Source organism: Talpa occidentalis, unplaced genomic scaffold, assembly GCF_014898055.3.
Source record: "Talpa occidentalis isolate TD23 unplaced genomic scaffold, MPIMG_talOcc4v2.1, whole genome shotgun sequence".
Taxonomy (NCBI): Eukaryota; Metazoa; Chordata; class Mammalia; order Eulipotyphla; family Talpidae; genus Talpa; species Talpa occidentalis.
In genome coordinates, this window is record NW_026555331.1 from 70,860,294 (window position 1) to 70,932,382 (window position 72,089).

The 72,089-nt window shown below is 39.4% G+C and overlaps 1 long non-coding RNA gene across 2 annotated transcripts; it reads right to left on the minus strand.

The window, feature by feature from the left end:
• Positions 1-27,243: 27,243 nt before the first annotated feature.
• On the minus strand, positions 27,244-39,619 carry LOC129145233 (uncharacterized). Of its 2 annotated transcripts, none has more exons than XR_008550473.1 (3): positions 39,564-39,619; positions 29,240-29,330; positions 27,244-27,264 (listed from the first exon to the last, which is right to left on the minus strand). It is a non-coding gene; the product is annotated as an uncharacterized LOC129145233 (long non-coding RNA). The 2 variants fall into 2 exon arrangements; XR_008550472.1 differs by having other exon boundaries at positions 27,245-27,261.
• Between the last annotated feature and the right edge of the window lie 32,470 nt (positions 39,620-72,089).

Genomic DNA, 72,089 nt, shown 5'->3' on the forward strand with positions numbered 1-72,089 from the left:
ATTTTATTTTATTTATTTATTTGTTTGTTTGTTTATTTATTTATACAAACACTGGGTCCAGTCAGAAGCTCGGGAGGGTGAGAGAATTCACCAGAGCTAGAGCAGGGAACAGAACAGGCAGACTGACAAAATACACTGCTGAGGGGATCAGCAGGCATGGCAGGAGAGGTCTGTTGCACCATGTGGGAACCTCGACAGTGGCCCGGTATTGAACTGGCACTGCAGAAGCTGGGGGTTGCTTCGCAACCCAGTGCTCAACCGCTCCACCACCAGAGTAGGCCCTAATCACGGCAATTTTAAATTTTCTTTCTGGAAGGCTCAGAAGTTCTTCCCAGTCACTGTTGTAATCTGGTGGGTGGTTTTCTTTTTGCAGTGTGTCTTTTTCCTGAGGACTTGCTTGGTTGCATGTAGTTTTTCTTCTCCCTGGTGCTTGTTTTCTAATTTGTCCTATGCATTGGGACACTGTGTTGCTGGTACTGGCCGGCATCTTCTTGGTTTGCTCTTTCTGAGATGTCAGAAACTAGTGGCCCAATCAAGTCAAAAGCTGTTATGTCTGAATTCCTGTAGGGCAGTAGTGCTATGATGAATATGTTAGTGATTGCTGTCACAGAGAATCTCCTCCTTCTATATTTGTTTAATTCCAAGGAGAGTCTTATGGTCCCATAGTCTATCCTGTGGTAGCAGGATCACCCACTGGGCTCCACATCACTGGATCCCCCTCTGGGCTCAGACTGGTGGCCAGATGTGGCCCAGCTTGGGGGGCCTTTTCAGCTCACTTGCTTGTGGGGGCTTTTCTGCTCACCTGTGGATATGGGGGCAGCTCATCCCCAGCTCCATGTAGTCTAAGTGTGTTGCAGATACACAAAATGTCCTTAATCTAAAATGGTGAATTGGGAGAGCACTTTCGTGCACCCACAGTCTGCCCCAGCAGTGACTGGATCCCCCTCTGGTCTCAGGCAACCAGATGGGGCCTGGCTTGTGGGGGCTTTTCAGCTCACCTCTGGCTGTGGGTGCAGCCCTTTCCCAGTTCCAAGCAGTCTAGGTGTCCATGCATCCTTTTAAAAGTTACCAATTCTGGGGCCTCCCCAATGGTTCAGTGGTTGAGCACTGGGTTGCAAAGCTGTCCGCAGCTTCTCAGCGCCAGACAAGGGACCCACATAGCATGCAGACCTCTCCTGCTGCCCGCTGCTCCCCTCAGCATTGTACTTCATCAGTCTGCCTGCTCTGCTCTCCGCTCTGGCTCTGGTGAATTCTCTCATCCTCCCACACTTCCCACTGTACCCCAGTGTTTGTATAAATAAATAAATAAATATTAAAAAAATAAAAGTTACTGATTCTGGGAAAATTTTCCTCTGGTCTCAGAAATTAAACTTGAGCTAGTAAGCATCATATTTTTTATTCTGTCTCTATCAGTGCACAGAATTTACTACAATGTTATTTGTTTTAATTGCTTCCTTTGATACTTCTTCAACAACTTATTTCCTTAAGGCTATAAGAGTCTGAGTCCAGCTTTTTTTTTTTATTCCAGCTTTTAATGTTTGATTGTTGACAGCTATAAATCTTATCTTTCCCTCTTCTCCTTTTGTCCCATATCTGGGCATATGAGATATGATAAGAAATATTATTTGATAAGAAATATTATATAAGGACTGTCATTATAATTAAAAAATCTATGCCCCCTTTCTGTGGTGTCAGAGGGGGAAATCCAAACATACAGACAAATACCTTCACCCTAGTCCCACCCAGATTACAATAAAGACCCTAACACAACCCCTTCCTCTGCCTTCTCAAACCATTTAATATTTGCTTAGGATGTTTGCCTTAAAATATGGGGGTTTTGTCTGTTTTGCTTTCTTTTGTATCTTCTTTGTGTCTATAGGTATCATCCATCATAATAGATGATAATTTTTTTATTTTATATATTTTTTACATTATTCTTCATTTTTGTACAATGTATGCTTTCTCATCTAGGTTAGAGTCCCAGTGAAATTCCTACCACCAAATTACCTGTGTACCATCACCATAGTCTCTTGTGCTCTTCCCACTCCTGTTTTGATTCTACTCTTCTCTCCCCACCTGCAGATATGTCTCTGGTTTATAGTTGCCTGTTGATTTTTATTTTCACTTTATTATAAGTACTTTTTTTCTTCTTCCCTTATTTGGATCCTCTACATTTCTTCTATAAGTGAAACCATCTGGTATTTTTCTTTTACTTTCTGGCTTATTTCACTAAGCATGCTTCCTTCCAGCTGCATCCAGGTTGCTGCAAATGGCATGAGCTTGTCTTTTGATTGCTGCATAATATTCCCTTGTGTATATAGACCACATCTTCTTCATCCAGTCATCTATTTTTGGGCATTTGGGTTGTTTCCATAGCTTACCTATTGTAATACTACAAATTTTAAGTGAGATGTCTCTTAACCTCTCCAAAGCATAACTGTAAGCAAAATTCCTAGATATTCCCCAGAACCACTGAGAGTCTCTCTCATCTTATTTTGTTGTTAAATTTTTTTTGCTGCCTATTGGCAATGAGTAATATCATACATTTTTTTAAGATTTATTCATCTATGCATACAAGAACTGGGGTACAGGCCAGAGGCTTGGGGGCGTGAGAGGATACAACCGAGATAGTGGGGAACAGAACAGTCAGACTGAATGAAATGCATTGCTGAGGCGAGCAGTGGGCAAGTCAGGAGAGGTCTGCTGAGCCATGTGGGTTGCTCCCTGGACAGTTGGGGATAAAACTCATGCTGCAGAGGCAGCAGATTGCTTCATAGTGCTGTGCTGAACCCCTTGTGCCACCATGGAGGCCCAGTAATATCATATTTTGATATCTACAAGTGTAAGATTCCAATTTTGTTCCTTAAAAAATTGACTTGATTACTATTGGCATTAGCATTTTTTACATGAGTATTTGAATCAAGTGCCAAATTGTTAATTAAAAAAAAAAGTTTCTGAGGCTTTCACTGAGATGACATTGAGTATATAGAATAATTTAGAGACTTAACACATTTGTTGTTTCTGGTCTTTTTGACATGGGTCATTCTTACAGGTGTGAGATGGTATCTCATTATGGTCTTGATTTGCATTTCTCTAATAATAAGTGATTGTGAACATTTTTTCATGTACCTTTTGGCCATTCTTATGTTTCTTTGGAAAAGTTTCTGTTTAGTTGGTTTGCCCATTTTTTATAGCAGCACTATTTACTATAGCTATGGAGACAACTTTAGTGTCCAAGAACCGATGAGTGTCTGAAGAGGAAATGCAAATGGCCAACAGACATATGAAAAAATGTTCAACATCACTTGTAATCAGGGAAATGCAAATCAAAACTACCATGAGATACCATCTCACACCAGTGAGAATGGCACATATTAAAAAAACTAGCAACAACAAATGTTGGCGAGGATGTGGAGAAAAAGGAACTCTTGTGCACTGTTGGTGGGAGTGCAAACTGGTCCAACCACTATGGAGAGCTGTGTGGAGATTTCTGGACCTACTAAACATAGAGCTTCCATATGATCCAGCAATTCCACTCCTAGGTATTTACCCAAAGGACACAGAAACATCAATTCCAAAGAGCACCTGCACTCCTATGTTTATAGCAGCACTGTTTACAATAGCTAAGCTTTGGAAACAACCCAAATGCCCAAAATAGATGACTGGATCAAGAAGATGTGGTATATATACCATGGAATATTACTCAGCATTCAAAAAAGATAAACACATGCAATTTGCAGCAACATGGATGGCACTGGAAGGGGTCATGCTCAGCGAAATAAGCCAAAAAGAAAAAGAAAAATACCGGATGGTCTCACTCATAGCAGGAATCTAGACAACTTAAATAAGGGACCAGGAAAATGAATATAAGAAAGTGAAAATCAAAATCAACAAAAAACTATGAACCAGAGACACTTTTTGGGGGGTGGGGGCGGGAGGGGAAGGATTGGGTCAGAATGGGGCGTTTGCAATTGTATGGGGGAATATAAAAATAAAATTTAATATTTAAAAAAAAAAAAAAAAAAAAGAACTAATTGTGCCAGAGTTAAAGGTATTTGGTGTAGATTTCTGGCTTCGCTTCTTCATCTATGTATACTAATTTATATTGGTTTAAAGCATAGCCAGTTAGAGCAGCCTAATGCACGAAACCTATTTTTTTAAGGTTTATCAAATTTCTTTTGCTTGCCTAAATTGCTCTCAAAATAAAGTGTTTTGTTCTTAAGTGGCAAAAAAAAAAAAAAGAACTGATGAGTGGATCAAGAAGATGTGGAATAATACTCAGTGATCAAAGAAAATAAACTCATGACATTTGCAACAACATAGATGCAGCTAGAAAGGATAATGCTGGGCCTTCCTGGTGGTGCAAGGGGTTAAGTCTCAGCACCATGAAGCTATCAGCAGCCACTGCAGCACAAGTTTGATCCCAACCAGGGAGCTGAGCTGCACATTGTAGCAGACCTCTCCTGTCTCTGTCACTGCTCCCCTCAGCAGTGTATTTCAGTCAATCCACCTGTTCTGTTCCCCACTCTGTCTCTGGTGAATCCCTTCACTCTTTGCACCTCTGGCCTGTACCCCATTTCTTGTATTCATAAATTTAAAAAAAATTAAAAAAGGATAATGCTAAGCAAAGTAAGTCACAAAGAGAAAGATAAATACTGGATGGTGTCACTAACATGTGGAATATCGGGAAATCATGTAACTAAATTAAATGTCAGGTAAAGACAAGCTGAAAAACTAACCTTTGGTAGTTGACTACAGAACTAATACAGAAATCGCAAGAGGATTGGGAGAGGCAAAAATAGGGAGGGAAGCATAATAGTCTGTGGTAGCGGAATATGGGTGAGTTGGTGGTGGATGCACAGTGGTAGTAATACCTGAGGGAGGTAGCCTGATGTTATGTCAATTAAAAATGAATTAATTAGTTGTTTTTTGTGCATGGTGCAAGATAGTAGTCAAGCTTCATTCTTTTGCATGTAGCGACCCAGTTTTCCCAGCACCATTTAATGAACAAACTTTCTTTGCTCCAGTGCACATTCTTTGCTCCTTTGTCAAAGATTAGTTGACCATAGATCTGTGGGTTTATTTCTGGGTTTTCTATTCGGTTCCATTGGTCCATGTGTCTGTTCTGGTTCCAGTACCATTTGCAGCAACATGGATGGAGCTGGAAGGGATCATGCTCAGCGAAATAAGCCAGAAAGAAAAATAAAATTACTGGATGGTCCCACTATAACAGGAATCTAGAAAACCTAAATATGGACCAGGAAAAAGAATAACTATAAGAAAGAAAGAAAAAACAAAATCAACAAACAACTATGAACCAGAGACACTCTTTGTGGGGGAGGGGAAAGGAGAGATTGGGGTCAAAATGGGGTTGCAACTGTATGGGGAATATAAAAATAAAAAAAAAAAAATTGTAGCTGAGGGCCTCCCTGGTGGCACAGAGGGGTGAGTGCAGCACTGTGAAGCTGTCTGCAGTCTCTGCAGTGCAGATTCAATTCCAGGCCAGCCAAGGAGACACCCACATGGCGTGGCAGACCTCTCCTGTCTCCCTGGTGCTACCTTCAGCAGTGTATTTCAGTCAGTCTGCCTGTTCTGCTCCCCGCTCTGTCTTTGGTGAATTCTCTCACCCTCCTGTGCCTCTGGACTGTACCCCAGTTCTTGTATAAATAAATAAATCTTTATTTAAAAAAATAAAGTGACTTGGGGCCTCCCCGGTGGCGCAGCGGTTGAGCGCTGGGTTGCGAAGCTGCCAGCGGCCTCTGCGGCGCCGGTTCGATCCCCGGCTGCTCCCCGACCCCCGGAGGAGGGTCCCACATGGCACGCAGACCTCTCCTGCTGCCCGCTGCTCTCCTCAGCAGTGTACTTCGGTCCTTCTGCCTGCTCTGCTCCCCACTCTGGCTCTGGTGAATTCTCTCACCCTCCCGCGCTTCTGACTGTACCCAGTGCATGTACAAACAAACAAACAAACAAATAAATAAATAAATAAATAAATAAACATGCCTTTATTAAAAAAAAAATAAAGTGACTATATAAAAAATGAATGAATTAATTAAAAAGACATAGCTCTCTTTGGACTTTCTGGGTTAGACAACACAATATATTATGTGAATATAGATGTGACTTGCTCCTACTTGGAAGACAACCTTGTTCAACTTACTTAGAAATATCAGCAAGGTATCAGTCCAGCCCCAGTACAAGTGTGGAATCTCAAGGTTAGCAACAATTTTAAAGAACTTTGTGTGATAGAGTGCTAAGAAGGTTTGTCCTAGATATCTATAGCTCCACTGCCCTACTCAGCTAGAATGTCTAATTCTTAAGAGAATTTAACCAAAAAGTTGTTAATTGTGTCTCAAGAAGAATTAGAATATCAAATACAGAATTTAAGAAAATAAAATCTACATTTTTAATATCTTAGGACTTAAAAATCTGAAAATTTGTTGTTTTATATAGTTTTAAGATTTTTTTAAAGATTTATTTGTTTGTTTGTTTACTTATTTATTTATTTATTTTTGCAAGCACTGGGTACAGTCAGAAGCACGGGAGGGTGAGAGAATTCACCAGAGCCAGAGTGGGGAGCAGAGCAGGCAGATTGACGAAGTACACAGCTAAGAGGAGCAGCGGGCAGCAGGAGAGGTCTGTGTGCCATGTGGGACCCTCGCCTGGAGGCTGGGGATCAAGCCAGCGCTGCAGAGGCTGGGGGAAGCTTCACAGCCCACTGTTCAAGTGCTGCGCCACTGGGGAGGCCCTATTCATTTATGTATACATACAAGAGCTGGGGTGTAGGCAAGAGGTATGGGGGGTGAGAGGATTCACCAGAGACAGTGGGGAGCAGAACAGGCGGATCTTCTGAAATACACTACTGAGGGGAGCAGCAGGTGAGGCAGGACAACTCTGCTGCACCATGTGGGTCAGCTCCCTGGCCAGGGATCAAACTCATGCTGTAGTGGCTCTGGGTAACTTCATAGTGCTATGTCAACCCCTTGCACCACCAGGGAGAACCCTGGATCATTGTTTTCTGAATGTGTATACCCCCAAAAGCCCATATATTAAAATCCAATTATTCAAAGGTGATAATATTTGGACTTGGGATCTTTGGAAGCTATTTAAGTCATGATGGCAGAAGCCACACCTATAAGACTAGTGCTCCCTAGCTCCCTTTCACCAGGAGAGGACACAGGCACCTTGTTAAGCTGCATGAGTGTGGCTATTTGTCAGGTCATTTTGCTGCTGCAATGGCTGTATTGAGTATTGCTTGTCTGGAGATGTCCTGGGGCATCTCGGTAGTTCCATGAGCACCTCCAGTTGTGTCTTCTGCTGTTTTGGTGAGTTGGATCCCAGCTCATCATCTGGCTTCCACGTGTTCCAAGTCCTCAGTGGAGGGAAGACACCATCTTGTGAGTGTTTGTGTTTATTATTTGAATACACTGGATACTGCTTTGGAGAGGTAAATGGCCATTTCTGACCTCAGTAACATTTTGTTTTCTGTGGTTTGTTAAATAAATCCCATTGTTGTTGTTCTCTGAGCCTAAGTAGTCTTGCAATTGTGCACGCTACTGAAGAACTCAGACAGTGACCAGTAAACTATGTGGGAAGTTTCCTTAGCCAGTTCTAGTGTCCCTTGCTGCCCTGTTTCACTTTATTGGATTTTTCATTAAAGGGCTGCACAGTCCACCAAAAGCTTCAAATTCTATTTTCATCTTCGAGAAAGGACAATGAACCTACTCACTTCAGATGGCAGCATAAGTGACCTAAACTGCAGGAGAATTCACCACAGATGGAGAGCCCTGGGGAAAGATTGATGGGTTGCCAATCACAAGCAGATGGTACCCACTGGCTAGCTTCTTCACCCAGAGGGCAACTCCTTTGAATGGCCAGAGGTACATGGATGCCCTTGGCAGTTGGAATGGGTTCTATGAAGAAAAGTAGGGACCTTGGACAGATATAGTGCCCTTGAGGGAACAGCATCTATGGGAAAGGTGAGTTTATGAGAGTCTATGCAGAAAAAGGAAGCCAAGGCCTAGAAGTGGCAGAGGGAGATACAAGAATGTGTGAAGTGGCTGGAGGAGGAGATCAAGGGACACTCACCTGCTGCTCCAGAGGCACTAGGCTCCACTTCTAGAGAAGAGGAGAAGTTTGGCTCCCTGCTTCAGACTTGTTTGGGGTAACAAAGAAGATCATGCACCAGATGTTAGACATGGGTAAAGTCTCAGAATTCAAGAGAACCCTTGCAGCCTGACTGCTGTGTTTGTGGGATCTGAGGGTAGATGGGTAACCCATGGTTAAGGTCAAAGACTGTTAAGATGGTGCCCAGTGGAGGGGGTGTTGTTGAGGATAGATAGCCCCAGGGAAAGTGCAAACAAAATATAGGTGGGGTGGAGGTTCTTATAAAAAATATAACAGACTGCAGAAGCAATCCCCGGTGTTCAATGTTCAGGATTAAGCTTTTGGGATTTCATTTTTTTTTTTTTTTTGAGCTTTAGGGATTCCGGGGTTAGCAATTTCTGCTTCACCATGCCAATCTTCAAAAAAGCTGTTGCAGGCCTCTGAAGAACATGAAGAAGCTTCCAGCAGCCAAATTCAGAGAGGAAAAGTTCAGAGGCTTTGCAAGTAGCCAAGTGACAGAAACTATTCTCCATTTTGCTGCTATTACAGCCTGGCATGGAAAGTAAAGACTAGAGCTGGGCACCTCACTGAGCTGAGTATGTTTTTTGGTCAGATTGTTCAACTTTTACAGCTGCTTTTTTGAGTGTCCCTTGTCTGGTGCATCTCAGCAGTTCCATGAGCATCTCCCTGTGTTTTCCGTTGTCTTTGTGAATTGGAACCCGGCCTAGAGACTAGCTGTCACATGCTCCAGGTATGCAGTCATGGGAAGACACCATCTTGGGAGTGTTTGTGTTTAGAACTTTAAAGGACTGGATACTGCTTCAGGTTGAGGTAAATGGCCATTTTTGGCCTTAGTAACTGTTTCTTTTTCCCTGGTGTGTTAAATAAATTCCATTATTAATGTTCTCTGAGCCTTAGTAGTCTTGCAGTTATGTGCACAGGTGAAGAATCTGATGGTGACCGGTAAACTATTTGGGCAGTGTCATTGTTCAGTTTTAGTGCTCCCTGTTGCCCTGTATCAGATGGAATTATTTGCACAGTGCAGGAGATGGAGAAACTGGGTTCAGTGACCCTGCATCCATCATTGAGACAGAGACTACAGAACAGCCAGCGGTATGGCCAGGGTAATTACTCTGTTGGATTGGGTAAAAATTGCTGTGCAAATGGCATGGACCAATGTGGGTGATGTGCCAGAAACTGTGAGTAAATGCTTAACATACACTGAGCTTGTGCAGGTACTTCATGAACTGGAAATGTGGCAGTCCATGCTTAATGTAAATATGCATGGCCCTGATAATGAGTGTTTTACTGGTGGAGTGAGGGAATTCACATTGCAAAATGCCCCTTGTTCTCATTTGGGTCCCTTATGGCAATTCTGGCACCCTATGTGGGACACTGAATAAATGATGTCACCACAATGGTAGCCAACTTGGGTGAAGCTGAGAGACGCTCTCTCAAAAGGGAAAATGGGTGGTTGTTAAGCAACCTAAAAAGGATGTGAAAAAAGGCAAGTAAACCTCTTAAAGTCACCCATGCCCAAATGTGGGTGGATCTACCATGATCAGTTGTAGATTGTGCCAAAATACAGGCATGGCCCAATGCATATTTCAGTTATGGAGACAATTGTGAGAAGACAAAAGTTCACTCCAGGAGAAAATGGCTGCAGTGAAGGGAAAAGTTGGGAATCCAGACCCCAGGCACATTCCCTGTGCCTGGAGCACCTTTTGCTGATGACTCTGGCCCAGGAGGTTCACTTTTGAAAAGGATGAGGGCTGAGGGATCCACCCACAAAGGATGGGCAGGGACCGGAGGCCACATGTGAAACTCACTACATGTTGGTCCCCAACCAATGCACATAGGGTTTTGTCCTTAGTAGATAGAGGGACAGGACATACTCTGTTATGTGGAAACCCAGAGAAGTGTCAGGAGTCTGCTTATTACATTGATAGCTATGGAGGCCAGTGTCAAAGAGACAGCAGAAAGACCACCCCTAGGGATTGGGTGATTACCCCCAAAGGAATATAAAGCATATGTGTCTCAAATCCTAGAGTACATGTCGGGGGTGGATGTACTACATAGTTTGTGGCTGGGCACCACAGCTGGAGAGTTTCATTTTAGTGTAATGAAGTTTCACTTTAGTGTGATGAAGGAGTGGTGTGTGGATATACCAAACATCCGCCCATAAAAGTGTCAGTCCCTAAGTGAGTGACAGATTCTTAACAGTATCAGTTGCCAGGTGGCCAAGAAGAGATTATAGACACAATAGCAGAGTTGTGGCACTTCACCTGTGGCCTGTGAAGAAGCCTCATGACTCTTCGTGTGTGAGAGTAAATTACCTTGAGTTAAATGGTTCACCCCTTACATGAAGCTGTGCCTTTGCTACTTGCAAAGACTGTTACAGGTGGTGCCCCCTAGAGGAGGGTTGCTGGTGAGTCTAGATAGCCCCAGGGAAAATGCTAAAAAGTATCACATTTTGGGTGGAGCCACTGATAAGAAATATAAGGGACTTCAGGAGGAATCCTGGAATTCATTCAGTATTTTGGATTCAGTGTTTGAGAATTCAGTCTTCATGATTCAGCATTTCAGATTAACCGTTTCAGATTTAGTGTTTTCAGATCTTCAGCAATTTCAGGGTCAGCTATTTTGGCCCCCACTGTGCAGATCTTCCAGAAGGCTATCATGAGCCTCTGAACATGGAGGAGCCTCCAGCAGCCAACTTCAGAAAGGAAAACTTGAGAGGCTTTGCAAGCAGCAAAGTGACTAAAACTATTCCTGGTTTTGCTACTGGTACAGCCTGGCAAGGAAGGTGAAGACCTAGAGCAGGGTGCCTCACTGAGCTGTGAGTGTGGCCCTTTATCGGGTCATTCAGCTGCTGCAGCTATTGCTTTGAGTGTCACTTTTCTGGTGTGGTGGTGGGGCATCTCAGTAGCTCCAGGAGCAACTTTGTTGTGTATTTTGCTATCTGTATGAGTTGGAACCTGACCTGGAGTCTGGTTGCTGCTTGCTTCAGGTTGGCAGAAGCATGAAGATGCCATCTTGTCCGGGCCAGCCGGGCAGATCAACGGGGTACCCGGGGGAGGAAGCAGGGGCTTGGTATGGGACAGGGGTACGCGAGGAGTGGAGACAAAGCCAGGATCATCGCCAGTCTCATTTATTCAGGAATGTGTACAATGTTATATAGGGTTCAGAGGAGGAGGTCTCTCGTTATCTCTAGCAAGGAGAGACCACCATTGCAAACAAGCCACAGTAGCAAGCAGGGGGAAAGGTTCAGTCGTCACAATAGGAAACTTGAAACCTTCACTCGAGCTAACATTCAGTACCCGCTTCAGGCAAGAACCCGGATGTTCAGGTCTGGGCCTCAAGTTTGGGCCCCGACACCATCTTGGACACGTTGCCTATTATTCGGGGGAGGAACTCTGCATCCTCAGTGGCAGGAAGACACCATCTTAGCTGCTTTTGTTTAGGACTCAAAAACACTGGCACTGCTTTGGTTGAGGTAAATGGCCATTTTTGGCCTCAGTAACTCTGTCTATGCCTGGTTTGTTAAATAAATCTCATTGTTATCATTCTCTGAGCCTGAGTCATCATACAATTGTGTCCATGGGTGAAGAACTCAGATTGTGACTGGTAAACTATTCGGAGAGTGTCCTTGGACAGTTTTAGCATCCTTTGCTGCCCTGTATCACCTTCAGTGGCCAATTTGATGGATTATCTGAGCCACAAACAGGGCACATTTCACTTTGTAACTTATCTACCTCTTTTCCATTGCTATAGCACCAGAAAGTCAAAACCATTTGCCTTCATGTGGGAAAGACAGCAGTGGACATTCACTGTGCTTCCACTGGGACCCCTGCATAGCCCTATTCTGTGCCACTGGCTGGTAAAAGTTGATTTGGCCCAAAGGAGATGACATTCTAAGGGCACTTGTATCATTACATTGATGACATTTTGTTGACTAATGACTGCCTTGCAGATTTGGGGGAAAATAAAAAAACTACCTCTCCTATGGGCACACCTGAAAACATGTGGACTGGGCTACTGGGGTTAGTTTCATTCTGTTACAGTTGTATTACTTTTTCAGTTTATGGGTACAGTGTCCTATACTCCTCCCCAAGGAAAACTTGAGCAAGATTGATGCACAAATTTTAGGGCACACACACACACACACACACACACACGCAAAACCCTTTGTGTGGTGGTATATAAGGAAAATGAATTGAAATCAGGCTATTTTTCACATTCCACACAACATTCAGTCCATACCTTGAAATGCTGTTTTTCTACCACTTGGGCATCTATCAAACAACAGAGGGGCCTTGCATTTACAACAATGTATTAGTTGTGTGGTGATGGGCACTTAAAAGGGCAAAGTGGGCAAAGGAGTTGCTCTTCTGTGTTATAGTCTCTCAGTCTGCCTGTGTATATAATCCACTGAAGGCTTAAAATTCTCTTTTCATCTGTGAGAACTGACAATGAATCTAAATAGCCTGGGATGGTTACACAAAAATAGTTTTGCATAAGTGAATTACATCAGAAACTATTTTTACATTTTCATTTAAATTATGATAACAGAATAATAGAAATTAAACTTCAATCAGTGACTTGCTTTCCCAGGGTATTATGGTAAAGGCAGTCACATCACAGGCAGCAGTCTAGTAATGGATATGGAACTCAGATGATGCCACAGTATGCAACACCAAGAGTGAATTTATGGTCAGATCTCTTCATTGTTCTTTTTTTTTTTTAGATTTATTCAGTTATGCATACAAGAACTGGGGTACAGGCCAGAGGTGTGGGGGGTGAGAGGATTCACCAGAGAGTGAGACAGGAGAGGTCTGTTGCGCCATGTGTGTAGCTCCCTGACCAGGGATTGACTTTGTGCTGCAGTGGCTGCGGATGGCTTCATAGGTTGTGTCTTAGCCTCTTGTGCCACCAGGGAGGCCCTCTTCATTGTTCTTAAGCAATATGTAAAACTTAAATAAAATGAAGAAATGCAAACTGCATGTGTTTATCTTTTTGATTGCTGAGTAATATTCCATTGTGTATATGTACCACATCTTCTTGATCCAATCATCTATTTTTGGGCATTTGGGTTGTTTCCATAGTTTAGCTATTGTAAATAGTGCTGCTATAAACATAGGCATGCAGGTGCCCTTTGGAATTAATGTTTCTGTGTCATTTGGGTAAATACCTAGCAGTGGAATTGCTGGATCATATGGAAGCTTTATGTTTTGTAGGTCAAGAAATCTCCACACAGCTCTCCATAGGAGCTAGAAGGGATCATGCTCAGTGAAATAATTCAGAAAGAAAAAGAAAAATACTGGATGGTCTCACTCATAGCAGGAATTTAGAAAACTTAAATAAGAGACCAGGTAAAAGACCAATTAATACAATGTAAAAATCAAAATCAACAAGCTACTATAAACCAGAGAACCAGAGACACATTGGGGGTGGGGTGGAGGGGTGGAGGGAGGGGCAGGGAGAGGAAAGACTAGGGTCAAAATAAGGGGGAGGTGCAATTGTATGGGGAATATAACCATAATGAAAATGCATACATTGTGCAAAGATGAAAATGATGTAAGAATTATATAAAATATTTAAAAAAAAGAAAATTTAAAAAAATAAATAAGTAAATAAAATGATGAAATGATGAAATCATTCCTCTTATTTAGAGAGTACTATGTCTTATGTCTCAGAGAGAATGAGCCTTCCAAGCTCCTGGGAATCAGTCTGGAAGTAGAGAAAAATGTGATCTCCAAATCTGATAAATTTCTGCCCTACTGGCCCTGCTGTCTTGTCTTAAGTGCTGGGCTTCCCAAAAGTTCCTCAGCACAGTCCTCAGTCTGTTTCCTCATTAATCAAACAGGAATCTTAGTATTCACTTCATAGCCTTTTTATTCAAATAAAGCTTTTAAAGCATAGTAAACATCCACTAACTGCATATTAATATTATTACCGCTATTATTACAAAGAAAAGGACAATTAAAAGTAGATTTCAGAAATTTTTGTTAATTTTAATTTCTTTTTTAATTTTTTTAAAAGGAACTCTCCTACTCTCCTACATAGCTGGTGGGAGTGCAAACTGGTCCAAACACTATGGAAAGTTCTCTGGACTTTCCTCAGTCTACTAAAAATGGAGCTACCATACATGACCTGGCAATTCCACTCCTAGGGATCTACCCAAAGGACACAAAAACATTGATTCAAAAGAACACCTGCACCCCTATATTTATTGCACCACTATTTACAATAGGTAAAACCTGGAAACAACACAAATGCCCAAAAAGAGATGACTGGATCAAGAAGATGTGGGCATATATACACAATGGATTATTATTCAGCAATCAGAAAAGATAAACTTATGCCATTCACAGCAATGTGGATGGACTAGAAGGAATTATGGTCAGTGAAATAAGCCAGAGGAAAAAAAAAATATTGGATGGTTTCATTTATAGCAGAAATATAGGGAAACCACGTAAGACATAAGTGTAAAAACATACTAGCAGTACAAAACACAACAAAGCAAAAACGGACCAATATAAATCAGAGACATTCTGCAGGGGAGGAGGAGGGAGAGGAACCAGAGGGAGGGTGGGAGGAGCACAGGGGACTGAGGTGATGGTGCCCAGGTGCATTGGTGAAGGAAACTCTATGGGATGACACCTGAGGGGGTGGGGTGAAACAAATATTGTTTAAAAATGAACAATGATGTAAAAAATATAAAATAAAAATGAGAGATTTAAAAAAAAATCTGGAATAAAAAAATAAAGATTTTTTATTATTTTTGCATACAAGTATTGGGGTCCAGACCAGAGGTACACACCATGAGAGGACTCACCAGAGACAAAGTGGGGAGCAGAACAGCTGGATCTACTTAAATACACTGCTGAGGGGAGCAGCAGTTGAGACAGTAGAGGTCTGCTGCACCATGTGGTTGGCTCCCTGGCCAGGGATTGAACTAGTACTGGCAGTGGCTGCAAGTAGCTTCATAGTGCTGAGACTTAACCCCTTGAGCCACCAATGAGGCCCAGATTTCAGATTTTTTTAAAGATTTATTTATTTATGCATACAAGAACTGATGCACAGACCAGAGGTGCAAGGGGTGAGAGGATTCACAGAGGCAGAACAGTCAGAATGACTGAAATACACTACTGAGGGAAGAAGCGGGTGAGACGGGAAAGTTCTGCTATGGCATGCGGGTCAACTTCCTACCCGGGGAGTGAACTCATGCTGCAGTAACTTCAGACTGTTTCATAGTAGTGATGAGTCTTAACCCCTTGAGCCACCAGGGAAGTCCCTCAGATATTTAAATAAAATAATTTGTAGTCCTACTTTGATTCCAAAATATTTGTCCATTTTATATTATATATTTTTTTAACCTGATAATATTTAACTCTTTTACTTAATCTGTTTCTGCCTGGCAGGAAAGGTGCTGATTGTACTTTAAAACAAAGAATAACCAAAGAAGCACTTTTCTTAACATTTGCTGCTTCAGTCAGTTGCTAAGGATAAAAAAATTGGTGGTAGTTCTGGTGAAGTTATATACATCTGAAGAGATATGTACCTGTAAATATAAATCATATACAGGATTGTAAGCCAATGTTGGTCAATAAAAGAATAACATAATAAATGATTCTTGAATGTCAAGAAAAATTGCATTTAATATTTGCTAAGTTCAAATCATCATAGTTTAGTTTTCTGCATGTTTTAGATCTTTAGTAGAACATTCCAAAAGGAGAAACAACTTTAGTAAAATCCATTCCATTAGATGAAACAATAAATTCAATATACTTTATTTAAATAATAAATTGTTTGAGAATAAAAAACAGACTAAAGCAAATAAAATTGTGCATATGTAACTACACAATGACTTATAACAGATCATAAAATAATAGCATTGATAATTTGTATGACGTTTAGAAATATATCACACTATATTTGTTTACCTCAGTGGTTTGGAGTTTCGCAAAATTTAGAGTTGAATTTTTAGTCTTCAAATCATACAAGATTTTTTTTAAAAGATTTATTTATTTATTTATTTATTTATTTATTTATTTATTTATTTATTTATTTACACAAGAACAGGGGTACAGGCCAGATGTGCGGGATGGTGAGAGGATTCACCAGAGACATTGTGGGGAGCAGAACAGGCAGACTGATGAAATACACTGCTGAGGGGAGCAGTGGGCATGACAGGAGAGGTCTGCTGCACCATGTGAAACCCTCCCTGACAAGCCGGGATGGAACTGGCACTGCAGAGGCTATGGACAGCTTCACAACACAGCGCTCAACCACCTGTGCCACCAGGGGAGGCCCAAATCATACAAGCTTTTTTATGACATTTTCTATATTCTTTTCCTTAGACTCCCTCTCAATATTTAACATTTATTTTTTATCCATTATAATTTGTTCTCAGTTTTTCTAATTTTTGTTTTATTATGTATTATTGAGTGTTCTTTCAAATGCCATTCAGATACAAGTTATCTTGTATCATTCTTTCATAAAAATGAGCAAGCAGCAACAATGTTAACATAAGAATAAAAAAAATCCTATTGTTAGCTAACTATGTTTCACAATACAGATAATTTATATTTTCACATGAGTGAAAGCAGCTATGAGAGGAAAGAATGCATCATTTAACAACATACAGCTCTATCAGATGCACTTTAAAATATCAAAACCTAAAATAATGATCCACAAGGGACTATATTATTGTCTTATGAAATTGAATCATTTTAGGAGTGGAATCAGACAAATGTATATCAATGTTTTAAAAATGTTTGCTGTTTTGTGTGAGTATCCATGTTGTGTGTATGTATGGGTGTGAAAGAGAGGTATGCTGATTCCCTCTTAGCTCTACTCTGGTTGTAACTTAATCTTTTTTTTTTAAAGTTTTATTTACTTATACATAGAAGAACTGTGGTACCAGCCAGAGGTGTGGTGGGTGAGAGGATTCACCAGAGACAGAGCGGGGAACTGAACAGGCAGATAGATGGAAAAACACTGCTGAGGGGAGCAGCAGGCAATTCAGGAGAGGTTTGCAGCACCATGTGTGTGGCTCCCTGGCCAGGGATCAAATTCATGCTACAGTGGCTGCTAATAGCTTCATAGGTTGTGTATTAACCCCTTGCACCATCAGGGAGGCCCCTCTAACTTAATCTTATTTGTTGAAGAAAGTGAATTTTTAAAGACCCCCTGTCACACAAAAAATCCACATATCAGGGAAGGGGAGAAAACACTTCTCTTTGAACACTGTTAAAATAATCCAATTAAAGATTAAGATAATCCAATTAAGATTGTGTTTACATTAGTTGGTGTATCTGTTGTTGGTCAAACACCATGCAGTTTTGATGATTATGGCTTTGTAGTATAGCTTGAAGTCTGGGAGTGTGATGCCTCCATTCCCTTCTTTTTTTTTTTTTTTTTTCAGGAGAGTTTTGGCTATTTGGGATTTTTGGTGATTCCATATGAATTTCATCAATAATTGTTCTAATTCTTTGAAGAATGTTATTGAAATTTTTATTGGAATTGCTTTGAATCTGTAAATTGCATTTGGTAGGATGGCCATTTTGATAATGTTAATTCTTCCAATCCATGAGCAGGGATGTCTTTCCATTTCTTTGTGTCTTCTTCTATTTCTTTTAACAGTGTTTTATAGTTTTCTTCGTATAGGTCCTTTACCTCTTTTGTTAGATTTATTCCCAAGTATTTGATTTTTTTTTTTGTTTCAGTAATAAAAGGGATTTTTTTTTTATTTCTTCTTCTTCAGATTTATTGTTTGTGTATAAGAAGGCTACTGATTTTTGCATGTTGATTTTGTATTCTGCCACTTTACTAAACTAATTAATTAGCTTTTCTGTGGTGTTTTTGGGGTTCTCTATGTATATTATTATATCATCTGTGAATAGTAATAGTTTAACTTCTTGCTTCCCTATTTGGATTCCTTGTATGTCTTTCTCTTGTCTTATTGCTCTGGCTAGGACTTCCAGTATTATATTGAAAAGCAGTTGTGAGAATGGACATCCTTGTCATGTTCCAGATCTTAATGGAAATGCATTCAGCTTTCCACCATTGAGAATGATACTGGCTATGGGCTTGTCATATATAGCCTTTATCATGTTGAGGTATGTTCCTTGTATCCTGAGAATTTCAAGGGCCTTTATCATAAATGGGTGTTGTAAATTGTTGAAAGCTTTCTCAGCATCTATTGATATTATCATATGGTTTTTATATTTCTTTTTGTTGATGTGTTGTATAACATTGATTTTCAGATGTCGAACCATCCTTGTGTGCCTGGAACAAATACTACTTGGTCATGGTGAATTATCTCATGGGTACTTTGTTAGATTCTGATACCTAAAATTTTATTAATGATTTTTGCATCCATGTTCATTAGAGAAATTGGCCTGTAGTTTTCTTTTTTTGTGTTGTCCTTGCTTGGTTTTGGTGTTAGTGTGATGTTGGCTTCATAGAAGGTGTTTGGTATTATCCCTTCCTTCTCAATTTTTTGAAAGAGTTTGTGAAGGTTAGGCACTAATTCATTTGTGAATGTTTGGTAGAATTCATTTGTAAATCCATCAGGTCCTGGGCTTTTGTTTTGGGGGAGGGTTTTGATTACATTTTCAATTTAGCTGCTTGTAATTGGTCTATTTAGGTGTTCTATTTCTTCTTTATCTAGCTTTGGGTGATTGTAGAATTGTAGGAATTTGTCCATCTCTTCTAGATTGTTGAACATGTTTGCATATAACTGTTCATACACACCGACCAATGGAACTGAATAGAAAATCCAGAAATAAACCCACAGATTTATGGTCAACTAATATTTGACAAAGGGCAAAGAATATGCACTGGAGCAAAGAAAGTTTGTTCAATAAGTGGTGCTGGGAAATCTGGGTCACTACATGCAAAAGAATGAAGCTTGACTACTACCTCACACCATGCACAAAAACCAACTCAAAATGGATTAAAGAACTAGACATAAGACCTAGAACCATAAAATACATAGAAGAATATATAGGTAAAACACTACATGACATGCACCTCAAAGACATCATTACAGACACATCACCCAAAGCAGTGATAATGAAGGCAAAGATAAACAGCTGGGATTACATCAATTAAAGAGCTTATGCACAGCAAAAAAGACAATAACCAAAACAAAGAGAAACCCCACCAACTGGGAGAAAATTTTGCACACAATATTAATGATAAAGGACTGATCACAAAAATCTACAAAGAGCTAATGAGACCCAACAAAATCAAAGAAGATAATCCAGTCAAAAAATGGGCCAAAGAGCCAAACAGAAATTCTCCAAAGAGGAAATGCAAATGGCCAACAGGCATATGAAAAAATGTTCAACATCACTTGTAATCAGGGAAATGCAAATCAAAACTACAATGAGATACCACCTTACACCAGTGAGAATGTTAAAAAAAAAAAACTATTAAAATATTAAATATCGAGCCTCCCTGGTGGCACAGCGGTTGAGCACTAGGTTGCGAAGCTGCCCGCAGCCTCTGCAGCGCCGGTTCGATTCCCAGCTGCTCCCCAGCCACTGGAGGAGGGTCCCGCATGGCGCGCAGACCTCTCCTGCTGCCCGCTGCTCCCCTCAGCAGTGTACTTTGGTCCTTCTGCCTGCTCTGCTCCCCGCTCTGGCTCTGGTGAATTCTCTCACCCTCCCGCGCTTCTGACTGTACCCAGTGCTTGTATAAATAAATAAATAAATCTTAAAAAAAAAGTACTTTAAAAAAAATAAAATAAAATATTAAATATTAAAAAAAACCTAGCAACAACAAATGTTGGCGAGGATGTTGAGATAAAGGAATACTCCTGCACTGCTGGTGGGAGTGCAAGCTGGGCCAACCACTATGGAGAGCTGTGTGGAGATTCCTCAACCTACTAAAGATAGAGCTTCCATATGATTCAGCAACTCCACTGCTAGGTATTTACCCAAAGAACACAGAAACATTAATTCCAAAGGGTACCTGCATCCCTATGTTTATAGCAGCACTATTTACAATAGCTAAGATATGGATACAATCCAAATGCCCAAAAATAGATGACTGGATCAAGAAGATGTGGCCCATATACACAATGGAATATTACTCAGCAATCAAAAAAGATAAACACATGCAGTTTGCAGCAACATGCATGGAGCTAGAAGGGATCATGCTCAGCGAAATAAGCCAGAAAGAAAAAGAAAAATACCAGATGGTCTCACTCATAGCAGGAATTTAGAAAACCTAAATAAGGGACCAGGAAAAGGACTAATTAATACAAAATGAAAATCAAAATCAACAAGCAACTATAAACCAGAGACACACTTCAGGGGTTTTGGGGGGGTGGGGAGAGGAAGGATTAGGGTCAAAATAAGGGGTGGGGGATGCAATTGTATGGGGAATATAACCAAAATGTAAATGCATACATTGTGCAAAAAATGAAAAATAAGAATTATATGAAATAAAATATTAAAAATTGTAATTTGAAAAAAAAGAAAAAAAGATTGTGTTTTTGTTGGAGTTGGAGTACTACTCCCTGAGGTCGGATGAATTGAGTATGATGGTTAATTAGGTTGGGTCATGTGTCCACCCTATGGTAGAGGGACAAGTGGTAGTATAATCTGTGAGCATGGAAACTGTGATGAACCACCTACCAAATTGATATAGGCAAGGCAGTCACCCCAAAAATAGGAGTAGTAGGGCCTCCTTGGTGGCGCAGTTGGTTGAGCTCTGCACTGTGAAGCTGTCCCCAGATTCTGCAGCATGGGTTCGATCCGGGCCAGCCAGTGAGAATCCCACATGGCGAGCAGACCTCTCCTATCTTCCCCATTGCTCCCCTCAGCAGTGTATTTCATCAGTCTGCCTGTTCTGTTCCCCGCTCTGTCTCTGGTGAATCCTCTCAGTCTCCTGTGCATCTGGCCTGTACCCCAGTTTTTGTATAAATAAATAAATCTTTAAAAAAATAGGAGTAGTAGATCAGCACTTCCACACACAGAACATTTTTATACAGAATTTAAGATGTCTAGAGGATAAGTAGAGGACATATTAAAGAACAAATGAGAAAATTATGAAGCTTGTTACTAGACAATTAAACGTAAATCAAGGTAAAAAACATCAGTACAAACACACAGGTAAGGGCTGAAGGCATATTATTTCCTTTTCTAATTTCCAAGGATATTGACTTATCCTTAGTTTACTCTTAATCAGCTACAAAAATCTAGTTTTAGTATTTTTTCTGAAACACTGTGTGTTCCTGACTTCAGTTTATCTGGACAGTTAATTGATGGACAAAATACCTATAGGTTCACAGGACTTCGCAGCAGACATCCTATGTTTCTTTTCTAATTATTTCTTGCCAATGTAAGATTTTTTTTTAATAATGCAATACATTCATGCTCTAAATATTAGACTCTTTCCATCTTATTCATTTGAATTTCCTAATTAATATATTACATACACATCAAACTAGTGCAACTTGCTAAGCTTTCAAATAATTTTTCTTCTCTAGAATATATCTCCCCTTCCTCTACATTAAATATATGTATTAATCAATGTCTACCATAAATGACATTTCTTGTTTGAAGCTCCCTGGAAATGTCTTTTTATTATTCTATACCACCCTGTTGAAACAGATATTTTCTTGATAATCCTGTTCACAATACTTCATGCTAAGAACATTTTATTTAATCCTGATATACTTCAAAATTACTTTTATCTCCATCATTATATTCTTTTTAAAATTTATTTATTTATACAAGAGCTGGGGTATAGGTCAAAGGTGTGGGAGGGTGAGAGGATTCACCAGAGACAGAGTGGGGAACAGAACAGGCAGACTGACTATAATACACTACTGAGGGGAGCAGTGGGCAAAACAGGAGAGGTCTGCCTCTCCTGCCAAAACAGGGTACCTCCCTGGCCAGCCAGGAATCAAACCCACGCTGCAGAAGCTGTGGACCACTTCACAGCGCTGCATTCAACCTGTTGTGCCACCAGGGAGGCCTCCATCATTATATTCTAAAGTCCTTAAAATGATACTATGGTATTTTCATCATCTACAGTGCTAACAAGACTTCACATGTAAAAGACAATCAGTATTTATCAAAACATTGATGGAAAATCTTTTGGTTTCTGTTTGCTTAAACTTTTAGGGTTAGTATTTTTAAATGGGTGTACACGAATAAAACGAGATAACTGAAAAACTTAATTACCTATCTTTTTTGCTCTTTCATTAAAACTATAACATTGAAAGAGTGGATTTGATACAGATAATTATTAACATATTAATATTGTGAACACCATTCATTTGAAATTGAGTTACGTGAAAATAGAAACAGTTTTGAAAGACTTAGAGTTTTTAATTGAAATGTGTTTGGTCTATGGTAAAGGTCTATGGTAGATATGATGTGAATGTATATGCTCAGATCACAGATTGTTATAAACCAATCCTCCCTCAATAAAAAGGAAAAAAATAGCTTATTAAACAGATTAAGTATAAATCAGATTTCAGGTATGCTTACCAAAATCAAGAACTCACTGATACATGAACATAATTTTAAACTCAGAGTAATCACAAATGTTGCTATTTATTTTCATGTTCTTGTTTCTCTTACATTGAGGCTAGACTAAAACTACAGTTCTTTTCTGTGCACATATTAAATATTTTAAAAACTTAAATATTCCCCTATTTTCTTCCAGTTTATGGAATTTATCCAAACATCTTTGTTGCTGGATTCCATAGGGCATGGTGGGTTCTGGCAGGAGCAGACTTACATATTTAACCAAATGGCAGATCCAAGGTGGCCATGACCCTACCCTGATCTCTGAGGCTACTACTGCTCTTAGTTCTCAATGTCATTGTTTCAATATTACATAGTATGATTCTGCCAGTCAGTTTCAGCTAATCATGTTTCTAAAGTTCTAAGACACCCAAAACAGAGATACTGGCTTTCTTTCAAATTCTAAAAACCTTTTAGTTGGGAGCAAATCATTTAGTCTGGAACAAATCTAACATTGCCTAAACTCACTTTCCTCCAGCCTCCCAAGATATGGTGTTTATTTCTATTTTAAGTTAATAGATATACCTTCACTTTCATAGATGTAACTTATTGTGGTGGGAATTCCATAGCTCCTTTTTCTTCCCAGAATGATGTATAGAACTTCAAAATATAGGTATATATATGTGTGTGTGTGTGTGTATGTATATGTATTCCCACAACATATGTGAATCCACTGATCTTATGGATGTATTCCTGGAAATACAGATGCTAATTTGATTAATATTTTTCAGTATTTCCATGGTTCCAAAGATATTATTAACACTTTATGACAGAATTATCAACCTAATTTTATGTCTCCTCACTGGACTTCAAAGCATTTAAAGGGAGTGACTGCATTCTCATTGATGTGTGACTCTTGTTGGTCAATACGTCTGCTGATTGGAAGATGCACCTGGTTGTAGTGTTGTTCCTGTGCCTACACTCTCACTCAGGTTGCCTAACTGAGTCTCTGAGTTCTACCAAGTCATCTATGTTCAACATTGATGTTGGTAAGATTTGGTAGGATACAAATGTGGTAGCACTATTTCAGTTAAAATTAGGAAAGAAAAACCATTAAATCCCCCCAAAGTTATGATATACCACATAGATTTTTTTTCTGATTTATATAATCATCAAAATATGATAGTTCATTTAAAATTATATTTGGAATTTGGGGCACATTTTAGACATTTTATCAATGATGTTAAATAAATTTAAATACTTAAGAAATATTAGCTGATGATTTTGAGTCAATCTGCAACTATTCAGAATGAAAATGTGCTTGAAATAACTATTTCCAAATAAGAAATGATATTCTAAATTTAACTGTTAGAAATTGTCTAATGTTGGATCTCCCTGGCGATGCTAGGGGTTAAGTTTCAGCACTGTGAAGCTATACACAGTCAATCCCTGACCAGGGAGCTAGCCCATATGGTGCAGCAAACCTCAGCTGTCTCACCCGCTGTTCCCCTCAACAGTGTATTTCAGTAGAACTGCCTGTTCTGCTTCCTTCTCTGTCTCTGGTGAATCCTCTCACCCCCATGCACCTCTGACCTATACCTCAACATGAATAAATAAAATAAAGCTTCTTAAAAAAAGAAATTGTCTAATGTTTACTTTTATTATCCATAAACAATCATGACAATATAAATCTTATTACTGTGAAAGATCTATAGAGGTATAGCTGTTTTTTTTTTTTTTAAAGATTTATTTATTTATTTATACATGCACTGGGTACAGTCAGAAGCGTGGGAGGGTGAGAGAATTCGCCAGAGTGGGGAGCAGAGCAGGCAGAAGGACCGACATACACTGCTGAGGGGAGCAGCGGGCGGCAGGAGAGGTCTGCGCACGATGTGGGACCCTCCTCTGGTGGCCGGGGAGCAACCGGGGATTAAACCGGTGCTGCAGAGGCTGCGGGCAGTTTTGCAACCCAGCGCTCAACCGCTGCTCCACCGGGGAGGCCCGAGTTATAGCTGTTTAGCTGTTTTAAACCTCTTACTCAAGTGACAATCTGTCTAACATTTAATGAAACAATGACAATAGTGTTCAACATGAGTAGTCATTAGTAAAATGCATACCTATTGGAATGACCATTATCAAAATGACTAGAAATTACAAATTCTGGCATGGATATGGAAGAAATTTCTTGCGTGTTGTTGGTAAGATTGTAAATTCTTACACTATTGGAGATATTATAGAAGATCTTCAAAACATTAAAAAAAAAAATCATGACCCGATATTTTTACTTCTCGCATTCAAATGAAACAAAGTCTTTAAGTTTAAAAGACAGAAGAACCACTTATTATAGCCATAACATGGAAACAACCTAGGTGTCCATTGATGGATTTATGAAGAGCGTGTGTGTGTGTCTATGTAGTATATCAATACATAATGTGCATATATGTATATATAAATACTAAACTGAAAAAATACACGATGGGGCCTCCCCTGGTGGTGCAGCTATTGAGTGCTGGGCTGCGAAGCTGCCTGCAGCCTCTGCAGTGCAGGTTTGATTCCCTGCCACCGGTGAGTGTCCCACATGGTACGACAGACCTCTCCTGCTGCTCCGCTGCTCCCCTCAGCAGTGTATTTCGTCTGTCTGCCTGTTCTGTTCCCCACTCTGGCTCTGGTGAATTCTCTCACCCTCCTGTGCTTCTGACTGTACCCAGTGGTTGTATCCATAAATAAATAAATATTAAAAAAAATACACTGATGGAAGTAAGAAAAGTATCTAGTTTATATGTAGAATTTATTTTTTTTTTAATTTTTTAAAGATTTATTTATTTATGCCTACAAGAGCTGGGGTACAGTCTAGAGATGCAGGAGGTGAAAGGATTCACCAGAGACAGAGTAGGGAACAGAACAGGCAGAATGACTGAAATACACTGCTGAGGGGAGCAGTGGGTGAAACAGGAGAGGTCTGCCGTGCCATGTGGGTTGCTCCGCAGCCGGCGGGGATAGAACCAGCATTGCAGAGGCTGCAGACAACTTCACAGCGCTATGCTCAACCGTCTGTGCCACCAGGGAGGCTCCTATATGTAGAATTTTAGAAATAAAGTACTAGATAAAGAGATGACATTTGTGTTTAATAGAGGTGGAGGGTGCTTTAAGGGGATATGGAGACAGGTGATCAAAAGGTACAAACTTCCAGTTATAATATAAATACTAAGGATGAAATGTGTAATATGATGACTATAGTTAACACTGTTGTATAATATATAGGAGATGTCTTGAGAGTAAACCTTACCTCAGGATAACATTTTCCTTTATTTTTTCATTGTTTTTACATGAGATGATAGATATTAATTGAACTTATTGTGGTTATCACTTTACAATATAGATACAAATCAAACTGTTAAGCTATATATCTTGAAATGATACAGTGATGTAAGTCAGCTATGTCCCATTAAACTGAGGGAAAACATTATGTTGCATGAAATATGTTCTGTTTGATTTAATTTTAAAAATTGTTTATAAACTTGAAATATTAATATCATTGTGGTTACCAGGAAGTGGTTATTAGGAGTAGCCATCATCAGTTTTGTTTTCAAAAGTTTATATGAAAACTGCCATACTATTTCACCAAATATAAATAATTTGAGAATCACAGTGATTGTCATATCATTTAAGAATGAAAATATAGGGATCTACCAGGCCACCTTTGGTACATGACTTTGATCTGAGGTTGAGCAACTAACCATACCTTGGGAGCAGACACATGTCCCTCTCTGGGTTGTGCAGGGCCCTGTATAATAACATTAGTGACCTAAGCCAATTTGGGGAAACACCTGTTGGGAAAACACAGGAGCAAGTCAGGCCTCGGTGAAGGCAATGCAGTGCCCTAATAGTAATGACCCCCAAATACCTTCTAGTGAGTGTCCTAGGCCAGGGTAAGAGATGAGGAGGCACACATAAAAGTGAAACTCACAGCATTGAAGTAGTGGGGAAGAATAAAGAGATGGAATAACACCAGGATGGCCACAGAAGTCTTAAGGGGAATATAACACTAAATATGTAGAACGTATATCCAGAATCAGATCACAAAGACATGGAAGATCTTTTTCCTCCTATCAGATACAGAATTCAAGCTTGCCATCAATATGAATTGAAAGAACTCAGAGAATAACCCAGAGAAGATACAGGAAATTTGATCAAGGACATGCAAGAAAATAAAGTAAAACAAATGAATATCCTACAAAACAAAATCAAGGAAGCTATGTAAGTAGAATAAAACAAACTCTTTTCTCACTCCCCTCAGCAGTGTATTTCAGTAGATCCACCTGCTGTGCTCCCCATTCTGTCTCTGGTAAAACTTCTCATCCCCCACACCTCTGGCCTACATCCCAGTTCTTCTACATAAAAATAAATAGAATCTTAAAAAAAGGACAAATATCTTCATTGGACCAATCTCTAGTTCTTGTGACCATTTTTTGATTGGGTTGTTTGCTTTCTTTTTGAATTCTTTGTAGATCTTTGACATCAATTCCTTATCAGATGTATGGTGTTCAAATATTTTTATCATTCAGCATGATGTTCTTTATTTGGGATGTTGCCTCTTTCACTCCACTGAAGGTTTTAAGTTAGATGTAGTACCTACTGTTTATCTTCTCCTTTGTTTTTCTAGCTGCTGGGAACAAAAACACAAAAATGTTTCTGAAGTTTATGAGGCCAACATGTACATGAAAAATGTTCATCAACACCTATCAGGGAAATGTTAATCAAAATCACAATGAAATACCATCTCACATCAGTGAGAATGGCCCATATTAAAAAAGCCAGAAACAACAATTTCTAGATAGGTTGTAGAGAAAGAGACATGTTTAAATTGTTGGTGGGAATGTAGAATGTTCCGACCCTAGGGAAAACAGTATGGAGTTTCTTAAAAATAACAAAAGTGGACCTGCCACATGACCCAGCAATTCCATTCCTAGGTATCATCCAACGAACACAAAAAAAATTAATTCATAAGGAAATCAGCACTTATTTTTTTTTAAGATTTTTTATTTATGCATACAAGAACTTGAATGCAAGCCACAGGTGTGTGTGGCGGGGGGTTGGGGGGGTCAGGGGGGAGGTGACAGTGAGAGGATTCACCAGAGACAGAATTGGGAACAGAAAAGGCAGACCAACTGAAATACACTGCTGAGGGGAGGAGCGGTAGTGGCAGGAGAGGTCTACTGCACCATGTGGGTTGTTCCCTGGCCGGCCGGGGAATGAACTCATGCTGCAGTGTCTGTGGACAGCTTCACAGTGCTGTGTGCTTAACCCCCTGTACCACCAGGGAGGCCCAGGAACCCTGCACTTCTATGTTAATTGCAGCACTGTTGATAATAGTCACCACATGGAAACAACCTATGTGCCACAAAATAGATGAGTAAATTGAGAATATGTATGTCTGGGTCTCCCTGGTGGTTCAAGGGGTTAAGATACAACTTATGAAGCTATCTGCAGCCTCTGCAGCATGAGTTCAATCTCCATCCAGGGAGCTACCCACATGGCACAGCAGACCTCTCCTGACTTGCCCCCTGCTCCCCTCAGCAGTGAATTTCAGTCAGTCTGCCTGTTCTGTTCCCCAGTCTCTGGTGAATTCTCTCATGCTCCACACCTCTGGCCTGTGCCCCAGTTCTTGTATGCATAAATAAATCTTAAAAAAAAAGAGAATATCTATGTTTACACAATGGAATGCCACTTAGCAATGTAAAAAGATAAACTCATGCTATGTGACAACATGAATGGAGTTGGATGAGATTATTTTTATTGAAATAAACCTGGAGAAAGATAAATACTGGATGGTATTTCTTATATGTGGATTATAGAGAAGCCAAACTGTCAACAAAGACAAATTTAAAACCAAGCCTTGAAAGCTGACCATATATCTGAGGCACCCAGGAAGAGAGGGGTAGGAGTGGTTGGGGTGGGGAAGTGAGCACAATGTGCTAGGGTAGACAACTATGGGTATTTTGATGGTGGGAGAACTATGGCGACCGCACCTAAGGGGAGAAATCTTTTATTGTTGAAATATTGAGAAAGATGTGTAACGTTGGCACTTCATTAAAAAGTAATTCTATGAAATAAAAATGCCAGTAACAATTTTGTATTATTTTGGAATTTGATTGGAACTTGAAAATCCACTGAAAAGGCAGCAGGTTGCCTTTTCCTGCAGTGTTATCCAGACAACTTTTTAGAAAATACCTATTGCCCAAGATTTTTCATACCGTAAAATGACACTTAACTTACTATATCTCACTTATTAAAGACTTCAAGTGAAATTCCAGAATAAGCTTTTTCAAGTTAGTAACACAGAGTAAAATAAATAAATTAACAGATAGATTGAAAAAAAAAAAAAAACAGGAACAGCTATTTTCATAATAAAATAGATGTTCAGTCAAAATGGAAATTACTAACAAAAATGGGCACTATAGAATGATCAAGGGGATAATTATTCAAGAAGGTATAACTGTCATCAATATTTTTGCACCCAACACAGGTGTGCCTAACTATATAAAACATCTGTTAACAGAACTTAAGCAACACATTGACATAATCACAATAATAGTAAGAAATCACAACAAAATACTTGTGTCAATGAATAGATATCTCACCCCGCTGCTCCCCTCAGCAGTGTACTTTGGTCAATCTGCCTGTTCTTTTTCTTTTCCCCACTCTGTCTCTGGAGAGTCCTCTCATTTCAAACTGAAAGCAAAAACAAACAAAAAAAAAATTAAGAAAAATTAAGAAATAAAGTAAAAATTAAGAAATAAAGTAAAAGGGGCCTCCCTGGTTGTGCAAGGGTTAAGATGTAACCTATGAAGCTCTCTGCAGCCACTGCAACGTGAGTTTGATTTCCAGGCCAGGCAGGGAGCAACCCACATGGTGCAGCAGAGCTCTCCTGGCTCACCCCGCTGCTCCCCTCAGCAGTGTACTTTGGTCAATCTGCCTGTTCTGTTCCCCACTGTGTTTCTGGTGAATCCTCTCACTGCCCCCATGACTCTGGCCTGTACCCCAGCTCTTGTGTGCATAAATAGATGAATCTTTAAAAAAAAATAGAAAGTAATGGATCAGATGGACTTAATAGACATATACAAAATTTTCCACCACCACCGAGAGAGATATTCATCTTTGTTAAGAAACATGTGACATTCTTAAGGATAGAACATATGCTGTGTAACAAAATAGGTCTCAATAAATATATGCAGATTGAACACAAGTAACAGTTCACAGAGGCATGAACTAAAAGTCAACCACAAGATCAAACCTGGAAGAAAATCAAACGTGAAGATTAATCAAGATATTTCGGAATAACACTTAAGTCACAAAGGTAAAATACAAAAAAAAAAAAATAGACAGACTAATAAAAATATAAAGATGAGCTACCTAATGGAATACAACCAAAGTTATAATTAATGGTGTAAGGAATTAGAGAAAATACCCAATGAAACTAAAAGCCAGCAGAAGGAGGGAAATAAAAAGGTTGGAGGGCCTCCCTGGTGATGCAGACAGTTGATTGCCACAATTTGAGGCTGTCCACAGCCTCTGCGGTGCAGGTTCAATCCCGGCCAGCAGGCAGGAATCCCACATGGCAAGGTGAACCTCTCCTGTCTCACCCGCTTCTCCCCTCAGCAGTGTGTTTCTGTCAGTCTGCCTGTTCTGTTCCTGGCTCTGTCTCTGGTGAGTCCTCTCACCCTCCTGCACATCTGGCCTGTACCCTGGTTCTTGTATAAATCTTAAAAAAGTTGGAAGTAAACAAGTAAAGTCATTCAAAAAGGCAATTTAAAAGATGCATGAAAGAAAGCTGATTCTTAGAAAAATTAAAATTGACATGTCTCTAGCTAGTCTCAGTTCTAAAAAGGGGAAAGAACTCTAAACAAATAGAATCATAAATCAAAAAGAAAAGCCATATCAGGCATCTTGGAAACACAGAAGATCACAAACACACTGATTGTAAACAAGGTTATTGAAACAGTAATCAAAAGTATCCCAAGAAAGAAAAATTTGAGGAAAAAAAAAAACCCTTTTACATTGCTTGGGAGAATGTAAACTGGTCTAACCACTATGGAAACTAGTGTTGAAGACCCTCAAATAACTAAAAATATATCTACCATATGACCCAGAAATTCCTCTCCTAGAAATCTACCTAAAGAACACAAAAATCAGTAATTTAAAAGGAAACATGCATTCCTATGTTCATTACAGCACTATTTACAATAGCTAGATATGGAAACAACCTAAAGGTCCAAAAACAGGACTGGATCAAGAAGATGTGTTATATAGACACATACACACAATGGAAAACTACTCAGTGAGGGATTATGCTCAGTGAAGTAAGTCAGAAGGAAAAAGAAATACCAACGATTTAACTTATAGAAGGTATATAGGGAAACCAAACAAGGGGTAGGCAAAGGGTGGGAGAACTACAGGGCCTACATCTGAAGGGAGAAATCAAACACTGTAAATAAATGAACAATGATGTAAGAAAATAAATAAATTTAATTTGAACAAGAAAAAAAAAGACAAAACTAGCAGGAAACTATAAATTGAGACATATAACAGGGGAGGGGGAGAGTAAAAGATCAAAAGAGGGAAGGAAAAAGCACAAGAGACTGGCGAAACTTAATGGTTGGCTTGGTGGTGGGAATTTTATGGGGATTATGCCTGTGAGGAAAAATCAAATATTATACAAAAATGAACAATGATGTAAAATATATATGTATTTAAAGAAACATCTAATTACAAATTTAAAAAAAAAAGTGCCACTTCTGACTTATCGCCATGAACTATGGGGCATGAGTTAATATCTCATCCTTCAATATTTCATTTTTTAAACCCTATCTACAAAAATAAATTAAATATATACTAAACTTTAAAAAAAAGTCTACCAAAAAAGAAATGCTGAGTAATGAATTGTTTCACCAGTGAGTTTTAGAAAAGTTTCTATAATTTTAATCACATGGGCCACTCTTGTGGCACAAGGGGTTAAGTGCTGCACTGTGAAGCAGTCTACAGACTCTGCAACATGAGTTTGATCACCCAGCCTTCCAGGGAGCAACCCACATGGTGCAGCAGACCTCTCCTGATCACCTGCTGCTCCCCTCAGCAGTGTACTTCGGTCGATCTGCCTTTGCTGTTCCCACTCTGTCTCTGGTGAATCATCTCACCTCCCACATATCTGGCCTGTACTCCAGCTTTTGTATGCATAAATAAATAAATCTTTAAAAAATAAATAAATTTTAATCATATTTCTCAAAGCTTTCCAAAAGTTTGAGGAAGTGGTAAAGCTTCAAAAACATTTTACAAGTCTAAAATTACTCTAATAGCAGAAGCAGACAAGGATATCAAAACAAAAAAGAAAACTAAAATGATATTCATGATAAATATCTTCAATAAAATCTGATCAAACCAAATTCAAAATACATTAAAAGATAATGCATCATGATCAATCAGTATATATTTCTGGGTTTCAAAGATGGGTCAACATACAAAATCAATCAATGCAGTTCCTTATATCTAAAAAGGAAATATTAATGTTGCATTACTACATCAATACATGCAAAATATTCATTTGAAAGAGTCAACGTTCATTTGTGATGAAAAATTTTAAAGAAATATGAATATAAGGAACAGGTAGCATAATAAAAGCGCTATATTAAAAAATAACACAGTTTAAATCACACATATGGTGAAAGTATCCTTTAAGATCAGGTGCAAGAAAGGAATTTCTGCTTTTACCACTACTATTCAACATAGTAGTGGACTCCCTAGAGAGATTAATTAGGAAAGAGAAAGGAATAGAAGAAATCCAAATGGGGAAGAAGTAAAATTATCACTATTTGTAGCTGACAAAACAATATGCACACATACAAAAAAAGTATATAGACCTCCCTGGTGATGCAAGGGGTTAAGCACAGCACTCAGAAGATATATGCAGCCTCTGCAGCAAGAGTTTGATCCCCTGCTGGCCAGGGAGCTACCCACATGGTGCAGTAGACCTCTCCTGTCTCTCCTGCTGCTCCCCTCAGCAGTGTTATTTCAGTAGATCCACCTGTTCTGCTCCTCACTCTGTCTACAGTGAATCTTCTCACCCTCACACCTCTGGCCTATACTCCAGTTCTTGTATGCATAAATATTTTTTTTTTTTAAAAAAAACCTATATAATCCACAAAATTATTGGAAAGGATCAATCTGTAAACCAGCAGGCTGCAAAATCAATATACATTAGGTTGTCACATTCCTGTACACACACGCACACTAGAAAAAAAAAACTGCAAAGATATCAAGGAAATATCCCCATTTATAGAGCTATCAACAAGTATTAAATATCTAGGAGTAAACATTATAAGGGAAATGAGAGGACTATTCAAAAATAACTAAGACATTGTTAAATAGAAGATATAAAGGACAAGAAATATATTTCCTGCTTATAGATTAGAAGACTTAAACTGCTTAAAATTGTCTTACTTCCCAAAACAATGTATGATTCAATGCAATCATATCATAGATTCATGGAATTCTTCAAGGAAATCGATACGTTGCTGAAATAAATATGAAACCTCAAAAGACCTGAATGATCAAAGTAATCTTGACACAAAATAGCAGATACATCATAATTCAAACCTCAAACTGCATTTTAAAGTTATAATAAACAGTGTTGTATTAGAATAAAATTAGACACATCGAACAATGGGATAGAATTGACAGACAAGAAGTAAAACATAATTTATACATAATTTATATAGACAAATATCCCAAGCATATACAATGTAAAAGTAAGTATAGAATGGGGAATAGAATGGGTTATAAAATGGAAAATGTCTCCTTAATAAACGATGCTGGAAAAACTAGACAGTCTCAAATAATAAACCACTCTCCTAACATACACAAAAAATTAACTCATAATGGATAAAGGGTTTGGATGTTAAGTCCTGAAACCATAAAATAATCAGAAGAAAATATATGTTAAACAATTCATTACATTGATCCCAGTGATATCTTTGGTAACTCTACTCCAATGGCAAAGGAAAAAAAAAATAAACAAAAATAAACAAAAAACAAACTAAAATTCCCATACAACAAAGAAACAATCTAAAATGAAAAACACACCCTACTAAATGGGAGAGAATGCTTGCACATTGTATATAAGACACACCGCCGAATCAAAAATTGGGTGGAATAGTAAAATTCAAAATGGACATTTCTAAAAAACAAACTAACAAACAAAAAATCCCAAATGGCTACCATTTGTATTCAGTACCACTTAACATCATCACATAAAAACCAAAAACACAATGAGGTACTATCTCTGTCCTAAGAGAATGGCTCATATATAAACAAAATACAAATAAAAACAAACCAGAGTCTTCCCTGGTGTCACAGCAGGTTGAGCGCAGTGCTGTGAATCTGTGCGCAGCCTCTGCAACACAGGTTTGATTCCCAACAGGCTGGGGAGATTACCACATGGTGTGGCAAACCTCTCCTGTCTCACCTGCTGCTTCCCTCAGCTGTATTTTTGGTAGTCTGCCTGTTTTGCTCCCCACTCTGTGTCTGGTGAATTTTCTTACTCTCCCACATCTCTGGCCTGTACCCCAGCTCTTGTATAAATAAGTAAATCTTAAAAAAAAATTAAAACAAACCAGAAATTACAAATGTTGGTGAAGAGATGGAGGAAAAGGAACATTTTTGATAGGAACATAGTCTTGTCCCTATGGAAAACAATATGGAAGTTTCTTAAAATAGTAAAACTGCATCTACCATAGTTTTAAGAAATTCTATGTCTTGGCATATATCCAAATAATTCAAAAATAGTAATTTGAAAAATATGTGAATACCTGTATTCAATTGTATCACTTTTTACATTTTTTTATATTATGGATACAACCTAAGTCTCCAATGACAGACAAGAGAATTTAAGTAATGTGCTCTGGGATACTAAGCTATAAAAGATGAAATACTGCCATTTGTGACAAAATGGATGGAAATGGAGGGGATTATGCAAAGTGAAAATAGGTCAGAAGGAGAAAGGTAAATATTGTATATTGTTTCACTCATGTATGGACTGTAAAGAAAGAAAACAATGTAACAGAAAAATGAAAACCTAAACCAAAACATCACAGAACTATTACCACAGAATGGTGGCTACTAGAAGGGGAGGTTTAGGGTGGGAAGAAGATTAAAGCGAGAGGACACCCAATAGTCTATACTTGAGGATTATGGGTACTTTGCTGATGGGTATGGAGTGGTAATATCTGAAGAGGTATCAACATAATCTCCCAAATAATGTACAATGTTATAAAACGATGTTGCCTTAATAAAAAGGTTACAAAATAAAATTTAAAAATAAAAAATGCATTAAAAATAATAAAACAGGTGTTATAGATGAGACGTTTACAGAAGTACAGACACACATTAATAAAAAAGAAAAGTGGGTCTCCCTGGTGGCACAAGGGGTTAAGACGCAACCTATGAAACTATCTGCAGCCACTGCAGCACAAGTTCCATCCCTGGTCAGGGAGATACCCACATGGCATAGCAGACCGCTTCTGACTCACCCACTTCTCTCCTCAGCAGTGCATTTCAGTCAATCTGCCTGTTCTGTTCCCCACTCTGTCTCTGGTGAATCCTCTCACCTCCCCAACTCTGGCCTGTACCCCAGTTCTTATATGCATAAATAAATAAATCTTAAAAAAAAAAGAAAAAAAAGAAAAGTTCCAAATAAACTATCTAACCTTAAATTTGACAGAACTAAAAAAAATAATAATCAAAACCAAAAATCAGTTGAAGGAAGGGAATAATATCAACTGGTGAAGAAATATTTTTTTTAAAAGACAATACAATAGGTCAGTGAAAAAAAGTGCAGGTTCTTTGGAAGAATAATTAGTACAAATCCTTAACTAGGCTACTATTAACAAAAGTGAGAAAATCCTAATAAAGGACTCAGAAACAAAAGAGATAAACTTGCAATAAATAATGCAGTAATATAAAGGCTCATAAAGACTGCTATGCAAACAGATTGGACAGCCTACAAGAAGTGGACAAACTTTAGAATCATATAATCTTCAAAGATTAAAGCATGGCTAAATACATAGCTTGATGAACTGGAACTAAAGCAAATAAAATCATAATTCCAATTATTCCAATAATAGATCAAGATCATATGATTACATCAGTAAACTCTACCAAACATTCAATAATACCTATCCTCAAATTTTACAAAATTCTGGAAGATGTGGGAACACTCCAGGAAATATTAAAAGTTCAAGTACCTCAGCCAAATTGAGGAATACTACAAAGAACTTAAAGAAATAAATAAAACTACAAGATTAAGGACAAAGTGGCAGAAACAGATCAATAACCACCCTAAATGTAAATGGATAAAACTCACCAATTAAGGGCCTCCCTGATGGCACAGGGGTTAAAGACAGTGCTATCAAGCTATTGCCAGCCACTGCAGCACACGTTCTATCCCCAACCAGCCAGGGAGGGACCCATATGATGCAGACCTCTCCTGTCTCACCCACGCTCCACTCAGCAGTATATTTCAGTAGATCCTCCTGTTCTACTCTCCACTCTATCTCTGGTGAATCTTATTAACCCCCATAGCTTTGGCCTGCACCCCAGCTCTTGTATGCATAAATAAAAATAAATCTTTTAAAATTAAACTCACCAATTTAAAAAGACAGAATTTCTAGTTGGGTTAGAAAAGAATCTAAATGTCTGTTGTCTTCAGGACATGCACCTTAGGTCAAATATAAACATAGACTGAAGGTAAAAGATAGGAAAATAATCCTACAAAAGAATGGTAACCAAAGGGGGATAGGGACAACCATAGTTATGTAAGACAAAAAAGAGTTGGGTTAAAAAAAATGTAACTATTTCTCCACATCCTCGCCAACATTTGTTGTTGCTAGTTTTTTTAATATGTGCCATTCTCACTGGTGTGAGATGGTATCTCATGGTAGTTTTGATTTGCATTTCCCTGATTGCAAGTGATGTTGAACATTTTGTCATATGTCTGTTGGCCATTTGCATTTCCTCTTCAGAGAAGTTTCTTTTTAGCTCTTCTGCCCATTTTTTGACTGGATTATTTTCTTTGTTGTTGCTGAGTCTCATCAGCTCTTTGCAGATTTTTGTGATCAGTCCTTTATCATTAGTGTTGGGTGCAAAAATGTTCTCCCAGTTGGTGGGGTTTCTCTTTGTTTTTGTTATTGTCTCTTTTTTTGTGCAGAAGCTCTTTAATTTGATGTAGTCCCAGCTGTTTATCTTTCTCTTCACTATCACTGCTTTGGGTGATGTGTCTGTAAAGATGTCTTTGATGTGCAAATCCCGTAGTGTTTCGCCTATATTTCCTTCTATGTATTTTATGGTTTCAGGTCTTATGTCTAGTTCTTTAATCCATTTTGAGTTGATTTTTGTGTATGGTGTGAGGTAGTGGTCAAGCTTCATTCTTTTGCATGTAGCGACCCAGTTTTCCCAGCACCATTTATTGAACAAACTTTCTTTGCTCCAATGCATAGTCTTTGCTCCTTTGTCAAAGATTAGTTGACCATAAATCTGTGGGTTTATTTCTGGATTTTCTATTCGATTCCATTGGTCTGTATGTCTGTTCTTGTTCCAATACCATGCAGTTTTGATGATTATGGCTTTGTAGTAGAGTTTGAAGTCTGGGAGTGTGATGCCTCCATTTCCTTCTTTTTTTTTCAGTAGAGCTTTGGCTATTCGGGGTTTTTGGTGATTCCATATGAATTTCATCAATAATTGTTCTATTTCTTTGAAGAATGCCATTGAGATTTTGATTGGAATAGCATTGAATCTGTATATTGCTTTTGGTAGGATGGCCATTTTAATAATGTTTATTCTTCCAATCCATGAGCAGGCGATGTCTTTCCATTTCTTTGTGTCTTCTTCTATTTCTTTTAACAGTGTTTTATAGTTTTCTTTGTATAGGTCCTTTACCTCTTTTGTTAGATTTATTCCCAAATATTTGATTTTTTTTGTTTCGATAAAAAAAGGGGTGGTTTTTTGATTTCTTCTTCTTCAGATTTATTGTTTGTGTATAGGAAGGCTACTGACTTTTGCGTGTTGATTTTGTATCCTGCCACTTTACTGAATTGATTGATGAGTTGAATTAGTTTTTCTGTGGAGATTTTGGGGTTCTCTACTCTTCTGCACTGTTGGTGGGAGTGCAAACTGGTCCAACCACTATGGAGAGCTGTGTGGAGATTTCTGGACCTACTAAACATAGAGCTTCCATATGATCCAGCAATTCCACTCCTAGGTATTTACCCAAAGGACACAGAAACATCAATTCCAAAGAGCACCTGCACTCCTATGTTTATAGCAGCACTGTTTACAATAGCTAAGCTTTGGAAACAACCCAAATGCCCAAAAATAGATGACTGGATCAAGAAGATGTGGTACATATATACCATGGAATATTACTCAGCATTCAAAAAAGATAAACACATGCAATTTGCAGCAACATGGATGGCACTGGAAGGGATCATGCTCAGCGAAATAAGCCAAAAAGAAAAAGAAAAATACCGGATGGTCTCACTCATAGCAGGAATCTAGAAAACTTAAATAAGGGACCAGGAAAATGAATATAAGAAAGTGAAAATCAAAATCAACAAAAAACTATGAACCAGAGACTCTTTTTGGGGGGTGGGGGGCGGGAGGGGAAGGATTGGGGTCAGAATGGGGCGTTTGCAATTGTATGGGGGAATATAAAAATAAAATTTAATATTTAAAAAAAAAAATAATATATATACACTTGGGGGGGGGAAGGAGGGATTGGGGTCAAAATCAGGGGGTTGCAATTGTATGGGGAATATAAAAATAAAAAAATTTTAAAAAAACATAAAAAAAAAAAAAAAAATGTAACTAGAGTGATTGGCCAGAGGCATTGTGACCTCAAAGGAGACATTGCTGGCACCTGCCCAGACCAGTAAAAACCCTGAACCCAGACCAGGGAAGGTGCCAGAATGACCAGATCCTTTTGACTTCCCATGAGATCCTGCCAGCATCCACTCAGATCAGCTAGAGGCCTCAAGACATTCGCTGAGATCTCAACAACTGCTTGCCAAGACAGGTGAGACGAGCGAGTGGGGAGGCGCCATGCCCAGAGGAATCCCAATACACAATTGCTGCATTCCAAAACTAATAATGGAGAGAAGAAAAACCCAAACAAATGGCAACATGAGTCCTCAAAGGACTAGTTCAATACAGAGAAAATAAACTTTCAAACTCAGTCTCAAAGACATGGAAGATATGTTGTTCTATCAGATACAGAGTTTAAAATTGCAATGATGACTTTTTTTAATTAAAAATGGAAGAACACCATGATAACTTAGAAAAACAAATGATTGTCCTTAGAAATAAAATCAATGAAGGCAGACAATGAATATGTAAATAAGATAAAAAATGGAGTTTAATGATTTAAAAGTGAAATATAGGAGATGAAAAACTCAGGAGAGGGCCTCTCCAGTGGTGCAGGGGGTTGAGCACATTACTGTGAAGCTGCCCTCAGCCTTTGCAGCCTAAGTTCGATCCCCTGGTGGCCAGGAGCAACCCACATGGCACAGCAGACCTCTCCTGTCTCGCCCGCTGCTCCCCTCAGCAGTGTGTTTTGGTACATATGGTTGTTCTGCTCCCCGCTCTCTCTGGTGAATCTTCTCACCCCCCATGACTCTAGGCTGTACCCCACTTATTAAAAAAAAGAAAAATTCAGGAGAATATCACAGAAGTAGAACAAGTGGATATATAAATAAGTATAATTGAATATGCAAGAAATATGGAGAGAACCTAACATCTAAACTGAAGAGAAGAACACAAAAAACTAAGAAAATAGAATGACCCACTAAATTAATAATAAATTTGCATCAATAGACTATCAAATATTGATAATCACTTTAAAAGTAAATGAACTGAACTCACCAATTAAAAGACAGTATCCAGTTGGATGAGGAAACAGAATCCAACATTCTGCTGTCTCCAGGAGACACACTTAAAATCAAAAGACAAACATAGGCTAAAAGTAAACAGTTTGGAAACAATCTTAAAAGTGAATGGGACTTAAAAAGAAGGCAGGGAAAGTCATACTTTTATCAGAAAAAATAGGTTTCCAGTTAAAAAAAGTAACAAAGACAGTAAGGGACTCTTTACAATGATTATGGGAAAAATATATCAAGAAAATAAAAACTCATCAATAAATATGGAAAAAAAATATTCCCTGCTCATGGATTGGGAAAAAAAAAATCAACATTTGTTCAAATGTCCATTGTACTGAAAGCAATATACAGATTCAATGAAATCCCATTTGAAATATCATTGGCAATTTTCTTTAAGATTTATTTTTATTTATACAAGAGCCGGGGTACAGGCCAGATGCACGGGAGGGAAGAGGATTCACCAGAGGCAGAGCAGTGAACAGAACAGGCAGACTGATTGAAATACACTGCTGAGGGGAACAGTGGGCGAGACAGGAGAGGTCTGCTTGCCATGTGGGTTGCTCCGAGGCCAGCGGGGATTGAACCATCACTGCAGAGGCTGTGGACAGCTTCACAGTGCTGTGCTCAACAGCCTGTGCCATCACGGAGGCCCCTATCATTGTCAATTTTCAAAGCACCATTAGCAAACACTGTTATCAGAACCCAGCCGCCTCAGCTCTGGGAGCTGGCAGCAGCAGTGGAGTTCTCTCAGTCTGCTGCTGCACCACAAGTCAGTTGTGGCACTTGCTTCTCAGAGCCCAGCAACTGTTCTTTTACTTTCTGGATGAAGTAAAGGTCTGAGCTATGAGCTGACTGGTGCTGAATAGTCCAATCAGCTACAGGATTGAAAAAATGGTCCAAGCAGACGTGTTTATGTGACACCCTGAAAGAGGATATAAGCCGGGATAAAAGGGAACTGAAAAAAAAAAAAGACAGACTGTTCCAGCCTCCAAAGAAAGAAGGGAAAGACTCCATTCCTGGCCTCTGGCCTCTGAGGAAGAGGTGAGTAGAAGGACTGGAAGCTGAATGAAAGAAAAGAATCATCCAGCAGCTGACCCTCAATGGAGGATGAGAAGCTGAAGACCTCTGTCAGATTGGGGCCCCTGGTCCTGTCTCTGACATTGTCTGAAGGGAGCACAAAAGGATCTGGGCCTGGTGTCTCAAAGAGCTGTCTGTTGTTGGTGTAGCCCAACAACTCACAAAGAGCTGCTAACACTTGGTGTCTCTGACACTGCCTCTAGGGGACCATTAGTGACCATCACAATTGGCCAGTGCTGTTCGACACTTGGTTACAGGGCACTGGTACTTTGCTTGTAATGCATGTGGACACTATCTGGGTGAGGCAGCCAGCTACTTGTGGCTATAGTAAGCTATGTGTTTCCCTTGTTTGTAAAATGAAACCTTGGATTGTTGTTCCTGGAGCCTGAGGTCTTTTGCAATGAGGTACATCTGTGAGAACCCACAGATTGTGGCCTGTCCTATTAAGAATTGTCCTTTGATCATTTATAACCCATAGACCCCTATTGTGTGGGCATTATATTGCTATAGTGCTTGGTTTTGATTTTTGGCCTTTTGGGGTTTTTTGACACTCTCTTGTCTTAGAGCCTGTAATAGGGAAGTAATTGGCAATTCTGGCCTATCCTGATATCCCACCCTCCTGCCTCCACTGTCCCTGTTTCAACACTACTATAACTCATATGGAATCATAAAAGATCCTGAACATAAAACTCAATCCCAACAAAAAAACGATTGAGCTAATACTTTCCATATCTCAAATTTTATTATGAATACATAATAATTAAAACAACATGGTACTGGAGTGAAAACAGACATATGAACTAATGGAACAGGATTGAGAGTACAGAAATAAACCCACACCTATGTGGACAATTAATCTATGAAAAAAGATCCAAGAACATATGCTGGAACAAGGATAACCCCTTCATTAATGGTGTTGGGAAAACTGGACAGCTGCATGCAAAAGAATGAAAATAGCTCAAGATCTCATACCATGCCAAAAAAAAAAAATTCAAAATGGATAAATGACATGGATGTAAAACCTGAAAGCAGAGTATACGCAGAAGAAAACAAGCAAAACTTCTCATGACATCAGCTTCAGTGATGCCTTTAGGGATTTTTCCTCAAAAGCAAAGAAAATAATATAAACATCTGGAACTACATCAAACTTAAAATCTCCTGCATAGACAATAAACTATAATTAAAACTAAAAGACGCTACTGAGAGAAAAATATTTGCACACTATATATTTGACAAAAGACTGATATTACAGACATGCAAAGAATCTAAAAAACAGTACTAAAATAAAGCATATAACCCAATCAAAAAAATGGCAAAAAATGAAATAGGCTCTTCTCCAAATATGCATTAAGATTGCAAAAGTCACATGAAAAAATATTCACCATCAGTTATTAGAAAAATACAAATAATGAGATACCATCTCATACCTGTGAGAGTAGCCCACATCAAATTGACCAGAGAAAATTTTATCAACGTTGTGCTTAAAGAGGATGTAGAAAGGAAGGGACATTTTTTACACTTTTAGTGGAAATGTATATTAATGCAACTATTATGGAAGGTAGTATGCAGATACCTCACAACTTCGAAATTTCCTATGCTCCAGTTATCTCACTTGTGGGCATTTACAAAAAATGTACAAAAACACTAATTTGAAGAGATATGCAACTATTTATTTATGGAAATATTATTTAGAGTAGCCAAGAACTGGATAAAACCTAAGTGAATATTGATCTTTGAGTGGACAAAGAATATCTGTTTATATACACAATGTAATACCATTCAACTATGAGGACAATGAAGTCCTGCCATTTAAAACAGTATGTACGACTATGCATTGGAGCAAAGAAAGTTTGTTCAATAAATGGTGCTGGGAAAACTGGGTCGCTACATGCAAAAGAATGAAGCTTGACCACTACCTCACACCATACAAAAAAATCAACACAAAATGGATTAAAGAACTAGACATAAGACCTGAAACCATAAAATACATAGAAGGAAATATAGGCGAAACACTACGGGATTTGCACATCAAAGACATCTTTACAGACACATCACCCAAAGCAGTGATAGTGAAGACAAAGATAAACAGCTGGGACTACATCAAATTAAAGAGCTTCTGCACAGCAAAAGAGACAATAACAAAAACGAAGAGAAACCCCACCAACTGGGAGAACATTTTTGCACCCAACACTAATGATAAAGGACTGATCACAAAAATCTGCAAAGAGCTGATGAGACTCAGCAACAACAAAGAAAATAATCCAGTCAAAAAATGGGCAGAAGAGCTAAAAAGAAACTTCTCTGAAGAGGAAATGCAAATGGCCAACAGATATATGAAAAATGTTCAACATCACTTGTAATCAGGGAAATGCAAATCAAAACTACCATGAGATACCATCTCACACCAGTGAGAATGGCACATATTAAAAAAACTAGCAACAACAAATGTTGGCGAGGGTGTGGAGAAAAAGGAACTCTTCTGCACTGTTGGTGGGAGTGCAAACTGGTCCAACCACTATGGAGAGCTGTGTGGAGATTTCTGGACCTACTAAACATAGAGCTTCCATATGATCCAGCAATTCCACTCCTAGGTATTTACCCAAAGGACACAGAAACATCAATTCCAAAGAGCACCTGCACCCCTATGTTTATAGCAGCACTGTTTACAATAGCTAAGCTTTGGAAACAACCCAAATGCACAAAAGTAGATGACTGGATCAAGAAGATGTGGTACATATATACCATGGAATATTACTCAGCATTCAAAAAAGATAAACACATGCAATTTGCAGCAACATGGATGGCGCTGGAAGGGATCATGCTCAGCGAAATAAGCCGGAAAGAAAAAGAAAAATACCGGATGGTCTCACTCATAGCAGGAATCTAGAAAACTTAAATAAGGGACCAGGAAAATGAATATAAGAAAGTGAAAATCAAAATCAACAAAAAACTATGAACCAGAGACACTTTTTGGGGGTGGGGGGGGGGGAGGGAAGGATTGGGGTCAGAATGGGGTGTTTGCAATTGTATGGGGGAATATAAAAATAAAATTTAAGATTAAAAAAAAATAAAACAGTATGTACGGACATAGAATAAATTAGCTTACTGAAATAAGCCAGATAAAGACAAACACTATAGGTTTCACTCACATGTGGTAGAATGGGGGAATGGGATGGATAAATCAGGAAAATGAGAGCAATGTCCTAGAAAGAGATTGTTGGGCTTTTAGATGAAAATTTAATTTAGTAGATAGGCATGTGGATTCTCAAATGTGAATACTTGAAATTTATACAATGCTATAATGTGACATTAATAAAAATGTTCTAAATGAAACAATAAAAAAGAGAAAAAGTGATTCATCAGGAAATAATATGTTTGAAACAAATGGAAAAAATGTGAAGATTCACAGAATAAATAGAAGTCTTAGCAAACAGGATATAAAGAAGAACCAATTGGGAATTTTCGGACTGAAATAAATAGAATTGGGCCAGAGGATGCTGACTGTCAATCATCTTTACCTGTGGCAATTCCATAATAATATCTCAATGTGATCACAGACAAGGCTTTTATGTTGCTATACAACTGGCTTATTAAGCAAAAATGGTGAAATGCAAACCCCAATCCAGTTCTTGCAGAACACAGCTTTTCAACACAGACTTTTAGCAACATCTGGAAGTACATTCCACTCACACACAGCCACCAGCAACCCCTAGCAGACCTGTGCCCCAATCTTGGCCTTCCAGGGCCTTGCCCAAATCAGGGATTTCAGCAACAACCTTCACCAGCAAGCACTCTTGACTCCAGGACCAGCCACAAGCTACTAGCTTCTTGAAAGGCCTAGCTTTTCAGTGTGGATTGCTAGCCACACTTGGGAAGAGCTTCAGCAACACCCTGGTGAGCACCTCTGACTTCAGGCCCAACTACAGTGGCTCAGTGACTCATGGGCAAACTCAAGCCTAAATCTCGGCTGCATAAATCTTCCTTCTAATCAGGGATTTTCTGCACCCCTCTGCTGTATTCGCCACCAGAAACAGGCCCTGAGTCACCTCTCCTGGCCAAGACGAGGTCCCAGTAATACAGCCTCTTGACCAAGTGTGACCCCAGCCTTCCCAGACATCAGAAAACCCAGAAGTGCTTCAGGGGAGGCTTGACCATTACACCATATCCTACAAGACCCCAGTAGTTGTTCCCATCATCAAGTAAACACCCAGAACAGGGGAAGAGAAACACAGGGACAATCAAAATCCCTGACTATAGAGGAGCAAACCCCAAACAAACAATAAACATAAAAAATACAAATGACCAAGCAAGCCCTCAGAGAAACAATACACCACAGAAGAGAAACAAAACCCCAGTACCCAACTACAAAGACATGGAAGGGCTTCTTTACCAATAAGTCAGAATTCAAAATGACCATGATTAATAAAATTAAACAATAGGAACACACACATGCATATGCCACACACACAACTCAGAAAAGGAAATTTCTGAGGGAAGTTGGAGAAAACTTCCTAAAATTGAAGAAGGAAATGAACATAAGCATACAGGAAGCAAAAAGAACATCTACCTATCTAGATGACAAGAAAATTACAAGACACATGAGAATAAAATCTCCAAGACTCCAAGACAAAGGAAAAATAATGAAGCTTATGATGTGGGGGAAACAGATAACCTATAAAAGGAACCTATTAAAGGAACACCAATTAAAGAAACACTAAGGCAAGAAGAGAATGGATGACATTCAAAATACTCCAAGGGGAAACAAAAAGCCAGCCAAGAATACACTATTCTGCAAGACTCCCTTTGTATGATAGAAAGATAGGGGGTTTCTTGGACAGAAAATCTTAGGGAGTTTGCATTTTCTGCACACTCCTCCAAAAAATATTAAACAAAGTTTTAGGATTTAAACCAGAGAGAGGAAAGAACAAAAATAATTGAATAAATAATTAATTAGAACCTTAAAGCTAAGAAACCAATGGCATCCAAGAAAGAGGCAGGGACAGCCATATTTATATCATACGATAAACCTCCAGCTTTAAGAGTGGATGGCTATGGATACTATATAATGATCAAGAAAACAATACAACAGGAAGAAATGACATGCATTAATATGTACTAATGAAATGAAGGAACACCAAAATGCATCAGGCAACCACTATCATATTTGAAAGCAGACATTGGAATAAAATATATTAATATCCTGTTTTTACCTGTGGACAGAAGGAGACAGAAAATAAGGACATAGGTGCCCTAAACAAAACATTAGATTACCTGGGTCTAGTAGATATTTACAGTGCACTACACTCCCCCACTACCCCGCAAAAAGTCAAATACTCATTTTAGTCAAGTACATATTGCTCATTCTCCTGAACTGGTCACATACTGGGTCATCAAGAAAATAAAGGAGAAAATAAACTGGGATTCTATCAAACTAAAAACTTTGTATTTGTGAAAGTACAGGGAAAGCAACAGTAACTAAAATAAAGAGACCCCCCTACTGAATGGGAGAAAATATGTGCACACCATGCATCTGACAAGAGACTGATATTGAAGATCTACAATAACTTTGACAACTCAATAAAAATGAAACAAACAATCAAAAAATAGGAAGATGAAACAAACAAAAAAATGGGCAGATGAGTGTAAGGACAGGAACAGGGCACTGAGTGAGTTTTCTGATCCAGCAGACCGGGTAAAGGAGGAGTCAGACTCCTCAGTGGCTTTTGCAAGTCTTTTATTTGGATTTACCAGGCATATGGCAGGCAGGGGTGCTGGGGGGCCGGGAGGCTGGCAGTCCTCCCAGCCCCCAGCAAATCCTCACTCTATCTGGGCTGTCTGGTGTTCTCTCTGCTTCTCTTCTTCTTCTCTGGGCTTCTACTTCTCCGTTTCTGCTGGCATCCTCATGATGCCATCCTTAAAAGCCCAGTCTTAGCCCAGGTGAATCCTATCTACATATGCCCACACCCTATTCCAGGTGCCCGCCATCAGGCATGCATTCAGGACCACAGAGTTCCATCATCTATCCTAATGGCAGGAGGGCAGAAAAACCTGATACATTTTTACCTTACCCTACAGTGAACTAGATAGGCACTTCTCCAAAGAGGACAAGCAGATGGCTTTCAGATATATGAAAAAAAAAATGTCCATCAATTAACAGGGAAAGCAAATCAAAACAACTATTAGATACCACCTCATACCAGTGAGAATGATCCATATCAAAAAATAAAAACAAATGCTGGCGAGGGAATGGAGAAAAAGGAAACCTAATACACTTTTGGGAACATATGGTACAGACACTATAGACAGCTGTGTGGAGATTCCTCAAAAGACTAAAAATGGATTTTCCATACACCCAGCAATTTCACTCCTAAGTATCGAAAAAACACAAAAGCCCTATTTCAAAAGGATGGCTGTTCTCCTATGTTTATAGCAGTGCTATTTACATTAGTCAAGGTTATGTAAATGACCTAAATATCCTAGAATAGATATGTGGATCAAGATGTGGTACATACACATAATGAAATACTACTCAGGGATCCAAAAGATGAACTCATGCTTTTTGCACCAACTGGAAGGGATTATTCTAAGAGACATGAGCCAAAATGAGAAAGATACATTAGATAGTTTTACTTATATGTGGAATATAGAGAGACCAAACAAAGCATCATTAAAACCTTAAGACTGTCCCTTCGAAGCAGACTATAGATCTGAGACACTAAGCAGGGCATATGTAGGATAAGTAAAGCATAAGACTTTTCTGCCCTCCCACCATTAGGATCGATGATGGATCCCTGTGGACCTGAATGCATGCCTGATGGTGGGCACCTGGAGTGGAGTGTGGACATGCATATGAGTACACCTGGGCTGAGAGACTGGGCTTATAAGGGCAGCGTCACAGGGATGCCAGCAGAGCAAAAAGAACAAGAGTGAAAGGAGCAGAGAAGCAAAGGCCATGAGAGGACAATGGAGAGTGAAGAGAGAGTGAAGACTTGCTGGGGGCTGAGAGACTTGCCAGCCTCCCAGCACCCTGGCCTCCCCTTGCCTGCCAAGTATCTGGTAAAATCCTAATAAAAGCCCGCAAAAGCCACTGAGGGCTCTAGAACTCCTTCACCCATCTGCCCAATCATAGAGAACCAGCTCTGTGCCATTCTACATCTACAGCATAGAAGGGAGAGAGTATAGAATGGGAGGAGGAAAGCATGGTGGAGGACTGTGAGCACACTGGTGGAGGGAAATTGATGGTGACTACACCTGTGGGGAGAGGTGATTCTTCTTCACAAAAAAAAAAAAAAAAAAGAGGGCCTCCCTGGTCACACAGGGGTTGAGCACTGGGCTGAAAAGCTGCCTGCAGCCTCTGCAGTGCTGGTTAGATCCCCTGCCACCAGTGAGGTTCCCACATAGCGCAACAGACCTCTCCTGAAGCATCTGCTGCTACCCTCAGCAGTGTCCTCCTCCTGTCTTCCTGTTATACTCCCTGCTCTGGTGAATTATCTCACAATCCCGCACTTCTGACTGTACCTAGTGCTTGTACAAATAAATACGTAAATAAATCTTAAAAAAAATAAATAGGCAGAAGGCTCCTGGTGGAGCCAGAGGTGAACTGGGAAGTTCACCCACGCCAGGCCCCTTCTGGCCAGCAGTACGAGCCCAGAGGGGGAGCAGCACCCAAAGCCGGGGCAGACCAGGCACACAGGGGAGCATGTCTCCGCATTGCCATCTTAGAACAGGGACCTTTCTTCAATAAAGACTGCTTGAAACCGTTAGAAGTCTCCCTGTGGAGCCAGAGGTGAGCTGGGAAGTTTGCCCATGCCAGGCACCTTCTGGCCAGCAGTCCGAGCCCAGAGGGGGAGTGGACACCCATGGCCGGCGCAGACCAGGCACACAGCGGAGTGCATCTCCACATTGCCATTTTAGAACAGGGACCTTTCTTCAATAAAGACTGCTTGAAACTGGTGGAAGGCTCCCCACGGAGCCAGAGGGAGAAGATTCCCTACGCAGTCAGAGGTGAGCTGAAGTCCCCCACAAGCATGGTCCTGCCTGGCAGGAAGTCGGAGTCCAGAGGGGGATCCAGTGATTTGGAACCCAGAGTGCAGTCCAGCTGAGTGACCACAAGGGAAATTTGTGGGTCTTCAAGACACACCTTTGTAATTAAACACAGAAGGAGAAGATATTCTGCAACAGCGACCATTAACATACTCAAAGTACCACTGCCTCAGTAGACTTCTGGCATAACAGTATTTGATTGTTTGGAACTACAGTATCGGAAAACCCACAAAGAGCACACCAAAGAGATACCAGCCAACAAGTGACACAGTGTCTCAACACATAGGGCAAATTAGAAAACAGGCAGCAGGGAGAAGAAAAACTACATGCAACCTAGCAACTCCTCAGGAAAAAGACACAACACTAAAAGAAAACCACCCAACAGATTACAATGACAGTGACTTGGAAGAACTTCTGAGCCTTCCAGAAAGAGAATTTAAATTGCCATGATAAAAAATTTGCAGGAAGTCAAAAATGACATGGGAAAAATAATCAACAATCAGAAGAATGAAATTGAGTCACTAAAGAGGGAAGTAAAAGAAATGTATGAGATAAAAAAATTAATGGAGGTGCTAAAGAACTCTGGGAAAAGCAGTGAAAGCAGAATAGATGAAATAGAAGAACGAATAAGTACTCTTGAAGACGCAGAAATAAAAAGAACCAAAATAGAAAAGGAAAGAGAAGTATGAAGGAAAAAGACTGAAGAAACACTTCAGGAACTATCTGACTCCATGAGGAAAGGAAATATAAGAGTTATAGGAATCCCAGAAGGAGAGGAGAGAGATGTAGGAACAGAGAAAATATTCGAGGAAATAATTGAAGAGAACTTCCCAAACATGAAGGAGCTAAAAATAGACATACAAGAAGCAAGAAGAACACCAAACATCCACGATGAAAGGAAAAATACAGCAAGACACATAATAGTAAAGCTCCCAAGAATCCAGGACAAGGAAAAAATAATGAAGCTGACAAGAGGGAAGAAACAGATAACATTCAAAGGAAAACCAATCAGACTGACATCAGACTTCTCCGAAGAAACACTACAGGCAAGGAGAGAGTGGAGGGACATAGTCAACAGACTCCAAGAAAACAGATGCCAACCAAGAATACTTTATCCTGCAAGCTTTCCTTCCTCTATGAGGAAAGAATAAAGACGTTCCCAGACAAATAGAAACTAAGGAATTTCATTACTACTAAACCCCCAATCCAAAAAATACTACAAGGAGTCCTAAGCCAGAACCAACAGAGGGATGAATAACAACAAAAGAAAGGCAAAAAAAAGTTATTGAAAGAATAAATGAATAAAACCAGATGGAAGACAAACACCATGGCAAATACAGATGCTAACATATCAATATTAACTCTAAATGTAAATGGACTAAATCTTCAATAAAAAGATACAGAGTCGCAGGCTGGATTAAGAAACAAAACCCAACCTTTTGCTGTCTCCAGGAAACACATTTAGCTACAAAAGATAAATAATAGACTCAAAGTTAAAGGATGGAAAACAATCCTACAAGCAAATGGACCAAAAAAGAAAGCAGGAACAGCTATACTTATATCAGATAAAGCAGATTTCAAATTCAAAAAGGTAAAAAGAGGCCCCAATGGTCACTACTTTATGATCAAGGGGACAATACTTCAAGAAGAAATAACACTCTTTAAAATATGCTCACCAAATGAAGGAGCACCAAAATATATCAGACAACTATTATCATCTTTGAAACAGAGAAAACACATATGAAGTAGGAGACTTCAACACACCACAAGCAACAATGGATACATCAATGAGACAAAAACTAAGTAAAGACTTTAAAGCTCTAAATAAGGAAATAGAGCGTTTGGGCTTAACAGACATCTATAGAACACTAACCCCAAAAAAATCTGAGCACACATTTTTGTCAAGCACACATGGATCATTCTCCAGGATCGATCATACTGGGACCCAAGACAAACATCAACAGATACACCAAGATTAACAAAAAAATCATACCATCTTCTCTGACCATGAAGGCATCAAGTTAGAAATAAACCATAAAAAGAAGGCAAGGAACTCTCCTAACTCATGTCCATTGAAACCCACATTACTGGAAGACCGCTGGACTAATGAGGAGATCAAAGAAGAAATTAAAAAATTCTTTGAATTGAATGACAAGGAGGACACCAATTTCCTAAATGTATGGGATACAGCAAATGCAGTAATAAGAGGAAAATATATAGCAATAGAGGCTCACATCAAGAAATAAGAAAGAACTCAAAGAAACAACCTAATCTCAAAGCTCAAAGAACTAGAAAAAGAACAACAATAAAACCCTAAAACCAGTAGGAGAAAAGAAATAATAAAAACCAAAGCAGAAATAAATGAAATTGAAACTAGAAAAACAATCCAAAAGATCAATGAAACCAAAAGCTGGTTATTCAAAAAAGTAAATAAAATAGACAAAGCCCTAGCCAGTCTCACAAAAGAAAAACGGAAGAAAGCACAAATAAACAGGATCACAAATGAAAGAGGAGAAATCACAATAGACACAGCAGAAATCAAAAGAATAATCAGACACTGCTATGAACAGTTATATGGAAACAAGTTCAATAATCTAAAAGAGATGGGCAAATTCCTACCACTCTACAATCACCCAAAGCTAGATAAAGAAGAACTAGAACACCTAAACAGACCAATTACATATAGCAAATGGAAATGGTAATCAAAAACCTCCACAAAAACAAAAGCCCAGGACCTGGTGGATTTACAAATGAATTCTACCAAACATTCAGAGATGAATTTTTGAAAGAGTTCAGAGACGAACTCTTCCAAAAAATTGAGAAGGAAGGGATAATACCAAACACGTTCTATGAAGCCAACATTACACTAATACCAAAACCAAACAAGGACAACACAAAAAAAGAAACCTACAGGCCAATTTCTCTATGAACAATGATGCAAAAATCCTCAATAAAATCGTAACTATGAGAATCCAACAATGTATCCATAAGATAATTCACTACAACCAAGTAGGATTCATTCCAGGGACACAAGGATGGATCAACATCTGAAAATCAATCAACGTCATCCAACACAGCAACAAAAAGAAATATAAAAACCATACGATAATATCAATAGATGCTGAGAAAGCATTCAACAAATTACAACTCCCATTCATGATAAAAGCCCTTGAAATTCTTGGGCTACAAGGAACATACCTCAACATCATAAAGGCCATATATGACAAGCCAACAGCCAGTATCATTCTCAATGGCAAAAAGCTGAAAGCATTTCCATTAAGATCTGGAACAAGACAAGGATGTCTACTCTCACCATTGCTTTCAATATAATACTGGAAGTCCTAGCCAGAGCAATAAGACAAGAGAAAGACATACAAGGAATCTAAATAGGAAAAGAGAAGTCAAACTATCACTATTTGCAGATGATTGATAATATACATAGAGAAGGCAAAAAACTCCACAGAAAAACTAATTCAACTAATCAATCAGTTTAGTAAAGTGGCAGGATACAAACTCAACACACAAAAATCAGTAGCCTTCCTATACACAAACAATAAATCTGAAGATTTATTATCGAAACAAAAGAAATCAAATACTTGGGAATAAATAAAAAAAAAAAAAGAGGTAAAGGACCTATAGAAAGGAAACTATAAAACATTGTTAAAAGAAATAGAAGAAGACACAAAGAAATGGAAAGACATCCCCTGCTCATGGATTGGAAGAATTAACATCATCAAAATGGCCATCCTACCAAAAGCAATATACAGATTCAATGCTATTCCAATAAAAATTTCAATGTCATTCTTCAAAGAAATAGATCAATTATTGATGAAATTCATATGGAATCACCAAAAACCCCCAATAGTCAAAGCTCTTCTGGAAAAAAATAAAAAAAGGGAATGGAGGCATCACACTCCCAGACTTCAAACCACACTACAAAGCCATAATCATCAAAACTGCATGGTATTGGAACAAGAACAGACACACAGACCAGTGGAATTGAATAGAAAATCCAGAAATAAACCCACAGATTTATGGTCAACTAATCTTAGACAAAGGAGAAAAGAGTATGCATTGGAACAAAGAAAGTTTGTTCAATAAATGGTGCTGGGAAAACTGGGTTGCTACATGCAAAAGAATGAAGCTTGACCACTACCTCACACCATGCACAAAATCCAACTCAAAATGGATTAAAGAACTAGACATAAGACCTGAAACCACAAAATACACAGAAGAAAATATAGGTGAAACTCTACATGACATGCATATCAAAGACATCTTTACAGACATATCACCCAAAGCAGTGATAGTGAAGGCAAAGATGAACAGCTGGGACTAAATCAAATTAAAGGGCTTCTGCACAGCAAAAGAGACAATTACCAAAACAAAGAGAAACCCCACCAAGTGGGGGAGAAAATTTTTGCATACAACACTAATGATAAAGGACTGATCACAAAAATCTACAAAGAGCTGAGGAGACTCAACAGAAACAAATAAAATAATCCAGTCAAAAATGGGCAGAAGATCTAAAAAGAAACCTCTCCAAAGAGGAAATGCAAATGGCCATCAGGCATATGAAAAAATGTTCAACATCACTTGTAATCAGGGAAATGCAAATCAAAACTACCATGAGATACCATCTTACACCAGTGAGAATGGCACATATTAAAAAACTAGCAACAACAAATGTTGGCGAGGTTGTGGAGAAAAAGGAACTCTCCTGCACTTCCGGTGGGAGGGCAAACTGGTCCAACCACTATGGAGAGCTGTGTGGAGATTTCTGGACCTACTAAACATAGAGCTTCCACAGATCCAGCAATTCCACTCCTAGGTATTTACCCAAATGACATTGAAACAGTAATTCCAAAGGGCACCTGCACCCCTATGTTTATAGCAGCACTATTTAGAATAGCTAAGCTATGGAAACAACATAAATGCCCAAAAATAGATGACTGGATCAAGAAGATGTGGTATATATACACAATGGAATATTCCTCAGCAATCAAAAAATATAAACACATGCAGTTTACAGTAACATGGATGGAGCTAGAAGGGATCATGCTCAGAGAATTAAGTCAGAAAGAATAAGACAAATACCGGATGGTCTCACTCATAGCAGGAATTTAGAAAACCTAAATAAGAAACCAGGAAAAAGACTAATCAATAAAAAGTAAAAATCAAAATCAATAAGCAACTCTAAACCAGAGACTATGGGGTTGGAGGGAGGGAGGGGTGGGTAAAGGAAGGACTCGAGTCAAAATAAGGTGGAGGTGCAATTGTATGGGGAATATAACCAAAATGAAAATGCATACATTGTGCAAAGATGAAGAAAGATGTAAGAATTATATAAAATATTTAAATTAAAAAATAAATCTTTAAAAAAATGAAATTGGTACTAAACATTTCTTGGAAACCTTAACACTGACTTCAGCAGCATTCTATTTCTGTATTAGAACTCTTCTTTTTTTAAATGTATGCTATATCTGTGGTCAAATTTGGTTGCATTTCTGAAAGTTTTGTGATGAATGAGGTAATGATTATTGAGAAAGGCTGCTTTCCTCTGTCAGTATCTTATCAGTTATATAGTTGTTTTCATCAAGCCCTCTCTTCTATTACCAATTTTCGTGAGCAACAGAAGTTGAGGCTCAACTTCTTCTATACAAATTTAAGTATTAACCAAGAACTTAGAGTGACCAGTGTTTTGATCATAACATGATAAAAGTAACTTTTAAAATCTGTACTTGTTCTGTAGATAACTGAAGTGGGATGGGCATGGTAAAGGATATTTAAATATTTGGCTATAAAGAAAATTTTTCTTTTAAGATTTTTATTTATTTATGCATACAAGAACTGGGGTATAGGCCAGAGCTGGTGGGAGTGAGAGGATTCACCAGAGACAGAGTGGGGAGCAGAACAGGCAGATCTACTAGCCTTTGTGGCTATCACCTGCAGCCTTGTTTGTGCAAATGCAAGAGGCACTGGGAGCACAGACACCAAATATGGATGTAGGCATGTGCAAGTGTGCACACCTGAACCTAGAGGCCAGGGACATAAGGGTGGTGTCACTCAGATGGCTACGAGAGGATGAGTGACTATAGAAGAGGTAAGACCATGAGAGAACTCCAGAGACAGCCTAGAGAAAAAGTAAAGATTTGTGCGAGGTTGGAAGGCTCGGTTGCCTGCATGCCTCCCAACCGTCCCCACCTGCTGCCAGGCCCATGACTGCCTGCTTGAATGCCAGCCTCCCTGCCTGGTGTGCCTGTGTGCCTGGTTCACTGAGAGAACATTAAATCCTGAACAATCCACCAAGGTCTCCTGGACTCCCCTAATTCAGCTTCCCAAATCAGTAGTGAACCTGCCCTGTGCTTGTTCTCACTACAATGCCCCACACTTCTTGCACTCCTGAACTAGAGACTGCAGGAATAGCTGTCTTCTCCTATGCCAGAGCTTGCTCTGAACAGGGCTCCATGCACTCGAGCAGTGTAGTGAGGCAAACAGGTGAATGGTAGGCAGTGGGGCGGAGGGAGTGAGTGTGAGTTGTGGGGGAGGAGAGGGCTGGCAGGCCTCCCAGCCCCTAGGGAATCCTTACTTTTTAGGCTCTTTCTGGTGTCATCTTGTGGTCTCTATCTCATAGCTATTCTGCTGCAGCCATCTTCCACGGCCACTGTTTCTGTGTGACACCACCCTAATAGCCTCAGCCTCCAGGCTCAGCTGTGCCCATTTACACATGCCCATACCATCTGCCAGGTGTCCACCATCAGGTGTGGGTGCCCTGAGCCCATTCTTCCAAGTGTCTACAAGCACCTCCAAACACCTCCTGCCACCTGCTCCCAAGTGCATCCTGCCACAGGTGATAGTCACAGAGGCCATGGAGTAAACCTGACCAATTCACTTACCCCACAAGTAGCATGGTAGAGGATCCACTGCTGCCTACTAGCACAGCTGGCCTCCACCTGCAGCCTGAGCCCTAGTGGGGCCATTGCTGGTGGGCAGTAAACATGCCTGTCACTCACTGCAGATTGCCCTGCCTGCAAGCAACATTCTGGGGCCAAGCATCTGAGCCAAGAGAGTAGGGGTCTCTGATTCCATTGCTAACTGAAGAGTAGCATAAACTAGATATTCATTTAATCATATTAATGAAAAGGAATATAAAGATTTCATAAGTATTTTTTTTAAAGATTTATTTTTTTATTTATTTATACAAGCACTGGGTACAGTCAGAAGCGCGGGAGGGTGAGAGAATTCACCAGAGCCAGAGCGGGGAGCAGAGCAGGCAGAAGGACCAAAGTACACTGCTGAGGGGAGCAGCGGGCGGCAGGAGAGGTCTGCGCGCCATGGGGGACCCTCCTCCAGTGGTTGGGGAGCAAGCGGGGATCGAACCGGCGCTGCAGAGTCTGCAGGCAGTTTCACAACCCAGCGCTCAACCGCTGCGCCACCGGGGAGGCCCTCATAAGTATTTCTTATTTATATTGATAACTCTTAGCTAAGCCTGGCTAAGAGGGTCACCCCAATGAATGTTGTGGCATCCTGTTATAGCAGCAAGGTGATTGCAACAAGAAGATATAGACAAAGTGTGCTGGGTCAGAAAAAAAAGCAACAGGTTTCCTTGCGTCGGTGAAGTTTTATTGGCCATTGTAGGGGCAGGAAGACCACAGAGCAGGTTTTCTGATCCAGCAGACCAGGTAAAGGAGGAGTCAGGGTCCTCATTGGTTTTTGCAGGTCTTTTATTTAGATTTATCAGGCACATGGCAGGCAGGGGTGCTGGGGGGCCGGGAGGCTGGCAGTCCTCCCAGCCCCCAGCAAGTCCTCACTCTATCTGGGCTCTCTGGCGTTCTCTCTGCTTCTCTTCTCTCTGCTTCTATTCATTCTTGGCTTCTTCTTGCATCCCTGTGACACCGCCCTTATAAATGCAGTCTTAGCCCAGGTGAATCCCATCAACCTATGCCCACATCCTACTCCAGGTGCCCGCCATCAGGCATGCATTCAGGACCGCAAGTATCATCATCTATCCTGATGGCGGGAGGGCAGAAAAGCCTGACATATTTTCCTTACCCTACAGTCCACCCCCTCCGGGTTTTCTGCCATACAGTCTTTATCAGTCTCTATATACAAGTCACAAACATGTGTCTCTTGGTAATGTGAACACTACAGCCATGGCCCACAAAAGTAAATGAAATATATCACAATATAACAAAATAAAAGAGAACACAAATAAGTTCAGGCAGGGCACCAAGCTAGTGGCAAAAGACAATTATTGGTACCAGCAGATGATCCACCACATCTGCTGCCGAAGGCACTGCTCATACAAGGGAGGGGAACCACTCATGGCATCTACTGTAACAAACCAGGAGCCATCAGGCTTCTTTACCTTCTCTGTCTGTAGTCTAGGCTACAAGCCACATCCCATCCACCCCCAGGATGCACTCACTCCTGGATTGGGGATTCTCTACTCTTTGGGGGTAATTGCCCAACCCTCAGGGTTTCTGTCTGCTGTGCCTCCAACACTCGGCTTTCATAACCGCCAATGTGACATCCAGACCCCTGCACTCGAGCCAACCCACTGCATAAGCACATGGGTCGATCCAAACCCTACATGCAGCCTCTCTTGGGTTCCCTCTTCGGCTTGGGCTCCATCCCAAGCCACGTTCCCCACCTGTCCCCCAAGGAGGGGTTCCTCAGCTCCTCACCCTTACTTGAGAACGAGCAGGGCATCGCCCACAGGTGATTTTATGAGACTCACGGGCTTTCCTCAGCTTACTTAGTGCTTAATAGCTGCTCAGGGCTTCCCAAACTTAGCATCAGCACCAGCTTTTGCCTTCTCAGTTGGCTTTTCTCCTCTGCCTAGCTGCTGGGAATACACAGGCTGCTTTTGGCCATCAAGGCCCACTGGCCACCCCCAGATTCCCATCTCCTGGGGTTTACAAATGATAGCATTCTCCCCCAGGGTCCCAAAAACTTAACCTGCCAAGGTTCCTCTGCCTTCTGGCGGGACTGTCAGTCCAAGTTCATCAGTCCAAGTCCATTAGGCCTCTCCCTGCATCAGCACTGGTGGGCTCGAATCGTGGTCCTCTCTTCCCCGATGATTCTTGCTGCCTTGGGGGTCGTTGGCTGGTCCTTCGGGTGTCTCCTCCATGCGAGGTCTAGTCCCACTGTTCCGGGACCTTGTCCATCTCCTGTGCCCCATGACGCCTTCAGCGTCATCACAGGCAAACACAATCTGTTACTCCTTAGTCCCTCCAGGTCTTCTGAGGGCTCCATACCTGTTTGCATGGATCATCATCTTGCCCAGTTATGCCAATGGTAATGGCAGGAAGACCACAGAGCAGGTTTTCTGATCCAACAGACTGGGTAAAGGAGGAGTCAGAGGCCTCAGTGGCTTTTGCAGGTCTTTTACTTAGATTTACCAGGCACATGGCAGGCAGGGGTGCTGGGGGGCCAGGAGCCTGGCAGTCCTACCAGCCCCCAGCAAGTCCTCACTCTGTCTGGGCTCTCTAGTGTTCTCTCTGCTTCTCTTCTTCTCTCCGCTTCTGTTGGTTATTGGCTTCTTCTGGCATCCTGATGATGCTGCCCGTATAAACGCAGTCTTAGCCCAGGTGAATCCCATCTACCTATGCCCACACCCTATTCCAGGTGCCTGCCATCAGGCATGCATTCAGGACCTCAAGGATCCATCATCTATCCTGATGGCAGGAGGGCAGAAAAGCCTGACATTTTTCCTTACCCTACAGCCATGAAGAAAAGGACTCAACAGATATAGAAAGGAGGAACAGATTAAGGTTCATAATTTCAGCAGTCCTCAATACTGAAATTTTGTTCTATCTCTCCAGTTCAATTACTTAATAAGATGATAATTCTAACCTGTTCACACATAAAATTTAACTAATTTTAAGGTGGAATTTCTATTAATGTTCATTAGATGATTTTCTTTTGAAAGACCAACCATCAAATGCCTTGAGAAAATTGTATTTCTATTTTGTTGAGTCCGTAGCAATGCTTTATTCTGCCTATCAGACCTTCATTCCTGCCCAGGAAGAACATGGGGTGTTTAGGAACAGTGAACTGACCACTTAGGCAGAAGCAGTGTGGATAGAGAAAGAAGCACCGACATGTGATACATAAAATTTGTGTAACTGCCTTATTGTGAGGAGGATTTACTATCTCATGATGATAGATATTACAGAAGAGGAAGAGGTAGGTTTTGTGTGGAAAATACTAAGTTTTAAATATAACATGTTAAGAGGTGAATATCAGATATCCAGAAGGACAGATAAAAAAAAGACATAAGTTGGATATGTTTGTGCATGGTATTTATGGATGAAGCACAAATATACCACCAATAAACATTTATAACAAATATATAGTAATAAAATTGGGAAACCTTTATTTATTTTTATTTTTTTAAAGATTTATTTATTTATACAAGCACTGGGTACAGTCAGAAGCATGGGAGGGTGAGAGAATTCACCAGAGCCAGAGCGGGGAGCAGAGCAGGCAGAAGGACCAAAGTACACTGCTGAGGGGAGCAGCGGGCGGCAGGAGAGGTCTGCACGCCATGTGGGACCCTCCTCTGGTGGCCGGGGAGCAGCCGGGGATTGAACCGGCGCTTCAGAGGCTGACGGCAGGTTCACAACCCAGCGCTTAACCGCTGCACCACCGGGGAGGCCCAAAATTGGGAAACCTTTAGACTTTTCATTTTATACTTCAAAGATAAGTGATATGGGAACATAATTGGAAGGGGTTAGTGGATGACTGACTTAGAAGTCCACACTTAGAATGCTCCATGGTAAAATGACCTTTTTGTTGTTGTTTACAATAACTTAGGAAAATGAAACAAAAGCTCTGGTTTCTAAGAAAATCCTCTTAGAAAAAGTTGTGATTCACTTCAATAGAGACAGAAGCAATACCAGATGCATTGGGCAAGAAGCTTATAATTAAGAGCAGGAATTGGTAATTACCTTCCACTGTGAGGGGAAAGGAATAATTAAACAGCCAAGGGAAAGTAGATGCTCCACAAAGGGTGTCTGATTGTGAAGCAGAGCCCTTGAACAGTTTGTCCTTAACAACATTGTGGAATTATAATTTTTGCCCCAAAGTTTTCAATGATTTGTGAAATAATTGCATCAGGTCTGAATCAATGGTGTAGTTCATTAAAAAAAAAAAAAAAAGCAGAGGGACAGATATTCATTAAATAACATACATAAGTCTACATTAAAGCTGTCATGCCAATATGACTAAGATCCTGTCTTTAAGTAGTTCATAGGTTATTGCAATGCAATTATCCTGGGAATTGGTATATAATTTATAGTGCTTACTTAATTTTATATTTCTCTTTTTAGCCTTCAAAATGGAGCAGTTTGGGCACATATTTTAACTACCAGGCAATATAAGGTCTGGAGATTGATTGATTTTCATTTTTTTAATATTTTATTTTATATATTTTTTACATCATTTTTCATTTTTGCACAATGTATGCATTTTCATCTTGGTTATATTCCCCATACAATTGCACCCCCCTTATTTTGATCCCAATCCCTCTTCTCCCCGCACCCCCCTCCATAGAGTGTCTCTGGTTTATAGTTGCTTGTTGATTTTGATTTTTTCTTTATTATAGTTATTCTTTTTCATGGTCCCTTATTTAGGTTTTCTAAATTCCTGCTATTGTAACAGGGTGGTCCCCAGGAAAGGGGGAGTTTCCCTGCCCCACCCAAGGGAGGGTGGAGCTGAGCAGGAAGAGGAGAAGCGGCAGAAGAGACTGAGGAAGGAAGCAGGATGGAGCCAGGAGACCTGGAAGAGGTGCATGGAGCCTAGAGACACGTGAAGAAACTGCGCTTGTCTTTTGGTCGTGGACTGGGTGACACAGATGTGGGTGAGACCCGTGGAGAGGTGACCATGGCAGCTTTTATCTTGATGTTGATTTTGCTCTTTTCCTTCCGGACTTGTCCAGTTGTTTGTGACCCTTTTCTGTGGGTCCCCACTGGAAGATGCTTTAGACTTTTAGCAGGCTTTGGGGCCTTGTTCTGGGCCGATCCCATATGGATGGACTTTTACCCACGAGGGGACGGGTAACTTTGGGTGCTTCATTTAGAAACTAGACTCTTTGCCTTTCCTGTATTGTTTCCTAGTTTTATTAATGTTCCTTCCCATTAAAGTCTCATATGTTTTGTGTTGATGCGGCGGATGGCAGAACCCATTTAGAATAGGCAGGTTTGCAGGGTTTGGGCTGCCCCTCTCCCTGTCCTATAACACTATGAGTGAGACCATCCAGTATTTTTCTTTTTCTTTCTGGCTTATTTCGCTGAGCATGATCCCTTCCAGCGCCATCCATGTTGCTGCAAATTGCATGAGTTTATCTTTTTTGATTGCTGAGTAGTATTCCATTGTGTCTATGTACCACATCTTCTTGATCCAGTCATCAATTTTTGGGCATTTGGGTTGTTTCTGAAGCTTAGCCATTGTAATAATGTTAGAACTCACTTCTATCTAGAAAATATTGTTCAATATTGAAACAGATATACAATACTGATTTCCTTTTTTTTTCTTATTATAAAGACTTAACTTCTCCACCCAAGGTAATTTAAAAAAAAATTAGATAATTATTAATGATGTACATTTGAACTGGACTTTTTTTTTATTTTTTACATCATTGTTCATTCTTTTTAAACAAAAATAGTTGCTTCCCCCACAAGGTGTAGTCCCCATAGAATTTCCTTCACCAATGTACTCGTGTACCATCCCCACAGTCCCCTGTGCTCCTCCCTCCCTCTAATCCCTCCCCTGCAGGATGTCTCTGATTTATAATTGTCTGGTTTTGTTTTGTGTTGCTATTATTTTTCCCCTGATATCTTATTTGGTTCCCCTATATTCCTCCTATAAGTGAAACCATCTGATATTTTTCTTTTTCCTTCTGACTTATTTCTCTGAGCATAATTCCTTCTAGCTCCATCCAATAATTGATTTTTTTTAATTTTTTAAATAGTGTTTTTTTTTTATTAAGATAACTTTGGTTTACAACACTGTGTGTGATTCAGAAATATTGATTCACACCCTTTATGATACAAGTTACCACAACCGGAGCTACCACCAAAGTACTTATAATCTTCCACACAGTCCTTTGAACATTCAACACACTAGATCCCCAACTTCATTATCTAGTAGCTGCAGATCAAGAGTTAGATTTTTGAAGTTTATTTTAGATTCCTTTGTTTTGTATCTCTATGTTTTACAGTGAATGAAATTATCTTGTATTTGTCTTTCCCTGATTTATATTCCTTAGTACAATTTCCTTCATTCCATCCATATTGTCACAAATAGCAAGATTTCATTGTTTTCTTAACCTAGTAGTATTCTACTGTGTATGAACACCATTGCACTCCTCTGCCATTGCACACTTAGTCTGTTTCCATACCTTAACTATTGTAAAAACTGCAGCAAAGAATACAGGAGTGCATACATCACTTACAATTAGTATTTTGTCATCATTTAGGTATATAGGAGTAAGACTATTAGATCATATAGTAGAAATAAAATCATCCAACACTGGTCTATACTTGTTTCTGGTCTTTTTTCTTTTAAAGATTTATTTACTTATACAAGCATTGGGTACAGTCAGAAGCACAGGAGGGTGAGAGAATTCACCAGAACCAGAGCACGGAACAGAACAGGCAGACTGATGAAACACACCGTTGAGGGGAGCAGTGGATGAGCCAGGAGAGGTCTGCTGCATCCTGTGGGTTGCTCCCTGGCTGGCCGGGGATCAAACCGGTGCTGCAGAGGCTGCGGGCAGCTTCGCAGCCCAGCGCTCACCTATTGCACCACCAGGGGAGGCCCGTTTCTGGTCTTTTTGATATGGGTAATTCTTACAGATATGAAGTGTCATCTCATTGTGGTTTTGACTTGTGTTTCCCTGCTAAATGATATTGAACATTTCCTCATTTGCTTGTTGTGTCCTGTCTTTAGAGAAATGTTATCTTAGTTCTGCATATATTTTGTTTGGTTTATTAGTTTTCTTTCTGTTTAGTTGTATGTGTTCCTTATAGATCTTTGATATCAGCCCCAAGTTGGGAGTATGATGTGAAAATATTTTCTCCCATTCTTTTAGTTTTAATGATAGTTTCTTTCACTGCACATAAATTTTTGGCTTGATATAGTCTCATTTGATTATCTTTGTTTTTGTTTCCCTTTCTGATGGAGTAGAGTCTCCAAAGACATTACTGACCCAATGTTATAGAGTGTTTTGCCTGAGTTTTCTTCTATGTATTTTATTGAATAAAGTATTATATCCAAGTCTTTAGTCCACTTTGTTCTTTTTTTTCAAAGATTTTTTTTATTTATGCATACAAGAGCTGAGGTACAGGCTAGAAGTGTGGGGGGTGAGAGGATTCACCAGAGACAGAGTGGGAAACAGAACAGGCAGATCGACCGAAGTACACTGCAGAGGGGAGCAGCGGGGGAGTCAGGAGAGGTCCACTACAACATGTGGGTTGCTCCCTGGCAGGCTGGGTGATCGAACTCATGCTGCTGAGTCAGGAGAGGTCTGCTGCACCAAGTGGGTTGCTCCCTGGTGGGCTGGGCATTCTAACTTATGCTGCAGTGGCTGGGGACATCTTAACCCCTTGCGCCACCAGGGAGGCCCCCATTTTGTTCTTCTTTATTACACAGACTGTTTGGGTTATTTGTGGTCTTTTGTAATGTATATAAATTTTAGCAATGTTGCTATATTTCTTCAAATAATTTCATTGAAACTTTTATTATGTTCATCTATATATTCTGTTGGGAAATATGGACATTTTAACAATGTCAATTCTTTCAATCTATGAACAGGGAATGTATTTCCATTTTCCTGTGTCTTTTTTAGCTCATATTGCCTTATAGTTTTCACTGTACAGTATGGGAGCTTGGATTATCGTGTGCCTCAACTATTCTGTGTCTTTGCCTTGATTATTCTTTGCTTTGACTATTCTGTGCCTCTCAGTGTATAGAAACAGAGAAAGTTGATAAGGAATCTCTCGGGGCAAAAGTCCCAGTGTGAGAATCTATACATGCTGAAAACAGCATGTGCAGAAATAGGGAAAGTTTGAAATAAGGAACCTCTCAGGTGAAAAGTCCTGGTGTGAGGCTCACTACATGCTGAAACAGTGTGAGCAGAAACAGCAATAGGTGTTAATGCTACTCTAGCATACACTGAGACTTTCCTTGACTTTCTCCCTAGTTCCCAACCTTGGCTGGGGCCAGCTGGTTATGCATCCCCCACACAATTGTGCATTCCCCATTTAAATGCTTGCTTCTTAGATCTTTTTTTTTTTTTTCTGACTCTAAATGAAAATGAGACTGCCCTTGGCACTGGACTGCACCTTCCTAGTGTAGTCCCTCTAGGCTTCTCATTGTTCTGGACATGGACTCTGAGTAATCCTTTTTCATCCCACTGCCACACATTGTAATGAGACAGTATAGTTCTTTCACCAAAGGTGTTAGACTTATTATTAAGTCTTTATTTTTGATGCAATTGTAAACAAGATTGTTTTCTTGATTTTTCTTCTAGTTAGTTATTTTCTATGGGAACACAACAGACTTTTGCATATTCATTTAGTAGCCTTCTATTCACTGTACTAATATGTTCTTTCTTACATTTTTTTTAAGTGGAGTCTTTAGGGATATATATATGTATGTATACATATATTATATACATATACAAATAAAATAATGTAATCTGCAAATAGTGATACTTTTAATTTTCAAATTGGAATCATTTTCTTCCTTTGCCTACCTAATTGCTCTAGCTAAAACTTCCTCTACTGTGTTAAATAGTAGTGGTGAAAGTGAAATCCTTGTCTTCTACTTGATTTAAGAGGAGCACTTTCAGTTTTTCACTTTTGAGTTTGAGTTAGATGTTTTTTTAATGAGAAGTAAATGACTAACTGAGGAAAGATTGATCCCAAACTTTACAGCAAATTGTCATATATAACTTACAAAAGGCCCAAATACATCTCTCAGTACTTTCCTAAGAATTTACCTTCAATTATGGTATCTTGTGTTCATAATTATAAAATCAGAGCTATTTTTCTTTTCCCTTAATAAGTACGTTGCATATTAGAATCTTGATTTTCTTATATAAATTATAAATATATTCAGCTACATTTCTAGTTATTTTTACATATAAAATGCAATATATTTAATGTATATCAGAGTATTTTATGTATGGGATTAATTTGTTTTTTCTGTTTAAGAATGTTCAAGGCATTTCTTAAATAATTGCCTAGACAGACAAGCAACTGGCTTGCAGCTGTTTGAACAACAAAATTCAGTTTCTGAGAGTAAAATGGGTTTTAAATGCATATTTTAAGTAAAATATTTCAATCTACAAGAGCTATTATGTTAGAATGACAAATACACAATATTATGGAAGAAGCAATGCTGTAGAGATAGTAAAACTGGTGGTTGCCAGGGACTTGGGGGGTGAGAGGAGGGACGTTGAGCAGAGCACAGAGAATATTGGAGCAGGGAAATGATACGCCAACAATGGATACATACTATTATAAATTTATCAGATCTCATGGGATGAACATCAAGGCTAAGTTAGACTATGACTTTTGGCTGAAAATGATGTGTTAATTAATGTAGGTTCATCAATTGCTACAATTACACATACTGTCAGCATTTTTTTTTTTTAATGTAGGGGGGCATTCTTAGTGCTGTGAGGTGATATCTCATTGTAGTTTTAATTTGCATTTCCCTGATTATAAGTGATGTTTAGCATTATTTCATGTGTGTGCCATCTGCATTTCCTCTTTGGAGAAGAGTCTTTTGAGCTCTTCTGCCCGCTTTTTACTGGATTTTTTTTTTTAAGATTTATTAATTTATTTATACAAGAACCAGGGTACAGGCCAGATGTGCAGGAGGGTGAGAGGGTTCACCAAAGACAGAGTGGGGAACAGAACAGGCAGACTGACAAAATACACTGCTGAGGGCAGCAGCGGGAGAGACAGGAGAGGTCTGCCTCTCCTGTGGGATTCTCTCCTGTGCCATGTGGGATTCTCGACAGCCTGCCGGGATCAAACGGTGCTGCAGAGGCTGCGGACAGCTTCACAGCGCAGCGTTCAACTGCCTGTGCCACCAGGGGAGGCCCTTTTTACCGGAATTTTAATTTTGTTTTTGTTGAGTTGTGTAAGCTCTTTGCAGATCTTTTATAGCAATTCCTTATTAGTTTTGTAGGGTGCAAATATTTTCTCCCAATCTGTGGGGTGTCTCTTCATCTTGGTTATTGAAACACGACTTGATTTTTAAGATAAACATATCAATTACATCATATCTTATTTTCTATCAGGATTGAATATTAATATTTTAAAACAGGAATATAACTTATTATTTTCTATTCACATATCTGGGTATACCAACTTGATTTATTGATTTTGCTATCACATTTGATTGCTGTGTCATTGTCCTGTAATTGGCCTATTTTATTATATTCAATTTATCATTGTTGTATTTCATTAAGGGGGATTATAGCCAAGCTATGCTTTGGTTTCCATTTCTTGTATTAAGGACTTCTCCTTGTTAAGAAATTATTACCAACATGTAATTATTGAATTTTCTTATTATTTTCAATGAGGAGATTAAATGTGGCACCTAGTCTGCTAAAATCTGTAATATTTTCTTAGAATTTCTTTAAGGTTATTTGAAGAAAAATGATAATTAAACTATTGAATATCCCTCTCTAACATTGGAGGCCATCTTGATGTGCATTTTATGGTTTTCATCATAGTTTCAGAATTATCTGTATAAATAACTTGAAATTTTATTTTCTAGGATTTCATAATAATACACTTTTTTAAAGATTTATTTATTTATGCATACAAGAGCTGGAGTATAGGCCAGAGATGGAGGGAATGAGAGGATTCACCAGAGACAGAGTGGGGAACAGAACACGCAGATCGACTGAAATACACTGCTAAGGGTAGCAGCAGGCGAGACAGGAAAGGTCGGCTGCACCATGTGTGTGGCTCCCTGTCCGGGGATCAAACTAAGTGTTGCAGTGGCTGCAGATAGCTTCATACTTTGCATCTTAAACCTCATGTGCCACCAGGGAGGCAAATATACTGTTGTGTGTTGTAACTAATATCTAATTTCCTAGTCACTTTTGAACTGGTTTGTATATTCAGAGTAATGTTTAAAGGACTTGAGCTAGAAATTTTGCTTTTTTTTCACTTTAAACAAATGTTATATTATTTTCAATCTATGATTATGTTTTCTTTTTTTTGCAATTTGTAATTATTGCAATAAAGTACATTTAAAGTTTTTAACATAAATGAAAAAGCTAACATCATCTTCAAATTGTGTAAGCATCTGAAAATTTGCAACAAAGAATTGACTGTTGTCTTTATCTTCATAAGTAGAAATGCCGAGATATAATAAGCATCTATCATCAATTGTCTGTATGTAAATTCCTTCTCCATTAGCAGTATCATAACCGAAACTGATTCATTCATGTGGTACAGATAATTCATGTTCACATTGTGTTTGTTATTGAACCTTTTATTCATATAATAAGTTTTTACAGCATTGTAGATTAGACTATAATAATCTTACTGTTTTTAATAATGGATATCAGAAATCATTCATTGGTGCACTAACACTGGATAATTCACCTTGAGAAGATCTATTATTGAAAGACATGCATTCTAGACACAATTATATTGTAAGAAATGGTTCTGTTCAGTTTATTTTAAGGAGCAATTGGTTGGATAATGTGACAGGAAAGAAGAGGAAGAAATATTAGGAAAAAAGTAGTGGGTGGAAGGAGAGAAAACTTAACTCTCCATAAAGCAAACTTTCTGAAATCACATTAGCATCTTAAATACTAGCAAAATGAAGTGTGTATGGTACAAAAATTAATGACAAAATCCTACATCAGGGCCTCCCCGGTGGCCCAGCGGTTGAGCGCTGGGTGGCAAGGCTGCCCGCAGCCTCTGCAGGGCCAGTTCAATCCCTGGCCACCAGGTGAGGGTCCCACATGGCGCACAGAGCTCTTCTGTTGCCAGCTGCTCCCCTCAGCAGTGTACTTTGTCAGTCTGCCTGCTCTGCTCTCTGCTCTGACTCTGGTGAATTCTCTCACTCTCCCGCATTTCTGACTGTACCCAGTGTTTGTATAAATAAATAAATAAATCTTAAAAAAAAATCCTACATCATATAAAATAAACAGGATCAGTTATGATCAAAGTACTACAGCAGTATGAATCTACTCAAATTCATAATAATGCTTAATATCCTACCATATAGACAGGTAAAATATTTAAGGGGATTTCTGAGTTTCATAAGTTTTAAAGCATTTATACAAAGTAGTGTAAGATGGAGTTTACCTGTCATTTCACTCTATTTTTTGTGTGTGTGAGTTAAAATTCTTGGATTAGTTATACTGTTCTCGATATGTCAAGAAAATTAGAAAAATATGTTTATATGAGGCCCCTCTATGTACTAGAACATAAATTCTGTGGGAATTTATGGGAAGGAATGGTGGTTATAAAAATGTGTAGATTCAGGTATTTAATTATTTAATTAATTATTTATTTTTTAAATAGAGGCATGTTTTATTTATTTGTTTGTTTGTTTGTTTTGTTTATACATGCATTGGGTACAGTCAGAATCGCGGGAGGGTGAGAGAATTCACCAGAGCCAGAGCAGGGAGCAGAGAAGGCAGAAGGACCTAAGCACACTGCTGAGGGGAGCAGCAGGCGGCAGGAGAGGTCTGCGCACCATGTGGGACCCTCCTCCGGTGGCCAGGGAGCAGCCGGGGATCGAACTGGCACCTCAGAGGCTGTGGGCAGCTTCACAACCCAGCACTCAACCGCTGTGCCACCGGGGAGGCCCAGATTCAGGTATTTAAAAAAAAATTAAATTCCTATAACTATCATCATCATATATGCACCAATGAAGATGCACCAAATTATATAAGGCAAATACTAACAGAACTAAAGAGCAATGTTAAAAGAAACATAATTTTCTAGGGGAATTAAGCATCACACTTTCATCAATGGACAGATCAACAAGAAAGAAAATCAAAAGAGAAAACAAATACCTTAAGTGAGAAGTAAGCCTGGATAAATTTAATAGACGATTATAAGGTATTGCACTTAAAAAAAAAGTTGAATAAATATTTTTCTCAAGTAAACATGGAAGATTATTGAAAATTGACATATGTTGTGCCATAAAACAAGTGTCAATAAATTCATGAAGACTGAATTAATTTCAAATATCTTATCAAACAACAGTGGCATGAAACAGAAATCGACCACAGAAAGAAATGATAAAAAGTTCAAATTGTGAAGACTAAAAGCCCATAACCAGCACCAAATTCAAAGGTGAAACACAGGGCCTCCTTGGTGGCACAGGGGTTAAAGATAGCCACTGCAGCACAAGTTTGATCACTTGCTGGCCAGGGAGCAGTCCACATGGCACAGCAGATCTCTCCTGCCTTGCCCGCTGCTCCCCTCAGCAGTACATTTCAGTATATTTGCCTGTTCTGCTCCCCATTCTATGTTGAATCCTCTCACCCCTGCATCTCTGGACTACACCCCATTTCTTGTATGCATAAATAAATAAAATAAATCTTTTAAAAATATAACAAAATAAATACAAATCGGGAAAGAAGACTTAAAACCACTTTATGCCAATTCTACTAAATAATTAAAGTAAAAGTCATTTGTAGGTTGTCTAGTTCCAATTAACTCATCTAGATTTTTGCATAAGCATGACAAGGGCAAAACATAACCATGTAAATTTTGATCTGCATTGTTGGACTAAGGAATCTTTAACTGAGCCCTTAGTGGTCAGTTAATCAGGGCTCAGGAGCATGCCATGGCCTCACCATCAGCATGTTCCTGCACTGTCTGTATCTTTGGTAAGTACCTCATTTCTTGAAGTCCCCAATGTATTTACAGTTTTTCATGTATGCCAAGACATTGTGTTCCTTAGCCTTTTCCTGGTGACCTTGAGTCTGAGGATAAGTATTCAGGTTGTTGTTCTATGGAATTACTGAGGTCAATCTAGATTCCCGAAAGCCATCTAGAACATTCTAATCAAAGCGCCAGTGATACAACCATGTTTACAATAGTGTAATAAAGAGTTGTATTAGATTTTTGCAAATAAACACATTGCCAAGAGAAATAAGAGTACTTAATAAAATTTCATATTTGGGTATATCAGGGATAGAGAGAAAGCAAATGTTTTAGTTCTCCTCAGAAAAAATTGTAATTTACTATTGCTGCATATCTTTATTTTTTTTTTTTTTTAAGATTTATTTATACAAGCACTGGGTACAGTCAGAAGCGCAGGAGGGTGAGAGAATTCACCAGAGCCACAGCGGGGAACAGAACAGACAGAAATTCACTGACGAAATAGAACTGATGAAGCACACTGCTGAAGGGAGCAGCAGACGCGGCAGGAGAGGTCTGCACGCCAGAGGCCGTGGATAGAACCTGCGCTGCAGAGGATGCGGGCAGCTTCACAGCCCAGCGCTCAAACGCTACACCTCCAGGGGAGGCCCAATTGCTGTATATCTTAATTCAACAAAAAGAGTAAAAAGAAAACAAAGTATATACCATTTCTGAAAAAAAAAAGAAGTCATTAAAAATGATATTCATCCTCAACCCATGTCAAAAATCTTGGCTCTCTTGTTAACAATTGTGAGTTCAGTTTTTCCCATAAACTCCATAATTTTTAATCTCATTTCCATGACAAACCTGTATTTCTAGAGTGTCAGTTATTTTTCCCTGTAAATTTCCCTCAATACAAAGCATTATAATAAGTAGCCTCTGTAAATGGGAGAAGACTTAAAAATAACTGTAATCAAAACAAATTATAATGCAATTGACAAGAAGTTTGCTTAATTTTATGACAGAAGGAGTTTCAGAATAATCAAAGTTGAACACTAATAATATACCATAGCATATTAGATTTTAAGTTTCATAAAATTTTGAAAAACTATTAATATATACATACATACTGAAAAGGTTTGACATTTCTCCTGATGTTACATCCCATAAGATTTCAATATATGACAACTGGTCCAGTTTGCTTAATGTTTCTTTTAAAGAATCATTTTGGGGAATATCTTAGCATTCTTTCCAAGGCTGCCCTTTTTATTCTTTTTAATCAATCAAATACTATTTTTATTTTAGAATTTTGATGTCCAGGGATGCTTTCCCACAGACTTAACACACACTGATTTTTATAAAACTCTACTTAATTACCCAGAGTAATTAAGATTTTAGAGGCCTCCCTGGTGACACAAGGGGTAAAGATACAATCTATGAAGTTTTCACAGCCACTGTGGCAGGAGTTCAAACCCCAGACTGATAGGGAGCTACCAACATGGTGCAGCAGACCTCTCCTGTCTCGCCTACTGCTCCCCTCAGCACTGTATTTCAGTAGATCTGACTGTTTTGTTCCCCACTCTGTCTCTGGTGAATCCTCTCACCCCCCCACACCTCTGGCCTGTACCCCAGTTCTTGTATGCATAAATGAATAAATCTAAAATAATTTAAAATAAAGATTTTTAGATGTTTTATTATTTTTTGTTTTTACATAATTTTTCATTATTAAACAATATTTGCTTCCCCCCACCCCGTCTGGTGTAGTCCCCATAAAGTTTCCTTTACCAATGTATCTGTGCACTATCACCTCAGTCCCCTGTGCTCCTCCCACCCTCACTCCAATCCCTCTCCCTCCTCCTCCCTGCAGGATGTCTCCGGTTTATAATTGTCTGTTTTTGCTTTGTTGTATTTTGTACTCTCATTATTTTTTTTACCCTGATGTCTTATTTGGTTCTCCTATATTCCTGCTATAAGTGAAACCATCTGATATTTTTCTTTTTCCTCTGGCTTATTTCACTGAGCATAATTCCTTCTAGTTTCAACTATGTTGCTGTGAATTGCATGAGTTTATCTTTTTTGATTGCTGAATAATATTCCATTGTGTATATATGCCACATCTTCTTTTTATTTATTTATTTATTTGTTTATTTATTTATTATTTATTTATACAAGCATTGGGTACAGTCAGAAGTGTGGGAGGATGAGAGAATTCACCAGAGCCAGAGCAGGGAGCAGAGCAGGCAGAAGGACCAAAGTACACTGCTGAGGGGAGCAGCGGGCGGCAGGAGAGGTCTGCGCGCCATGTGGGACCCTCCTTTAGTGGCCGGGGAGCAGCTGGGAATCAAACCAGTGCTGCAGGGCCTCCCCGGTGGCGCAGCGGTTGAGCGCTGGGTTGCGAAGCTGCCTGTGGCCTCTGCAGCGCCGGTTCGATCCCCGGCTGCTCCCCGGCCACCACAGGAGGGTCTCACATGGCGCGCAGACCTCTCCTGCCACCCGCTGCTCCCCTCAGCAGTGTACTTCGGTCCTTC